Here is a 66330-nt window from a genome sequence, read left to right on the forward strand (position 1 = left end):
TTGAAAGCTAATGCGCTTGTAGGTTTCTTGCCTTTTCAGAATATGTATCGTCAAAAGAGTATGCACTTATTTTGAAACCATTTGGATTAAAGCCTCATTTAAAGGAAATGTAATGTGAAGCATTCAAATGTAATGTAACTCAAGGGGCACACAGACATCCAGCAAGGCCAAATGACCCTTCTTGCAAAGTGAAGATTGAAAAATAATTGTATAATTTTGTGAGTTGGATCTGCTCCACAATTTAATGGGATCCTACTTCAAGTGCCCATGCTACACTCTTTCACTTCTTCTGCTGACAAACAAACAAACCAGGAGTCATGAATATTAAAACATCCGATATCACCGAGTATACTCCAGATTTGATCATTTTTAGTAGAATTATTCAACTCGCGTCTTTCGAGGAAACCCTGATTTGAAACACCCCACTTTTCTTCCCATAACTGTGCCCTATGATTCATGTGTTTCTTCCTGGAAAAAAGTGAAGTTTCACAAATTCAAAACAAGGATGTTGAAGCTGCTGCTGTTGCTGCTACTGCTGCTTGGCACACACACACACACACACACACACACACACACACACACACACACACACACACACACACACACACACACACACACATCCATCCTCCAACCTGAGGTGCTTTGAGTTTCATCTGCTGCTATCAGGCTGATGAGAGCCTCTCGTCTTTCTGGGTCTGCTGCAGCTGCTGTGTGGTGAGTGGAAAGCCTCCATTATGGCTCTCCTTTAACTTCAATTCAAGTGATTTGCTGTCCCTTTCATTTTGAGATTTGTGCCAGATTTAAACCTTTAAAAGGTAAACTTCAGAAAAACTTCTTTCTGAGTTACAGGGTATAGTGTTGCCTCCTGATCCAACTTACGGACCGCTCAACTTAATTACATTGAAAACACTTGTTTATCACAGGATTTATGCCGCTGGGTTTTGAACGTGTGCCAGTTATTATCCTTTGTAAGTTCCTGCATCGTAACGCCAGTATATTTTTAAAAAATGTCCCTCGAATATTTAGGATTTACGGAGGAAATCTAACATAAAATCGTTATTTAAAAGTAAAGATAGTTGGAATTCAAAGCTTATAACATAAACAACTTTTTAGTTTTGCTGTTTTCAGCTTTATCTTTGTGAGAACAGCTATTGCCTTGGCTTTGTTGTTCTGTAATTTTTCCAAACTGTAACAGTGTGGTTATGAAATAATGCTGTCGAAAGATTTGGAATAAATTAATGATCTGGTCGTCCATTAAAAAAGAGGATGTGAAGCTGAAGCTTATTTCTAGCCTTTCTGACTTTTACAACTGGTGACAAATGCAGTGACTTTTGAGATAGAAGGAACATTTCTAGGATTTTTTTTCTAAATACCAAAGACATGTTCTTTCTTTAACGCTTTTTGTATCCCTTACTTATAGAATAATACATTTTACAAGAAATAATAACAAAAAGGGGAAATAGTGGCCTGTTTGGCAATGTGTCTCAAGGATATTGCCAAATCCTGAAAGTGGGCGTTTTGTAACCTCCAACAGCAACGGGAAAGGAAACATATGGTGGCCATCGCAAAATGTATCTCTACGCATTGTGACATGACTCACTGTTACACAAAATAAAAATCAGATTCATTTTTTTACCATGGATTAATTAGGAACAAAATTCACGAACTCACCTAAAATAAAGAGTTTCAGTGGATAGAGTCTTGTGACAAATTGTTACTTTTGACAAAACACAATCCAAACATAATAACATGTCTCTTCTTCCCTCTCTTTGTACCGATTGTGTTATGTCAGAGACGCAGGGTCACCTATTAGTGCTAAGTTTCTAAAAAGAAAAACATGCACAAATTGGAGCCTTTATTCACATGTCTGCAAAGAAACAGGGAATTTCCACTTCTTTCACATCCCTTTAACGCGGATTTCAACAAATATAGTGGTTTGAGAAAAGGGATCTTACTGTGAGTTTGACTGATGGTTACAAATGATTTAAGTCTTCCCTCCTTGTCTTATTTGACCGTCTGGAGATAATATTTCTGCATTAAGGTTAAGAGTTGTTCTAGAACAGAAATACTTGGAAGCTGTGTTAAAGGAAATCTCTTGTTCTTTTCGCTTTGAAAGAAAAATTGTAACTGAAGTCTCATATCATCAGTTAGTCAGTTAAGAACTAAAATTAGCATCAAATAATAAAACACAAGTTTGATCCACTTTAGTGAAAGAGGGAGTTAAAAGTATTAAAAACACTATTAATTACTGCTTTTTGTAGTCATTTAATGCCAGAATTATTACTTTTTAGGACAGTTGTTTTCCATTAAAACATCAGAAAATAATCAGAATAATTCCTCGGGACCAGGAGGACATCTTTAAATTGCTTGTTTTGTTTATTAAAGGTCCACAATCCAATTGGTTGGATAGAAATATAGTAGGCATATTATAAACCACATAAGTAGCAGCAATTAGCACAAATGAAGCATTGTCTTTTTCAGAGTAATCACTGCCAAAATGACTTGTCTGAACAAAACTAAATTCTGTTTTGATTGGTGAAACATATTGTGAAATGTGTTATGAAATATCTCACAACCACAATTTGGAGTCAGATGGCTCACGACTGTTTACGTGATAAACCATCTGTGCGTCTGTGAAAGTGTGTCAACTCTCTGTTTTGACATGAAATATCTTAACATGTGAAACACTCAACACTCACAAATCAACAGTCACTAACAGCTTTTTTCTTTCCTCTCGCAGACACAGAAATGCTGTGAAGGCATGTCTGAGCCTTGTTGGTGTTGCTTTGTAAGCCGGGAATCAGAGTTCATTTGAATGTCATACTTTCATGGTTGTTTATTGGTGAGTATTTAAAAAAAACCACGAAATTACTGTCATATTCACAACACTTAATCTTGAAGTTCCAACTGATTCTTCAACTTAGGAAGCACGTTTTGACTTATTATGTTAATTTGTAGGTTAATTGTTGTAATGTGTGCCTCTACTGTGAGATGTTTACTTGCTCTAATGTTCAAAAACGTCTTTATTTTTCTCATACTGCCTGTGCTGTGGGGGGGGGGGGGCGTCATAGAGAAACTCCCTTTGTAGGGAACTGCAGACCTTTCACATGCAAAAACAAAAAAACACACTAGAGGAAGGGGAAAACCTCAAATGTAGAATATTTTCCCTTTTAATATCAGCAGTTTAATGTAGAATCACTCCCATCTGCTTTGGTTAAAAGTCTTCTGCTCATTATACATGACCAATCAGCTATAGAGTGCATTTCCAAAAAGGCTGGTTCCCTTCATACAACTGGTAATTAAATGATTCCTGCTTGGAGAACTTTTATCTCTATAATATAAAAGTATAAGAGCATAAGAGGAGACATGCAGCATTTGATGTATTCAGTCACCAAATCATTTAAATTTAAATTTGCAACAGCTTGCATGTCACATCCTTTGTGTAATCATTTTACATAAATGTGGACCCAGAAGTGTGTCATGTCATTGTAAGAGTTTCTCCACCTTTTCACAGGCAGCACTTTAGGTGTCTCTTCATTCTTGTGTTGGGACGCAGGGGATGCATTCTCTTGCCGTCTATTTATATTGAAATATGTTTGCGTTAAGGAGATCATAACCTTCCTCACATCACCCCAGCCCCACCAAACATTTGAAGCACCATGTTGATGATGTGTTTTGAACCGGCAGACGTTATCACTCTCTCTTTCTTCCCCACACAATGCACCATGTCTCTCTGAAATGAACAGCAATTCAAATGCTGTTTTGAAAGGCCATGAAAGTTTGCAATTTAGAAGTAATGCATTTCCTTTTGGCTGCCTAACAGGTCTTATCATCAGGATATCCATGTTGCTGTTGGTGATTGTCATGCTGCTGGCATTTGTGAATGGAGTGAGAAATGGTGAGTGTGAAAAGCAAATCTAAATGGAAATACCTAACCAGCATTTACGGAGTGAATTGTTATTACACTTTTTCTGACTTTTGCCTTAGGAGGTTCTGTCCAATTTTTCTACAGCTAAACTTGGCATTTACAATTAAGATTCTTGTCAAATTGCCACAGCTTCATTAATTTTCTCATTGTTAGAGGATGACGTACAGCCGTGTGCAAAGGTCCAGACGGCCAGCACAGTGGTGCCTTTGGGGTCGCCTGTCAGCGCCACCTGTGTGATCAGGGACAACTGCCCTCTGGTCATTGGACAAGCTGTTCACATAGAGTGGCGACTCGGAGATCGCTTATTCCCCGGCAGCCTCGTGGCCAATGAGAGCGGCATGGGGTCGGAGGTTGTGATACCGAGCTTTAATCACACCAGGGGTTTCCTCACCTGCTGCGTCCAGGCCTCTACTCTTCAAGTGGTCGGAGGAGTGGAGATCAGAGCTGGATGTGAGAAAGATTTCAACTTCTTGTGCATGTTTTTTCATTGCTATCAACATGCCAAGCAAGAAAAAACCTGGGAATGTTTGGTAAATTGCTAATGAAGGAAAACGTTTCATATGTCTTTCTGATCTTAACTTAAAACAATAGAAAGTTTTAACATTGAACACTTTAATTAACTTACAAGCAATTTTTTGACTACCCATCTAAGAGATCTGACACATTTTAATAGATCTAAACATGTTTTCCGTGGTTAACAGCAAAGAGTGTATCAGAGGATCGATGTATAATATCAAAAAAGATGTTAGAAATGTTCATTTAGACTACTTTGGAACTTTCTTTGCCCAAAAAAACAATTTAATTTTGATCTAAAACATAAAAAAACAGGTGAAACAAAAATCTGCATATCTTTAGTTTTTCACAATGTTTTTGACGTACAAAAGACATTAATGTCATACATATTAAGCTACATGCTTATTTTTGTCTGCAGTAAAACCACTACTACTTATAATAAAATCAACAAACATTTCAAAATAAAACAAATATTCTTTTTTGCTTCCATAGATCCACTACTTGTCCCACATAATGTCTTGACATAACATCTCCCTAATATCCTCATTATCTGTTTTTGTTTCATCTATAGATCGACCAGAAGCACCGCAGAATATCAGCTGTCAGACCAACCTCACCACCCCCAACACCCTGACCTGTAGCTGGGATCCTGGGCAGCAGGAGACCCACCTGCTCACAAAGTACAGCCTCCACACAGAGATATGGTAATATTCTAACAGGAAAAAGACTGAAGCACTTACCAGAAAGCCAACATCATTGGTGTTAGGAATGTGGTGTCTGTTCATTTGCACAACTGCGTTTCTCATGTTATGATTTCCTCATTTCAGGGATACAAACGAGAACTTCACTTACGAGCTGCCTGCGGGAGTCCACCGTTATATTATCCCTCGCACCGGCTTTGGCCTTTTCTCAGATATGAAGATATACGTGAAGGCGGTGAATGAACTTGGGGAGGCCACCTCAGCACCCATTATATTAGAGCCAGTCAGTGCCGGTGAGAAATGTTGTTTTATATTGGGGGGGAAAAAATACCTCAATCAAATTACACCACATACATTACCAATTAGTTTTACATATCCAGGTCTGAATACAAGTGTACTGTCTTTGTTATGTTGGAGCTGTGCAAAGTCTGACAAATGTAATCAAGGGAAGTTACTTAACCTTTTTTAAATCGTCATCAGTCTCAATAGGAATGAAGTGGTAAATTGGTGCTTTGGTATTTTGATTCTCCTCTACCTTTTAACCAATATTGCAAAAGAACATTTAACTGCTGTTTTAACGGCATTTCCAAAAATGCCCATCCTGATAATCTGATGCACCGTATATATTGTTTTATGAAAATGAAAATGTGAAGCTGATACATGAGAGGCACACGCTTGGATTGAAACTTTTCTGCACAGATTAGAACATCTAAAAGTATTATTAGGGGAAAATAAATCAAATCTTTTGCTTTGTTGTCAATTTTTCTACAGCTAAGTTTGACCCACCAACGATTCTGAAGATTCAAGCAGAGTCAAAAAGGTACGGCTGCCTGAAGCTGAGCTGGAGCTTATCTCAGCAGCAGGCCTGGATGCGTGACTTACGCCTGAACCTGGAAGTCCGAATCAAAACTGCTGACAGCAGCTACTGGAGCGAACAGCCAGTGAGCACAATCTCTTCCATTTTCATTATCAACTAAAACTTCATTTTAAACATTTCTTCCACTTTAAATATATATACATATATCAGAATTATATTTAATTTGTCATAGTCTTATTGTAATTACTTTTTTTATGATACTTCTTTTTAAATAGTCCCATATATTTCTATGATTTAAATATATGTTTATATTTAGAATATTTCATTTTATTTCTACATTTTTGTAATATTTTATGATTTCCACAATTTAGTCAATCTTACTGACTTTTTTATATAGACACAAAAGCAAATTCCTTGTATGTTTAAAACAACCTGGCAATAAACCACATTATGTTTCTGGTTATGAAAAGCAACCCTACAGTATTATAACCTGCTTTAAGTTCATAATCTCATGTCACTATGTGCTCTGGGACACATGTTAGATCCTGGTAAACCGGGTTAGACCAGCTAGATCTGTGGACCAGTGTCGTCTCCGTCACGGGACGCAGTATCTCGCCCAGATCAGAGTCCGATACCAGCAGAGCCCCTGGAGTGAGTGGAGCAGCCGCCAGTCTGGAGTCACCTTGGAGACTGGTAGGTCTTAGATCAATTCAGAGTGACACAATCAGTCATTTCCAATCTGTCGCCTTTTCTTCCATTCCCTGCTCTTTTCAATATATGCTAATGCCTTGTCCAACATCTCCCATTGCTTTGCTCTATAGCACAGGCTGAATTGACGTATTGAATTCTGCCACACATTCTTGTCTGTGAATCCATAAAACCCGTCTTACATGGAAAGTTTTTTAAAGAGTGAGAAGAGAAGTGTAGGCTTTTTCTGACGAGCTGCTAAACTGACAGCGTTTCTTTCTTTTAGCTCCCGCTGGACGCCTAGACTCGTGGATGAAGGTATCGGGGGATCAACTGCACAAACAACTCAACATACAATTGTTTTGGAAGGTACACACATCACACTTTACATGTGGCTTGACACTTTTCACAGATTGATTTGTTTTCTGTTATAGCTATGGTTGAGTGTGTGCGGTTCGCCTCTAAAATGCCCTCTCAAATTTGTTTCCTCTCCTTTCAGCCATCAAAACAATTCCGCGCCAACGGCCAGAATCTGTCATACATTGTCTCAGGAAAGAAGCTGCCAGTTACGAATGGAAAAGTCTGCTCTACAAAGGGGAATTACTGTACCTTCCAGCTTCCCGAGAGAGCAAAGAAAATTTATCTGAGTGCTGTAAATGCAGCAGGAAAATCCTCCCCAACTGAAGTTCGGATTCACCTACCAAAAGGTTACATTTACTGCCTTAAATCTGCTTGAAGAGGCCCTATTATGCTTTTTGTGGTTCTCCTTTCCTGTAGTGCGTTAAGTCTGTTAATAGTCTGCAAAGGCTAAAATCCAGAAGTTCCTTCCAGAGGGAGTTTCTTTCCCACACACTCCCCCCTGCCTGAAACGCCTCAGTTGGACTTCCTTATTTACTTCTGTAACATAGTGACATCACTACGCAACACATGCACTTCTACTGGCTAGTGCTTCAACACATTGTACATGATAGGCTAAGGCTTCTCATAGCAACAGAGCCGGCCAGCTAACCAATCAGAACAGACTGGGCTATGGTTTCTGACAGAGGGTTAAAAGAGGTGCCGCAGCACAGGCAGTATGAGACAAATAAACACCTTTTTGAACATTAAAGCATGGAGACATGTCGCAGTAGAGGCACATATTACAAATATGAACCTGAAAATGAGCATGATAGGGCCCTTTCAAACTGGCTTAGAAATGGCTCAAATATGATACAGTTTAAAGAACCTTTTTGTGTTTTTTTTTCTGTAGATCGTGCCGTGGTTTCAGACGTCTCAGTCATTCCTCAGGACGACAGATCTCTACTGGTTCAGTGGAAAAACCTGGTTTCCTCAACTCTCATTGGCTTTGTGGTAGATTGGAGACCTTTGTTAAAAACAGACCTCTCTCTCACCCAATTTGAAATAACCGACAGAAACCAGACACGTCTTGTTATTACGGGTATGTTTTGTGGTATTTGTATGGCAGATTTTAAAATCCATGTCCTTCTTATTGCTCTCAGTTTTTATATGGTTTTCCTAATCTAGTCTTCATCCTTCAGGCCGAGAATCCGCTTTTATACTGTCTCCTTTTTCATGTGCCTGCACACTCTGTCAAAGCTTATGGGCACTGATACACTCTAACCTCTTGACTCTCATCAATAGGCAGCTTTGAGCCCTACAAGCCCTATGGGATCTCTGTGTATCCCAGGTTTAAGGATGGAATAGGCCTTCCTCAGACTGTTAATGCCTACTCGAGACAAAAAGGTAAGTCACTAAAGACCCAAAGAGGATCACACAAAGAGCAGGCAGAGCTGTGAGAGAGGCGAGCTGCCTCAACTTTGTGAGAAAAGAGTTGCTACATGAGTAAAAAAAAAAGGAAATTGTGCAATCCATCAGAATCAGCTGATACATGATGAAATAATGCCCTCTTGTGGATAGAGATGAATAATTTTGCTGCTGCTCTGAAGGTCAGACTCAGAATTAGAAGAACTTTATTGTCAGTATACTCTATTTCCTTGATGCAGTTAAAAATATAAACACCTTAATAAATGCAGTGGTGAAAGCAGAAATAAAAAGCAGTTGCAGCAAAGAGAAGAATACAAAAACAGAACGCACTAGTTACATTAAATTGACACACTTGCAAAGGTACAAAACAAACCGGTTTAAGTGTTAATAAGTAGTTTGCTACTTATAGTTGTAATAAAAAAATCCCCCTGATATTTGTTTTAAAGCTCCATCCATGGTTCCGAAAATACAAATTAAAAAGAGCTGGCAGTCACATGTTGAGCTCACCTGGGATGAAATACCGTTAGACCAGAGGAACGGGATCATCCAGAGCTACAAAGTCTTCTACTGTGATAAAAAGGGAACCATTAACGGTAAGTTAAAGACTATAATTTGGACAGATTTAAAACATTCTTTTATGTACTTGACGCTAAGTGATGTCTGACTCTTCTTTTAGTTGTGAGTGCTGAACCAGGAGAGAGGAGGGTGGTCCTGAAAGGCCTCAACACTGAGTCTCTGTATGAAGCTTTCATGATGGTTAGCACGTCTGGCGGGAGCATGAACGGATCAACGATTCAATTTAATATGGATCCTTTCGGTCAGTATTATTGTCTGAATTTGGCTTTCTAAAATCATTGAGTCTATATTGTCACAACACACATCCAGGATGTGTATTTCTCTCCTCTCAGATGCGGTTACTGTTGTGACGACTTTGATTGTGTCGGGTGTTGGACTGTCATTGGTGCTTATAATCATAGTCATGACTTGTTTCTCCAACCACAAAAGGTGAGATCCTTGCTACGCTGTCTTACCCGGTGAAGGTGTGATATAGTTTATCCTGTTAAACATTTCTCTTTCTTTTGCAGGCTGAAAGGGCGTTTTTGGCCAGCTGTTCCAGATCCGGCTAATAGCAGCATCAAGAGATGGACATCAGAATCGACCCAGGTGCTGAAATAAGCCTGTGCAGCAGAAAATGATTTTTGCAATGGCCCTATTTAGTTTAAAGCTGCAATATTCAATATTTTATACGAACAAGAGAATGTCTGAGAGAATGCAGGCAGCAAAAATGCTATAATACAACCTTTGTACTGTACATCTCCTGCCCAGCTAAAAATAAGCTAAAAATGTTCGAAAGATATTGCACTCAGGAGCTGGAGACCACAACAAAGCTCAAAAAAGAGAATATTTGACTTGGATATTAAACAAACACAACTTTAAATGAATAATAATGCTGCTCAGGGGAAAAAAGCCTTTTATTGCTGCTTTAATTAACATAATGAAAATGCCAAGCGATATACAGGCTGTATGTTCCTTTATTATTGAAAGACATTGAGTGACTTATTTAATATCCTTTTGTCAGGATTCCCATCTTGACTGGGACAATGAGGAGCCCAATCCGATGTACCTGTCCCACCTGAGCTTCCTGGAGCTCCCTGTGAAACTCAGTAAGGAGGACGATGACCCCTGGTTAAGCAACAAAGAAGACACCAGTGACCTTGGGGAATCCATTTGTGGTTCACCCTTCCTCTCTGGCTACTGCGGGTCAAACAGCGACTCTGTTCCTTACGCTACTGTGATCTTCTCTGGTCCCTGCGACAGTCTTACATCCAAAGACCCTCATGTGTACCTGCGTTCTGAGTCCACGCAGCCCCTCCTGGAGAATGAAGAATCCGTCACTCCAAAGTGCTACCAGAATATGGCAACGGATGGGATGCAGAGTGAGCAATGTTTCTTTGGACCGTGCCATAATTGCGTACCTGAGGAAGGGAACGACCCAAGGATTCTGTGGGATGACTTTCCTTTTCTACACTCCTTGACCTTAAATGATACTCAAATTGACTAAAGTACTTGATTATAAGAGTAGCTGCTTTGCAAAGATGAAGAAGTAGATGTGGGTTGGCGTAATGAGATGATTGTGATAAGTTGATTCTACAGAGTGCACAGCTGTAAATGCATGCGAGATTTAATGATAAAATCACTTTAAAATGTAATGATGTTGATTCTTTTTTCTGTACCGCACTTTTTAAGAAAACAATATTGTTGAGAATTGTTGTGTTTTGTAAATGGCCTGATAAACGGGATTTGGAATAAAATAATTCAACAGAAACAAAATAAAACAGCTGCTGATCTTTTTTCCTCATTTAAATATTTGCTCTTGCACAAATCTACGGAGAAAATCAAGTATTTATTAGTTATCCAAAACATTTTTATGAACTTGAACACCGGTGTGAAATGCTGTATTGGTCACTTGCTGATAAATTAGGACACCTTATTGTCTCTCTATTATTTAATCCAAAATGTCAGTGTTGCCCAACTACTTCACAAGTTAGAGGTCTTTGAAAGTGAAGGTTAATATATTAGAAGAGCCATAAAACATCTCCCCCACATACTATCCGTCTTGTAATTGTATTGTATTTGGATTCAACTTGGATCATCTATTTGTCATGTGTCTCTTATTAAAAATAAGGTATACCACTGCAACGTTAGAGTAGTGTAGCCAATGTCCATTTGTATAAATTTGATCAATCAGTGTACACATTTTCAAACCATTACTGATCTAGTATTATATTATAAATGCTATTATATTTTGGATTCAATGACTCACTGCTATGAGTTTTAATTTTGTATTAAAACCACATTCCACCCAACCTAAAAACCAGCAACAACTTAAGCCTCTCACAAAATCCTTCTCAAATACAGTTGTGGTATATTAAATCGGTTCATATATACAGTTAGTTACTCTCTGAGGTCATAGAGAGTGCAGAGAAGATGTTGTTCAGAGAGAATGGGGTGCCATAGGATGTTGCATAACATCTGGAATACGTCAGGGGCCTCCCATGAACATATACATGTCACTTTAGTGGGGCACACATTGTTATTGATCACCTCCTTTGGGGACACACATTGGACACGCACATACATTTCTCCTATAAATTGCATGCACAAAGATAGTTCGGGGGACTTCCACAATTGGCTCTGGGAACCTCGTATTGCCCGTGTTAGTGTATGAGCTACTGCTGTTTGTAATAAACCTTATTATATACAAGCTGGTGTCTCCGGAGACTTCTTCATCATCTTCACAAACATCGCTACAAGATATACCTCAAAGTAAATACAAATATTTTGTGATTTGCAAACTATATCTTATTATAAAATAAAACACTAAAGGAACAAAGACTCTTAAGCTCGGGTAGCTTTTATTTTTCACCGACATATTGCCTACTCCGCTATCGATGTACTCTGGGATTGTTAGCATAGCCTTGCAAAACGTGCCTTATTCTCACTCAGCTAGTTTGGTCTAGACAAAATGGCGATCCTCATATAGGGGTCGAGCGTGATCTCCTGACACATTTAAATCCTTTTTGGGGAGAGTGTTTCTTACTTTGTGACCTTTTTTTGACAACCATGTTAACCAACATTGCTCTGCGAACTGTTCTGAAGGCTTCAGTCAGTGTTTTCCGAGGGAGCTGCAGCGCTGGTCTGACAGCAGCACCGAGAGTCACAGGCGGTGAGTGTTTTATATTATCAGTTTATTCCTCTCAAATATTATAACACAAACCATGTACACTTTGCGCAGTTTGTGTAGCCCATGATAGAAAGGAGCAGGGAGAACAACATCTTATCTAAAGTGTACGCGACAGGAAGAGTGACGTAAAACAAGAAGCTGGCATGTGTTCATTATAAACCTGGCTGTTTTAGATGATATGTTCTTTAACTAAATATGGATTCACTCCTGCAGAACTGTGTGCAGGTGTGTTGCTTCATCTCTCAGTGTGTATTCATAGGCCTTTATACGCACAGATGTAACAACTCTTCATAAAGATATATGCTTACAATACTTTTTTTACTAGTTCAGTAACTGCTGCAGAGCTATTCTCTATTCAATTATTAGTAATATTAAACGTTTTGCAGGTCCAAATTGCACTACTTGGGTTACCAGAAAAACATCCAAACAGTGTGACCATTCTTTGAGATTGTACATGTTGTCTTGTGCAAATCTCAGTGGGTAGAATGTACACACGTCCTCAGTATAGATGAGGCCTATGCATACGTGCAATATACACCATACAATACATAAACATTTGGTTTACAGTTGCTTGTCTGAGGATAGAAAAACAATAAATACATATACAGCTGGAGACCCCTCCAATTAAAAAGGTCACAAGCCTGTGGGGGGCAGTGCTATGATCTGGGGTTGCTGCAGTTGGTGTGGTCTAGGTTCAGCATGTTATGTGCCCAAAGAATGAGGTCAGCTGACTCCCTGAATATACTATATGACCAGGTTATTCCATCAATGAAGTTCTTCTTCCCTGAAGGTACGGGCATGTTCCAAGATGACAGTGCCAGGATCCATCGGGCTCAAATTGTGAAAGAGTGGTTCAGGGAGCGTGAGACAATATTTTCACACATGGGTTTGCCACCACAGAGTCCAGACCTGAAACCGATAGAGAGTCTTTGGGATGTGGTAGAGAAGACTTTGTGCAGTGGTCCAAATCTCCCGTCATCAATACAAGATATGGCGAAAAATTAATGCAAGACAGAAACAAATGTTGTGACATTGCAGAAGCTTGTGGAAACGATGCCACAACGAATGCGTACCATAATCAAAGCTAAAGGCGGTCCAACGAATATTAGAGTGTGTGACCTTTTTTTTGGCCAGGCAGTGTAAGAATTTTTTAAAAAGTAGTAGAAGGCCTCACAAATTTGTTTTTGTCTTACTTTATATAATAATAACTGCCAGTAAATACTGTCAGGAGAGCAATAAGGTCCTGTTAGTTTGTGTTAGTTGTGCCTGCATCTCTGCAGTTATGAGGCATGTGTTTTGAGGAAATGACATCATTTGTGATGATATTGATATTGAAAACCACGTTCCTCTCAGCATCTGATATGAGTGATTTATCTGGGGTGAGCAACAGATAATCTTGGTTCTGCTTTTCGAATTGTCCGCTTTTAACTTGTTTATCAGTGGCCTCATCATCCTGTGGGCTCACTGGCTCTCACGCAACAGAATACACTTATTTCTCATGATCAGATGGAGAAAGACTCACATTTATGATTAATGGCGTACTGAAAATAAAAAATACTTATGTTGGTTTAATCCCTAACAGAAAGTTTTCTTCACATGCAGGATTGATGACAGCATCATCCAGATCCTACCACCTAAAAGAATGAATATACCTGCAATAATGTCAAATTTAGTTTCTTTAGGTATTTCCAAGGTGGAACGTCTTTCCTTTATGATGTGTCTTGTGTCGGCAAGAGATTTGTTTTTATATGTCTAGACATACAAACCAATTGTGAAGGTCAAGACATGAGTTGTTGTTGAAACTGACAGATGTGATGATTCAGTTTTGTAGTAACTTTATCATTATGTGAAGTTGTATCTTAGGTCATACAGATGAATGACAACCACTGATCCTTTGCTGAGCCACTTTGTTGCGTGTTTCACAAGGTTTTAATTTTTTCTGAGGCCGTTTTGTTTTTGATTCACTTCTTCAGGCACCAGCTGTTGAGTCTCTTATCTTTCCTATCATCCCTTTATCTAAGTTGTTTTACTTTTCATCTTTCCCCTTCACTCACTACACATTTATAACTATTGTTCTCTCTTCATCCGCAGGTTGCTTCGCTATTCCTCCACCAGTGAGACATTATGCTCGTGTTGTAAAGAAAAAGAAGACAGGTATGAGGCTGCGTTTCACTACTCCATGATTTGTCATTTTAAAATGGTCTCTCTCTTTCGTTCCTGACATTATATTTTGTTTAGGCCCTGAGAGCCAACTCAGTGATCTCCCTCCAACATTACTGAAGAGTGGCTTTGCAGCCGTGCCCCTCGCGCAAACGTAAACACACATTTCTGCAATAAAAATCTGTAAAAAAGTTAAATATATATACTGAAAATTCACTATAAATCTAAGTTATTGTATTAATTCTAACAAAAGTGGATTTTTCTATTCACAGGACTGATGATGTTATCAAAAGACTTCTTTCATTGGAGCTGGCGAGTCATGTAAGTTATAATGCCACAAAAAATTGCCTTGTCATGTTTGTTCGGTTTTCTGATACTTAAACATGTAGCTTAATTAATTTTACATTCTGTGTTCATGTCTTCAGAGTGAAAAGCTCCAGCTGAAAAAGGAACAGCTGATCGCAAAAGTCCAGAGGGATGAGAATGACCGCAGCTCAGTGGAAGTCAAGGGTTAGTTACTTCAATATTGTACATGGCTGAAATACAGAGAAAGGGATGTAGTGTGTTGTAATTGTTTATTGATTCATTCTCGCTTTCAATGTGTGTTCTCAGTGGCTATTTTGACAACGAAAATCCGAAACTTCCAGGAGCACCTGCGACAACACAACAAGGTGAGTAGCATCAGGATCACTTAACATAATGTTTTCCTCCCACGCAAGCTAGACAGGAGGGCTTGTTCTTTAGATGACGTATCATATCTTGGGTTAGTTCACCACAATAGCGTCTGTTAATGTCTCCACATTTCCTCTCTGTCTTCCTCTGGTAAGAGGTGTGCGTGTGCTACAGGATATCCTGTGTACTCCCCCACATAAATGAGAACATGCTTAGTACAGCCATGTTTGGAAATTTCCATGATACATCATACATAAAACATTGGTGAAATGTACAAAAAGATCTGGCATTATGTATTACCTGAAATTTGAGCTTCTTTGAATCACCAAACACAATCTATGTGCTGTTTTATTCAAGGACAAATCTAATAAAAGGCGGATGCTCATGGCCATTGATCGAAGGAAAAAGCTATTGAAAAACCTGAGGTTGGTTAACTACGATGCCTTTGAGAAGGTGTGCGAGCAGCTGGGCATCACTTACAGTTTCCCCCCGGAGTACTACAGGCGGGTCACTCATCGCTGGGTGGCTAAGAAGGCCCTCTGCATTAAGGTATCCAACAAAAAATCCACTATTCATTTTTTTTAAATATATTTTCTGGTCATGATAAACATTATTTTGTATTTTTAGTGTATAATCAAAGTCTCTATCAGAGTAAATATCTAAAGACCCTAAACAAGACTTATATTCCACACTGTTGATGTAGATGTGTATATTGCAGAGCATCACCCAAGCTTTCCGATGGTTGGCTTGTCAACTCGTCAAACTGACTCACATGTTGAAAGTGTTTGTGTTTCCACTGACACTGTGTCATCTGTGTCTCCTCTCAGGTCTTCCAGGAAGTGCAGAAGCAGAAAGCAGAGCAGAGGCTGAAGATGAGCCAGAGTTTAGCCCCCACAGACCCCAAGGCAGCCAAGACAGCAGCTGTTTAGACCCCATTAAAAACAGTAACCTGTATAAAACAACAACTGATACTAAATGCTTGTCTTAACCAAGTTACATTAAGTCCTTTTTCCATGTATTACCATCATACAATATGTTTCCTTTTATTGCTTTCATGTTGATGTCTGAATAAAATGGAAATAAAATGTCTTAAAAAGTTGTATTTAAGTGTACTTGTCCTAACTATCAATTAGATTAAATATATTTAGCTTCACAAAAATAATGAACTGGCAGTTGTGAAATGAATAAAGGGAAGCAAAATAACCACCAAATTTCCAAATTGTAAAGTTATTTTTTCTAATATTGTCAGCAAACAAACACCAAATCTCTGAAAGCTACTGCTGTCTGTGGGCTGAACATTTCCACTATTTTGCTTGTCTGGTCTTGACGTCAGAACTTATTTTCTTCTATCAGCTGTTTAAGACAAACCTACCTTGTTTCATCATTTATCAAACAAATATGGCCCTTAAGTTTGTCTCCAAGAAGTCATTGCATCCTTTCAAATAGTTTTTAAATATGTTTTAGTAACTTGCCCTTCTGAGTGTTAGTGTTAGCAGATGAAATATCTAGAAATAATACAACTCTACAAAATGTTTTTTCCACTCCATAAATGGCACAATACATAAGTCATTTGAGAAGTTTGTCATTTTTGTTGAGTACAAAAGATATTGATGTGTTGATGCATTATCTTTCTCTTATGTCATCTAAATATCAAGAGTATCCTGTTGTGTGATCCAGTACAACATGACTTCAAACTATGGCCTGAGTAATTAATCACGTAGACATTAAATTTAACTTCCAATGGTTGTGGATAACAGAAAGCATCACTACCTTTTAAGTGCTCCGTATATATGTTCCATGTTCCCTTTATATCCAGTTATTTTACATCTAAGTCTTGGAATACTTACAAAAGCAGCCCTGTGTGCATATAACAGGGACCTCCATATGAACATTTGGATTGATTCAAAGGGGCTTAATTCAATCAAGTCTAATATTTGTTTAGCTTTGCATAGTTTTGTACTGTTTTAAATCCTGAGAAACTCATGCCTTTCTTTTACAACCTGCAGTAGTGACAAAGTACATTGATGACTTCTCAAGCTGGAGGTGATGCATTTGTGGGTGTTATATGAAAGCATGCAATTCTGATAACGGCATCAATTCTCTAAACCTTGTTGATCTAATGTGAGATTGGAAAATTATTGAAATAGAAACCTTCACTTCCTTACAGATACCGGTTCCAGTGATCTGTATATTTATGATTTTACAGACCATCAGCCTAAAAGCAAAGCAGCGGTTCTCTTTAATAGTTCTTAGTTTGTCTCTGCAGATCTTTGTCATCCTAAGAAACAGCAGTTTGCTTAGCAAACCAACATTTCACAGCTCGAGCACATCACAACTTCCTGTGTGGTGTGCAACTTGTCAAACTAATCAAACTGAGTGCACACTGAGAGACTCCTCTGGTAAGTGACACCTTTTCTCCTCTCGCAGTAGTTTAACTTTAGAATTCACTTTTTATTTACCTAAGATTCATTTGTCATTCAAATATTGGAGTGTCTTTTATATTTTGTATTTTCAAAGTCGTGCAATCATGATACACTCATGCTGACGGCACTGATACAAGATAAATCAACAAATGTTCTTAAAGTAACACGTTCATTTTTTTGTATATTATAGTTAGAGTTGTTACACTGACTGTTATAATAATAAGGGTATTTCTGACTTAAAATTGTCAGCTTTCAATTCATTAGTGTGAAAATGGCAAAAAGGCCACAAACCAAAGTCTCATTCTCTGTTAGGAAATAACTCTGTTAAAGGTTTGTAGGAATAACATACTCTATTCAGTTATTCTCCTAGAAAAAAAAAAGCATAAGAACATATGTACTCCTACCTCTGAATCATTCCTTAAAACGCCCGGTAATGACAATTCCTTTTCTGAAATACAATAGCATTGTGTGTTTGTTTAAGTAAAAAAGTGTGAAAACAACTGTGAATAAAATTGAAAGTGTAATGCTCCCAAAGCCTTTCAGCCTTCAACAAATTGCATTATGCTGTCTTCCAGTGCTAACTGTTAAATTTAACATTTAGGAAGCTATATTGGAAACAGCAAGCAGACCCAGTAATCCAACATGTCAAACCCAGTGGTCACCCACCAACCAGCTGCAGGCAGCTACGGGACAAACGTCCAAACAGGGGAGTGGAGCACCGGCCTGTGCTCCTGCTTCAGTGACTTGTTAGTCTGTGAGTAACACTCAAGAGACTATTAGGATATTATCACGTTTTCTCAACACACCAAAGGCACCCTTTCGTGTGTTGTTCTTTTAAAAAATCACAATGAAATACTCGTCTTTGTGCAGGTGCTGTTGGTTGCTTCTGTCCACTTGCATTGAGCTGCTACACAGCTCATAAGTATGGAGAAAACTGCTGCTTGGGTTGTCTGCCAGGAGGCTCAACAGCCATGAGGACTCACATGAGACTGACTTATGGCATACAGGTAAGTCACTCATATTATTATATTAAAAACTCAAACATCCTTGTATTTTGGGTGGTGCTGTAAGAAGACTGGATTTCAAATGCTTGGCTCTGATGAAAGACAGAGATTTCATTAACTTAGGAAATGTTGTGTGTTCCCAACAATTGAGAAAATGTAACTGCCGTACATTTCCTCACAGTGGCTTTTGGTTCGGTGTTGTGATTTTGTTGCAATCTTCTCACCACAGGGAACAATAATCAACGACGCCTTGATGACCTTCTGCTGCGGAACCTGTGAGGTGTGCAGGATGGCGCGTGAAATCCGCATCAGGAATGGAGAAATGTGATCTCGACGAGACATGAAAACGATTGTGGTCCACTAAACAGTATTTTCTGCTGATTAATGCTGTTCAGCTTTTGTGAAAGTAGCTGTAGCAAGCCCGGCTTTTTCATTCAGACAACAAAGATTGAGCTATTGAATTATGCAAATCTATGTATTAAATGTCATTATTTTAGCATTATGTGCCTGTCTAACTGTGTAACAAAGTGCTTACTGACCTTCATTACTGTAAATAAAGTTAATCGTTCAATAACTCACAACATGATGCATTACATTTAAGCATGGAGCATTTTGTACCACATTTTTTATTTAAAAAAAATTGATTTTTCTTGTTTTAGATTAATACAAACCCTTCCTTAGCCATTGTTTTCCAACGTTTGGATTTTGACCGCACAGTCTAGGATTTTGACACTAGGAAACATGGTTTGTACTTGACAAACCTATCACAGGTTTTAATTGTGATTATTGCGCGGGGTTATTTCCTTCCTCCTTTCCTCATCAGAAGATTCTCACTTGCTTCATTCAGTGGAAGTTGTCAGTATTTCACAAGCTCAAAATCTGAAAAATATTCAATATTGCTTGAACAGAACTTTGTGCATGCTGTGTTTCATCATGTGCATGTTGAATTTGTTTCTTCCCTTTCATGAAATGTAAGTTTTCACTTCAGAACACAAGGCTTAACCACACATTGTTTACAAATTGCAAAGTGATGTCAGCTTTTCTGTCTGAGACTCAAACACGCTTCAGATCTATCTACACATCAATCACTCCTGCTATTATACAACAAGTACGTAGATATTAGATATTAGCCCTTAAGCATGGAACAACAGTTTTTCTGAGGTGCAGACAGATAAATGTCCTAAACACTGCATGTTTCTGATTGTGGCTCCCTCTGCTGTTCATTATACAGCAATATCAGTACCATGTGTTTCCCTCTTTCAAATATCTCTCCCTCTATGACTATGACAGGAAACCCTTTGAGTTCCTGGTTGGAGGTTAGGTCTAAAAGAGGTTAAACGCAAGAGACGTTAAACACACAAAAAAAGGAGATGAAAGAACCATAAAAATGCTATAGTGACCGTTTGTGAGGGGTATAGAATGTAATCTATACTCTCATAAATTACCCCTGCCCTGATTTTGGTATGGGTGTATAATGGATGCAATGTTCAGAGCTAGAGAGGGGGACACCACAGCTGGAATCCAGAACAGCTTCAACATTTTCTGGAAAACTGATACAAGAGGACACATGTTGTTTCATACTTTATGTTTAACACATACATATACGCAGGGGATAATATATAAAACTAAATCGAATACAGACCATAGACTGTATTTACAAAAAGACCCAGGGTTATATCACATTAAGGACATTGTGTTGCAAAACATACTAATTAAGTGTCTTAATAGCCTTTTTGTTCGTCAAATTAAAAGCTGTTTCACATGTTGCTTAACATCCTTTGGTAAAACAACAACCTAGGTTGTTCCGAGATTAAATTAATGAATACAAGGGCCCATTTAATTCCCACTGAAAGTGTCACCATAGACTGATCCCGCCCTTTTCTTGTACGTCACAACACACAACGCGCTGATTGGAGGTTTGCTTCGTGGCCTGGCAACCAGAAGAGGCTTTACTAAACAGACCCTACCAGCAAGAATCAGGGCTAGCTACAACTGCTAGCTTTTTACGTTGTCTGGAGAGATTAAAGCGTCCAAATATCATCATGTCTTCAAGAACTCTGCCTCTGCTATTCATCAACCTCGGTGGGGAAATGCTGTACATCCTGGACCAGCGGCTTCGCGCCCAGAATATCCCTGCTGACAAAGCTAAGAAAGGTACCTAGCTTAGCAAGCTAACAACACTAATGTCACCCTGCCGTAAAACCTTAGTGTTACCATGGCGATAACGGCACATTCATGCCAGTCTGTTTAATGAGTTAAGATTACGTTTGGGCAATTATTATAAAGCCACGATAAAGCCAATGTAAGAGTTAACATCAGGGAGTCAACTGTTTCAAGAATCAAAGACTTTATGTCCCAGGCTCCTCCAACAATGCAATACAAAAATATATAACACACATTTTTTTTTAGCAATATAAATAGTGCAAGAAGAAACGGAGCAGAAATAAAATACAGCAAAATGATGTTGCAAGACCAATGTGCATTTGTCAAATAAAATGCAATAAACTGAATATTGTAAGTGACCAAGTACATGCAGGAGACTACACAATAGACTGGTTGCCTTTTGAAAATGTGAATATTTTGATAAAAATTTGGAAACTGTAATTATGAATTCAGAGCAAATAGTTGTAATACTTCATTGTCCACTAATGTGAAACTTCTCTATCTGCTCTGCTATATGAAATTGAAGGATACATTCAAAAGTAGTAAACAACAGCCTTTAGTCTCTTGTCATTCAACAATCTGGTTTTCCAAACATTCTTTCATTTATCTCTATCTTTTTGTAAATCATAAACTTCCTACAGTAGCTGGCTGGACAGAGGATAACAGAAGGAGAGGTATAATACAGAGCTTTTGCATAATCATGTATTGATGCATTAGTGGCTCTTTACTTTGCTTTGGCCTAGACTGAAGCGGCATGCTGAATAAACAATCGGACTTGGAAAAAACCGACAACAGATGAAACCTCATGTGTGAACAGATCAGCTCACGAATATTGCAATGCAAGTTCTTGGGTCACTCAAATGCTCACTTCCTGGTCACAAACTTAATTGAGTACTTCACATTAAAAGGAAGAGAGTTATTTGAAGAACAAGATTTATATCTACAAATTTAAGCAATTGAGTTAAGGAAAATTTACGATTATCACTAAAGAAAAAATGTTTTAAAAAAACAAACAAGTGCATTGTTTATTCTCCATACATCAAGAAGCCCATATTGGGTCACCACAATGACTGTCTCGTCTTTTTGAGAGCAATATTACAATTTTACAGCTCATTTTCTTTGTAGTTGAACCTTAGCTTCCTTTCTCCATGGATAAAAAGCACTACAGAAACAAAACTTGAATTACGTTTATTTACCTCACCTTTGAGCCAACAAAAAAATAGGTTTGTGATCAGTCCTGCCATATAGATTGATGGACATCATCACATCAAATGAAATCTTTCTGAAGTGCGAAAACAAACTAAATCTACCTTGCTAATGCCCCTTTTCCAAGTAGGCCATATGCTGATGGCTTTTTTCACGTTGCTGCTTTATTAGGGCTGTTGGTTTAGGCTTTGGATCCAAGGTTTTATGCTAAGTTATGCTATGTAGTACAAAATGTTGCCAACATACATTTGTCTAACCTCAGTTAACAATGTGTGGACTTGTCTGTTCTGTCCTGACTAGTTATGAATGACATCATCAGCACCATGTTCAACAAAAAGTTCCTAGAAGAGCTTTTCAAGCCACAGGAGCTTTACTCCAAAAAGGCCCTGCGGACTGTGTTCGACCGGCTCGCCCATGCCTCAATAATGAGACTCAATCAAGCTAGCATGGACAAGGTAAGTCATCCTGTACATGTGCATACTGTGTTGTATCATGCAGATGTGCAATTGTTGTTCCCACTTGTACTAATTTGAATGCTTTCTTGCGTACACAAGGCTTACACACACATTAATCATAATCTGCACAGTGATGTCAGTCTGTTCTGCAGCCTTCTTAGTGTACACACTAGATTAGTAATTAAAAGTAAGATGATTCACATAAATGTACCAATCAATCAATGCTTTATGATTATATAAGTGAGTAAATATTGGATCATTGTGTTGCTCAGCATAGATTCAACAACATTAATTCTGAAGTGCAGACAGATTGATATTGTAAACACTGTTTGGCTCTGTACGTGGCTCCCTCTGCTGTTCATCCTACAGCAACACCAATAGCATGTGAGTGTCCCTCTTCGCAGCTCTATGACTTGATGACCATGGCTTTCAAGTACCAGGTGCTCCTCTGTCCCCGACCTAAGGACATCCTCCTCGTATCCTTCAACCACATGGATGCCATCAAAGACTTTGTGAAAGACATTCCCTGCATTCTCACCCAGGTTGATGAGACGTACCAACAGCTTATACAGGTATGTCAGTGGTTGAATGTTGACTAGGTTGCATTTTAAAAGAGGTTGATCCCAAAAAGGCCTTCAAACCTGTCTTTAAAACCATTTCAGATGTAAAATAATATGATGTGATGTTTTTTGTTGTGTTTAGTTTAGACATACAGTCTACGGAAACGCACATCCCTGATAGAAGTCCCAGTCTTATGTCCAAAAAAAGTCTGAGTGTCCATATATCATACAATCCTAAAAAGCTAGAGGAAAAACAATATCGTAGTACATAAAAATGTAATAGAGCAATTTAATTGGAACACATGGAGCTACAATACACATGTCAAGTGTCAGCAGTAACAGTAGTTTTATATTGCTTGTTATTGTCAACATTAATAAAGGAGTTAATGATTTAATTTCTGATTTTGATTTTGTATTTTCTAGATCTACACAACCTTGTCTAGTGGGGAATTCCAGCTGATCAGACAAACTCTCCTTATCTTCTTCCAAGACATGCATATAAGAGTAAGTCTGTTATGTGTGTGTTAGGCACATTTTACATCATCATATGAGATCAAATGTCTTTGGTTTTTATCTTCCTCACAAGCCTGTTTCCTTATTTTCTCCAATGTCAGGTTTCTATTTTCCTGAAGGATAAAGTGCAGAACTCCAACGGTCGCTTTGTGCTTCCCACCAGTGGTCCTGTGCCCTATGGAACACAAGTCCCTGGCTTGATAAGGTACCACTGTGCACATCTGTTTTCCCGCAGACCCAAACAATCCTAACTCTATAGATCGGTAGAGATTCAACCATGATTAAACAGGTGGCTTGCTTGGGTAGTAACATGTAACTTTGCTCCTTGGAATGATCTTAAATACCTTGTAGTCTCTCATGCTTGCTGATCTTACCCCCACACTGTAATCTTAACCTATCTGCAGCTAATAGCATTACAGAGGTTTGGTTTAACAGGCATTTACTTTCTAATTTTAGAATTTGTTAGCTGTATGTTTTACCTTTTGATCAAATCACTTCAACTATTTAATGTAGTCTTATTTTCATCTTTTTATGTTAAGATACAACTATCCATAACGTTACGATGAATTATACATTCTAGATGGGATGGTTTACTAAACGCTCCTTAGGGTTTCTCACCTCTCCTGCACAATCTATGCATGCTTATAAATGAAACTAAACGGCGAGGAAACAAGCTCACATGTAGCCCTTCCTCAGTGTTCACTTAAGGAAACTACGTTCATCACAGACAAATCTAAAGAAATGTCTGTGCATCGAGATTGAATTAAATGCATGCTTGTCCGTGACATGTTGTGTTTTGCATCTGCTTATTCCAGGATGTTTAGCTGTAACGGTAAAGAAGCGTCCAGGCTGCAGTTCAGTAACGGAGGAAACTATACTGCTGCTATTCGGGAGGGATCATTCGATATATTTGGAGACAGGGTCACCAAACTAGGAACAAACATGTAAGTGATTTATTCAATGGCAACAGATTGATGATTATTTCTCTGGCCCAGGTATTGAGATGTTTAGAAGTCAAAGTCACCTACATGTCTAACTAATCGTTTGCTATCACATCATTTCATTACATTACGGTGTGATCAACCTAAATAAATGTTAAGGACCTCCCACCTGTCTGTTAAGACTATAAAGCCATGTTGCACTAAATGTTAATTCTCCCTTTTTTATTATTCAGGTACAGTGTAAGTCGCCCAGTGGAAACCCTCATATCAGGAACGTCTAAAAACTCTGCTCAGCACGCTAAGGTGAACAGCTTCACTGTAAACATTCCTGATTTTATTAGTGCTCGCAATGTTCACTGATTCCATGCACGAGATTTACATTTAAAAGGTGTTGTCTCCTTACATGTCCTCATTACATAAATGTGCCTCATGGTGCATAATCATCAGTAGCAGGATCTTGCCCACACCAGTTTCACCACAAATATTCTGAAGTGAACAAGCCATTGTGTGTGTATAGGTCAACACAGCTCCCAACCCTCTGGCCAAAGAGGAGCTGAATCTGTTGGCCAGGTTAATGGGAGGGTTAGAAGTTCAGAAACCAGGAAATGCAGACAACGGCTTCAGAGTCAACCTCTTCGCCACAGACGAGGAAGAAGAGTGAGTCCACTTTGTGTGTGTGTGGGTACCGTCAATGTGTTGTATGTCAGAAATTGTTCTAATGACTCAAAACTAACATTGTGACTCTTATTTAATCACAGAGAGGCCTTAATATCAAGACCAGATGAGCTTTCATATGGAGTCATAAAGATCCAAGCAACACAGGTGAAGAATCTTTCCTCACAAAGTGTTTCTTTCAGTATGAAATAATTGGACGTCCAGTATTTGTTTAGTGAAAATGCACATTTAGTGACAGCAACTACACAAGTGATCTCAGACTAAGTGCATTGATTACAAGATTATTCTAGTTGGAGAGGTCTGTGATCGTTGTAGACAGACGGAGAAGTCGTGAATGTCGTCATGTTTGTTTACGTCTGGCTAGGAAAGGAGCTTGATTGGGCAGAGATCATTTAGCCTCTCCTTTTATCTCTTGTTTCCATTCAATCAGTTCAGTTTTGTTCTGGTTTGATGTCTGCTTCCCTGGTTGGATGCTGCTCTACTGCCATCTCAGACTGTTCTCCACAGTGCCCACATTTAAAGTGCAGTCTTGTTTTTGGCATCATTTAAATAAAATATGTTTAGAGACATTGTAGTAGCATGTGGGACCTATCTAAGAAAATCTTGACTCAGATCCAATATGTTTGTCTGCCACTAGCAAATTGTGGCAAAAATATTTTGGTGTGCACTGACTTGACGTGTCAGCCTCACCAATAGAAGGCTGGTTTGCACCCTTAATAAGAAGGTCACATGATTAGAGTCTGGTCCAAAGGTTATACAGTGAATGATCACAGATGTGAGGCTTGGCCAGTCTAACAGGATTTACTTTAATGAGGTATAAGTCCTTGTGATGACCACTCTAGCCCTCTGATTGGTTGATAATATTGTCTTTCAGGACCAGCAAGCCAGTGCAGAGCTGGCCAAGATCATGGGGGAGTTCACAGAGTCTGGAGATCAATCTCCTAGTGTCAGCAGCAAAGGAGACGATCTTCTGGCCATGATGGACGGGCTGTGATGCGGTCATCCTGTCAGCAATGCTCAGGGGCTGAGGCGCAATGAGTCGTCAACAGTCTTTACTGTGGACAAGACTTCTGTCTGTACCTGCATGCTGTTTACACTGCAGCAACATCACATGCAGCGAGAAAAAACATCATTTTTGGGGTGATTTTAAAGTGCAGATGTCAGCAGGTGTTTCCATTGGTCATCAAATGACCAACTGCAAATTTGCCTAGTAAACGGCAATGAATGTGGGCCAGGCTTTAAGCTCTAAAACACTGTATTACTTATTACTGTATTAGTATGTTTGTTGTACACTGAGTAAGTTTCTGTGCATCACAATTTACAGTGGGCTAATATCAGCGTGTTGAACGTGTGTATGAGGTAATAGCAAAACCAATTTTTGTCTAATGTCATGATGCGTTTTAGAAATCAGAGTCAGACTGCGCTACACAAAACACATTTCTTTTAATTCAAGCAATGTAATTTATCTTAAATGTTATTGCCTCTCAGATTTAGTTGATTTGGGAGTGTTTATGCTATTGAAACAACAAGTAAATAAGGTATTATGTGATGGTTGTAGGGTTGTCAGAGGAAACCTAAGTGCTCTTTATACTGTGACTCAGTTCCCTCAACTCTTTGTTTTGGTAAAAATGATTTATCATGAATGGCACTGTACTACCAGTGTGAGAGGAGCAACTTGATAAACACTCTACCTTGTAATATCCCTCGAGTGGAGTCTGGAAATGTGCTCATTAGTATAATATAGAGTAGTACAATATATGTAATGATTTAATATGTAAATATGTTTGTTCCATACTTTATTTATTTGAATGTATAATTTTATAAAAAGTAAGAGAATGCATATTACCACTATATTGTTGTATGTGCGATATATGTTTTTTAATAAATAGGTGGCAAAAATGAACAAGTGTTTATCATAATTTTCTGAAGTATATCAACGGATTTGGCACTGATGCAATAGAGTGTTAAAAATGGCATGAAACCTGAAATAGCTTGATGTAATACAAATAAGTAACAGTAGGAGGAGCTGTCTGATCTATCTAAACACTGCACTGTGAGCCAGACAGTTGACAGAGCATTTTGTATGCAGTCGAGCTGTTATTTAGGAATACATGTACCAAACGTTTTTGGGTTTTTTTGCAAATGAACTTACCCTAGGAGTTTACGATTCACTGAAATGTAAAACTACAAATATGTAAATAAAGGTCAATATAAGCAATCCCATGTGTAACCAAACAGGAAAATTAAAAGCAATATGCTTGATCGTAATAAATGAATTAAACTATTTTGCTCCAGTACTGACATAAATGAGAATTGATACAGCAACAGCTATCTGTAAGCTATTTGTATGCAGTCTGCCTGCAGATTGGTGAGTCTGTGATAGTCTGCTGCACTCCCTCAGCCACACACAAACATGGTGCATACCATGCAGGCAAAACGTGCTGAGACATTTCTCTCAATTGATCTGGGGGAGGAGGATTCTGGTGAGGTCTTCTTAAGAGTCTTGGCAAGGGAGAGACGAGAAACACTACGTGCCCTGAGGACACAGCCTACCTGCAAAACAAACAGAAACCAGAGCTCATGCCAGTCATCCTGCAACACTGTCAACCTCTCTACAAACAATGTTTTATCTTAAAGATTTGCAAGATTGCTTTTATTAGCCTACGATCATTCTAATTTCGGGGCATATTCAAACACAGGGATTATATTTAACTGTTGATTTTTGCAGAGAGATTTTTAATTACAAATAATAAAAAGTGCTACAACAAAAGAGATACTCCCATTAGGCATAAGTAAAGGATTTGTTTTTAACTCAAACATATTTCATCTTAGTTTCCCTGTGCCAAAAGAGCCACTAAAACATGTTTTTCTCAGACTTTGCATTTTGAGTCATGATTCAGTTTCCTCTTTAAAGACTGTGGGCAGGACACTGTAAAGCCACAAGCTGACAAGTGTTTCATGTGGCCGGGGGAATATGCGTTGCTGAGTCAATGCATGAAGATGAATGCAACACAGAAAGGCTTCTGCCATTTAGGTTGCGTTCTCTGTCTGTCTCACCTGCCCACTGGTTTGAAACTGGTAGCTGTGGGTGGAATTTAGGTTCAATCGGAGAATCTAATTCAGGACCATGTGGGCTTTAACAAATGTCACTGTCATATGCTTGCTGAGTAATCGAGCAAGAAATTTACTTTTTAGTCAGCTGAGTTGACAGGTGTGTGTTAGCAATGTGACCCTGCGAAATTGCAAGTATTTAAAAAAGGTCTCAAAATATTTAAAACCTAATGCTTTTATCATATGAAGTACAGATAAGACTCCCAGTTTCACTGAGTCATATGGTTAACATGAATGAAGTTCAATATGTCTGTCATTAATAAGCAGCTGCAATGTAGATCATTTTATGAATCAAGCTTGTAAGGGTCAAGATATTACATTCATCTGGTTCTAGACAAATATAGTCATCTGACGGCTTCCCCTTTAATATGATTTTATTTTGTGTGTATTTAGGTGGAACTGCAGATGGTATGCACTTTCATGTAGTATTGCTCATTTATGTTATTTATGTGTTGGGAAAATGTGTGTTTTGAGAGCTCTTTGTGTTTGTCTTTGAATGTTAATGAAATACGCTTTGTTCTGTCTTTCAAATGTTTTACCACTACAATGGTGTTTAATGGTTAAACATTATTTTTCATGACACAATAAAAACCTTTCGTATTATCAACACTGACATTTACCAATGGTCTTGTTTAAATAGCACAACAAACTTTTCTTGGTTTATTTAACTTTTCCCGTAAAAACAACGATGATGTCATGTGTTTCATTTAACAACTTTACTTACGCAAAGAATTTCATCATCATTTACTATGAAAAACAGGCAGGTGTTCGCATTGGTCGATAGCAGCTGTCAATCAAATAAGTGTGTGCGTCATTTCCGTTGTCAGGTGGCGCTGTCGCTGTGGAAAGATGCGATCAGCGAAGAGCGGAGGCTTTTCCTTAATTGCTCATTTCGGTAACACAGGCTAAAACAACCCCGAAACCAACCCTCCGTGGTCGCTGCTGTTTAAGCTAGAAGCTCCGCGCATCCACCACAGCGTGTACCCAAGAAATATCGATGTTGTAAGCAGACAACGCAGAGTTTACCCGGCGGTTTCGAGGTAAGCGAGGGGGGAGACTACATTGCTATTTAGCTTTCTGGCAAAGCTAGCCAGCTGTAATGTTACCTACTTTGTTTAAATGGCCTCCCGGCTGCTCTGTAGCCTCCGGCTTGCTTTTAAGCTAACGTCACTCCTCAGTAATCATGCTAAAACATATATAGTACGTAAGAAACCATGCTAAAGTAGCCGTAATCTAGCTAACGGCTGCTCTGTGTAGTTTGCACCGAAAACCCAACTCCTTGTTTTGCTCCTTTGTGTGGCCGGTGTGCCTGGAGCTCTGGTCTTTATCCGAGCATTTCAGTCGGCTTTGTTGACTTACTAAGTTTTAGTGTGCACTCACTCTTGTTTTTAATGTCCCCTTACGCAAATATGCAGCATACACACATTTATAGGTTTGTTTTTATTGAAATTACCACCATACTCGGACGTTTTTCTTACTTAGGTTAACGCTCGCGCGGTGTAAAGCGGTTTAGCGTTGGTGTCCTTTTAAACGTCTCTGGGTGGTCAAATTGTAATTGTTGTGGGCAAAACACATTAGCACCTGGCTATCCCAAGTTATCAACTGTATGTCTAGTGGTTCTGCACAAGTTGTGAGGCATAACGTCAGCGTTTTACTCTACGTCTCGTCTCGTTTTCACTACTAGCTGCCAGAACTGAATGGTGACCAGACCTTGTGGTCGCAAAAATAGCACCAATTGATGTGTAACAGTCTCTGTGCATTTGTAATTATAATCGTCTAGTAATGTTAAATTATACCTTGTATACAGACACTTGTTAGGCGATCACGTTATTGAAAAAAATGTAGTCAACACAACTGCCCTTAGAGGTAGGCTTGATAGCGGTAGATGTGTGTAAACTGACATGAGAGATTGACATTTAATTCAGGCAGCAGGTTTAAAGCCTGCATGACCTTCCAGTTGCTCTATCTCTTTGTCCTGGTTTTTGATCTATCTGTGGATACGTTGATTTGGCTCACACTTTTTCTCTGGCTTTATGATCGATGCACTTTTATGTTTACTCCATGCTCATGTGGCCCTATGCTTTCTTTGTCCATCCTGACACTACTTTTAATTTATGTTGCAATCAAGCTGTTTTTGCAGAGCCAGACAAGTAGCATGGAGTCTGGGTGGGTGGATCTTGAGACACCTACGTGGTTGTTTTGTTCAGATACTATTTAAGGAGCCCACATTTCTCGTGGGCACCGGCAGCGTGTCTCTCCTCCTTTTGTGTGATATGATTCAGAGGCTGTATCTGTTCTTGTCCTCCCTCTGGTACAGTCAGAGGCAGAGGCAGTCTTGCTTGCCAGATCACTGGCTGTGCAGAGAGGCACAGCAGTGTCAGAAAAGGATAGCTGTGTGCTGTCATTGCGCTGATGTCATTTAGGTCATTGTGCATTAGTTGGTTGCATTGACCTTTTGCTTTTTAGATGTGTCAGGGGTTGGCTCCACATTGCAGCTAGCAGTTAGAAGGCAAATAAATGGCAATGGATCAGTTTGCTGTGTATTATGTAGCTGTATAAAAAAGAAATGGTACAATCACCGATCATTTCGTTAGAAATGCCTGTTAGTTTTGCTCTTCCTAACAATCTAAAATACTGTATATTAATCTTGCATCACTAGAAGCGATCTGACGTTGTCCATTCTGCCAAGCACTTTGGTCATCAGATGAAAAAAGTGAATCATTTTCTTCCCAGGCGTCCTAAATTGCAGTAGCTGATTATTCCCTGATTTGCCTTTCATGCTCTAGAGAGTAAGATGCTTTTACTATTGGCAGCGTGACTTGGTGTCACTCTGGCTTGTGCCATAAAGGCTGTCAGAAAACCTCAGCTCATCAGACTCAGTGGGTGATGACTAGTGGAGATGGAGACAGATGGGCGAGAGACATGATGATGACACTGTCTGCTGTCTGGGATCACAAAAAGCCTCATGGAAGTGAGAATTCATACCAGCCCATACTGACTGCCAACTGTCCAGCCTCCTCTCTGCCCAAAAACGCCAACTGGCGAGTGGTGCACGATTTTTCGGCTTGAGACAGGAACATGGCTAATTCATTAAAAATATTCAAATTCTGCAGTTTCCTCCTCCTGCACAACTGGTTGCACATTCTGACGTTTTTTAAACCTTATAAGCTCTCCACTTAAAGTGTTGTTAGCGTTTTATGAGGTAGTTTATAAAGTTATTAGTCTGAATAAGCTCTCCTGGGAAGTTGGCTTAAATATGCACACGGCTGCTATCAGTGACAGTTTTACACACGTGTCACTTTGTGTTGCCTTTCATGTTGATATAACCTTTATGAAGTCATTTTATCAGTTTGGGGCATATTTCTCTCACTCTCCGTGTCATTACCTGGGCGTTCAAGAAATTCCGTCCAATGGAAATTCAGGACGACAGCATGGTGACTCATTCTTCTCGATTCAAGGCACTACTTCCCTCTTACGGGAAACAGATGGAGTTTCATCACATAGGAACTCGTTATTAGTAAACAAAGCATACCTCTTGCTCTCTAAATTCAGAGCGGTTGATCTGCTGTGGTGGCGGTTAAAGTAGTTATTTAATGATGATGTGTCACTGGCTCTCCTGTCACGTGAATCTAGTTCCTTATCATAGTCTAAGGGCTTGGCATTTTTTTTGTTTAGGCCTTGTTCGAACACGCATGTCCTGTCAGAGGACGGTCTACGCAGATAAGCCGGCTCTACAGATGTACAGATATACAGATCAAATAGGCAGATTAAGAGCGGAAAGATTTTTTAAAACCCATGTCCACTGCAGTTGTAGAAGCTGGAGATGTCTTTGTCGTTCAGTGCTGAGACTCTGATAAAAAGTGCTTTTGTTTAAAGAATTTTGTGCTGCTGCAATGCGTTTACATGACAGCATTTGCCATTTGAATGCAGATGGTGGCTCATTCGCATTGCCTGTTGGGGAGATTGAATCTGAGGTGTCACCCTTGACGCCAGCAGCCATCATTCTGAATGGAGCCGTAATGGCCCCGCATTCACACTGAGGTGTTGGTAAATGTGTGGGAGGGTTATTTAAAATAGGCTGGGAGGAGCTGCCCTGAGGTTTACCTCCTTTCTCTTCTCCTCACGATCAGTGCAGTCCCGCCTGGAGAATTACTGCTGCAGCTCTGGGTACAGGCTTTATTTTGAAACAGAAAACACTGCTGCTGTGTTTTGTTATACGTTCATAGTTTTGGTCCTTGCAGTCATGTGTTCAGTTACTCTTTAACTTGACTATCTTTTACCCTCTGAACTAATCAGATTTTTCTTCCTCCTGTAGAGCTCCAGTATGTCCAAGCGGCGCTCTTCGGAGAGGGGGGCTGGAGAGTCATCAGGCAGGGCCAGCAAGCTGCAATGTCCTGGGATATCCGGAAATAACGCTAAGAGAGCCGGGCCCTTCATCCTTGGTGAGGAAGCTGCTAGTGTTTGCACAAGCCCCAAAAGCATGGAGTCTAAAATATATTTTTGTGCACTTTTGTCGCCATGTGCAACCTGTGTGTGCATGACATCTGGAAAGGTATTTTAGTCTGTGTGTGAGGGTGGTAGGGTGTCTGTGTGTATGCACGCCTGAGACAAGAATGTAAAGAATTTTGCCGATCCCCCTGAATTCAGCCAGAAAGTTCTAAGTCTGTGTTGGAGCAAGGTCATTTCCTGCTGTTGGATTAAATGTCTCTCCCATACTCTCAAACTTGTATGTCTTCTACTACACAACTCCCTCACTATTTGCAGTGCAGAGTGCCAAAGACAACATAACACTTTGGGTGTTAATGGGTACGAGCACATGTAGCCTTTAATGAGTTGCAGGGGAGAGCACACACTCCAGCATGCAGCCTGCCTTTTGGTCATGCAGCTGTTCCTTTTCTTATCCTTTTGCAGGGCCTCGCCTGGGCAACTCACCAGTGCCCAGCATAGTGCAGTGTCTGGCCCGAAAGGACGGCACAGACGACTTCTATCAGCTCAAAGTAAGTCTGTCAGGCTTGACCGTGTTCTTCATTCCTTTCTTTCTTACTTATGCAATGGGTTTAGACTGTTCATTAAAACCTTTAAACATATAATTCCCAGCTGAAATCTGACCCTTTGGCCTTCCTTGCTCATTTTATGGCCTCCTGTTTGAGTCTGGTGCAAATACAAAACCTTAGGCAGGCAATCTGTTTATTGGGGCTATCTAATGTCTGTTACACTCGAGAAGGAGCTGTAAGGAATGGAGGAAGGTAGTGCCCCACCTGGAATGTCTACTTTTAACCCCCACGACCATGCAGTGAGTCAGAGTGTGACCCTCCCCTATTACCCATGACTACAGCGCCTCAGTGTCTGCTGCACAGCTTGTTAGCTTCACATTAGTATATGAGCTTTTTAAAAATTATTTTTAAAGCTGCTTAACTCCTATAAAACCTCCAATGCACACTTTGTATTTTCTAGTGGAACTTGCTGTCATCACTCATTTTGAATGTGTCCAGTCAGGACCGTAGATTAGTTAAAGCTCCTGTTCCGCTGTCTGATCCTGTATGAGCTCCTGTCTTGTGACCTCTAATGTTTACTCTCTTCTCGTGTGTGTGGTTTCGGCAGATCCTTACGCTGGAGGAGCGAGCAGACTCTGCAGGGGAGACTCAGGAGGAGAGGCAGGGGAAAATGCTGCTGCACACAGAGTACTCCCTCCTTTCCCTGCTGCACAACCAGGATGGGGTCGTCCACCACCACGGCCTCTTCCAGGTAAACTAACACCTGCATACATTTAGCAATACAACTACATTTACATGGTATATCATCAGTCATTATAATTAGTGTATGGTGCATTTTCTAGCACTGTGTTGGCGAGTATCCTGTTAGATTGAACATGATAAACACACCAACATTACCATGGAGAACTTTCAATTAGTCACTAGGTGGTGTCGCTGTCGATCACGTAAAGGCATGCTCTTATCTGCCCAATAATAGTCATTAGTCCATCCAGCTGCTTGCTTTTTCCTTATCAGGGTTGTTTCAAGGGAGAGGTATGCACCATTTAAAAGCCATATTTATCTGCAGTCATCTCTATTTACAGCCCCATCCATTCACAATGAACCCACCCCCTTCACCTGTCTTCCCGTCTGACTCCTCCTCTAACTTTGTTATTATTCCATCTGCCCTCTCTAGATCTCTCTCTGTTTTTATTCTCTCTATCACATCCTGTCTGTCCCACTGTGTTCTCAGAATAGCAGCACTGAGCCGTGCCCTCTGATTCATTTAGACCAGCAGTATTGATTGGATTATTATAGAGCATCTCCACCATTAGAGGACCAGTTATTAGTGTACGCTTTCAGAGGAGCTGACTGCATCTAAAAAAAAGAATACTGACAACCTGATACAGAAGTCGATAAGAAGCGGTGACTCCGCTAAGACGACTGGAGTCGGGAGAAGAGGAATGACCTTTTGTTATTCGTCCTCCGCCACCCGGTGTGGAGGGGTGGATTTGTCTTATTCATCAGCTACGTGCAGGCTGGAGATTGATGGCCTCTACTCCTCATGAATCTGTGCCTTTTTCTAAGCTGAATGAAGGTGCAGGCATCCATTCAGTCTGATGCCTCCTTGTATGTCTCAACCTTTATTGATTGGACACTGTTGGGAAGTGCTTCTGAAACGCATCGACAACAACTCTGTCTGACCTACAAAGTGAGCCTTTTTCTGGAGTTTGTGGCTCACACTTTCCCTTTGTTGTTGTTCCCCAGGATCGTGCCTATGAAATAGTGGAGGACATGGAGGCCAACAAAGTGCGAAAGATGAAGAAGCGGATCTGCCTGGTGCTCGACTGCCTGTGTGCTCACGACTTCAGTGACAAGACGGCAGACCTAATAAACCTCCAGCATTACGTAATAAAGGAGAAGCGGCTGAGCGAGCGTGAGGCCATCGTCATCTTCTACGATGTGGTGCGTGTGGTGGAAGCCCTTCATAAGGTGAGTCTAGGATGGAATTTGATAGGGCTGCACGATTATGGCCAAAATGATAATCACGATTATTTGAATCAATATTGAGATCACGATTAATTATCACGATTATTTGTTACATTTTAACCAAAACCTTTTGTATTGACACATAGGCTCATTATTACTGCTTTCACATCCAGGTGCTACATTCCTGCTAATGTACACATTTGTGCATCAAAATAAAATAGGTCTATATCTCGTCCACACTACTGCGTTTTCGTTTTAATCCGGAGTTTTAAAACGAAAACGTGACCATTCACGCATACTGGGCATGCGCGTGCCGGTTGCAGTTGCAGCATTATAAAATGCAGAATTTACCTGCACAACAACTGCTACCACAGACAACAAGGTAAACAGCGCTTTTACTTCGTTATCCATGTTTACCACTGGTAGTCAAGGCTGATCCGACCCCATACCCAGCTGATCTGACCCGATACCCAGCGGATTTGAATTTTTCCGGGTAAGGAAGGTTCACATGGTAGGAGCGTGACAAATCAGAGAAGGATACTCGTGATCGATAAGACCCAATCAGAAAGCGCTCATGGGTGCCTACGTTAGCGTTTCCAAAAGTCTGCGTTTCTGCCTGTCCACACTAATCAGCAGCCCCGGGGCCAGCAGCGTTTCCAAAAGCCTCTGTTTTAAAACGAAAACCCAGTATTGTGTATTGTATTGTATACGAGGCTTGTTTTCTCCATCACTCGCTAGAAGCGCTAGATTGGCTTTGGAAAAAAACGTTGATACTGAGCGTTCTATGAACCGAATGACACATTTAAAATATCGCTCGATCACGCGATTTTGATCGTGGGAAGCCGTGATCGTGATTAAAATTCGATTAATTGTGCAGCCCTAGAATTTGATTCACTTCTCCAAGAACTGTACTTAAAACCTAAAATAAATTCCATTTGCATCAATGAAGAGTTCTTGGATCTTTTTGTAAACTACAAAAGAAATCACTTTGTTATTGTTAGCTAGTTGCACATCATTCCTGATTACTCATCTCCCATGCCTGTGTGTCACTGTAGAACAAACCAATTGTTTTGATACCAATGATTCACTGAGCATGACCTGACCAAACCTTTTCTGTCTTTCCTGCATGCAGAAAAACATTGTGCATAGAGACCTCAAGCTGGGCAACATGGTGCTGAACAAACGGTAAGCTTTAAACTCATCCTCTCATTCGCTGAGGCCAAAGACCCCTCCCACTATACCGGGTCATTCATTTTATTCTGCTATTAAATCATTTTATCTCAGCTCACATGTATGAGGGGCCACAGCCGGCCCCAGCAGCTTGTATCCAGTGTGCATTTGACTTTAAACCCAAGCAGGGGTCACATTCTCAGACTGCGAGTGAGATCAGTTATAGTAACCCGAAACCCTGTTCTCATGTGAGTCTGGGCCGGTGTCTCTGTGTTGAGTAAAAAGCTGATGATTCATTACCCAGAGTTGGATTTTTGGAAGCAGCCGGTGAACTGGACCTTGGTGCAAAATGGAGCGTAGAAACCGCTACTGCTTTTGTTTTCGGTGGCAGAGCGAACACGCAGGACCCCCGTTAGTGCACCTCAGGTCAGAGTGCTGCACTTCAGATAGACCCTGCTGAATGTATAACCACTCATCTGGAAAACCCTCTCAAAACACCAAACTTACAGAGAGAGGTGTGTGTTCAAGGGGTGGAACACACTCTCACGGTGTGACTGCTGCTATTTTAGCCTTTTCTTGCCTCTTTATTATATAATTTGTTTTTCCCAATTCTACATGATTTTGATTTAGCTATGAAGCGATGGAGGTCTACATGCACATTATTGGAGACTCTGATGTTATTATGAAGGGACATGACTAACACTGAAACACACTCTTTTCCTAAGCTTGCTGCGCACACACCTTCGCAATCAAATATTGATAATGCTTGCATCACACACACGTGAGCGTAATGATCTCGTACATTATCTGCAAGTGTGAGCACATGCATTGAGATGTCACATTCTCAGCTCATCTCTTTACCACACACACACATCTCAGACATCAGAGCCCATTGCCCCCCCTCCCCCCACCAGCAGCAGGAGTAGTAGTGATGGTGGTGATGAAACAGGAGAGTGTTTTGGCCAGAGGAGGGTGGCGGGGAGAGGGAGCAGGCGAGCGGAACGCTCCTTCCCAGCTGGAGACAAAGGAGAGGCCTGCCAAAGGCCCCATAGCTCCAAGCTGACTCACACTGCAATGCACATCACTCTCTCTCACACACACACACACACACACACACACACACACACACACACACACACACACACACACACACACACACACACACACACACACACACACACCCACCCACCCTTTGCACTGCTTTTTTATATTTTTCTTTTACTCCCCAATCCCTTTCCTGCTTTGACTTTTATTTCTGTTTTATGCTCTTGGTCACAATTTTGTTTCTCTTCATCCCCCCCCTTCTCTTCTCCTTATAAATTATACTCTCCTTGCGTGCACGTTTCCTCTGTCACTCCACCCAGGATGTGTTTGCAGTACGGGAAGGATAAGGTCAATTTCAGATGCTGACCGATCCCAAAATCCCCTCTCCAGCGCCGGCATCAACAGCCTCAGCAGTTTACACCAGAGCGATGTGATTTCCTCTCGCAGGGCTGGCTGTTATGAAAGCAGGATGTCATAAATCAATCTGCTAGCTTGTTGTATGTCAGAGCTGTGTTGATTTTTAAATGTAACGAGACACATTACAGCAAGGTGTGTCTCACCGGTTTGATTTGTTTTATTTGTATATGTTCCAGAAAGCTGCTGTTAGCTGCATTACAATATCGGCTGTATTGTCTCGGGGATGGATCTCCCTGAATCACAAGTGATGTGGTTTGTTGTTGTTCTTTCTGGCTCAAAGAATTCTCTTGAAAATGTTAATCCTACATTGCTGAAATAGGAAATTATATTTGAGAAGCAGTAGCCACACTTGAATAAAGCCAGCCTTAGAAACTAGAATAAAGTGTAACCCTGGAACTGATGGTTCTGAGGAACTGTGGAAGTTGCCCTGTGTTTAACCTTCCTTCTCGTCAGCTGGTGAATTTTCAGCACAAAAATGTTGTGGGAAGGGAGGCAACATCATGGGGGCTGTTTAGGTTTCTGGTTTCCTGACTTTACCGGGGTCACATGACCAGGAAGCGGAGCTGGTGTGGTCTCTCTTCAGTCCTCGGGGACCCTTGCCTCACGAGGCAAACATGCAATTTAATTTACCCAATCTCCGGTGCAAGAATAGAAGCCTGGGTCGTGATGCACACAGACAAAAGAACAGGCTCCTCGATAAAGGAAGCTTTTATGTCGAGGGTCCTTGAAGCACTGCACACTGTTCTGGCCAATCTTTGTGCAGATCACAAGGCCACGATACGCTTATATAGACTTGGATCACGAAAAGGAGTTGAAGGACTGGATCACATAAGTAGCTGGAAATTCTGTGAACCGAATGTTCTCAGGGAGATTCAAGCCTTTGGTTTAAAATTGAGTGTCTGACAGAAATTGGCTCCAGACGCTGTAATGGGAGCAGTGAGTGTATGTGATGGAGCAGGGTGTGAAAGTGAGAGAGAATAGGGGAAGCTGTTGACCTCACTCTTTTTAGAAAGCGGATGTGGGTGAGCAGTGTGTTATTGAGAGGACCCGGACTCTAGACCTTGGCCACTTTTCTGAGTGATAATGTGCTTTTTGAGTGCCTGTTCACCATGGGACTGATTGTGTGGGTGCACTTGAAGTTTGTGTACATATTTTAAATCTCCGTGAGCTTTATATACTCGTTTGGCAACCCATCACCATGCAGGCTTAGTCATCCAGACAATTATCTCAAGCCACAAAGTTGACTCATATGTTTGTCAAAGTGCAGCTTTTGATTTTTCTCTTCCTCTGCTGAAAGGGCACACTGATACAGAAGAGTCCATAGTCCCTCTGCTTTAAAACTGACATGTTTTGCTTAAGAAGCAAACTAAATGTACCCCAATGACTGATTAATTAAATGTATTTTGCCATGTAGCTAACTATCAATCAAATATCATTGGTAACCTCAATGTGTCTTCACATACACTCCACTACAGTGAACAACATGCATGGATCTGCTAAATCAGAGCCATTTTTGGAGGAAATTAAGAGAAAACTGCATAGAAAAAACAACTTAACTGCAACTATAACACAAAGATGGGAGGCTTTCTTCCCTGGGTGTGCGTATTCTGTTTTGCATCTGGGAGCCATGAGATACTGACGTATTTTTAAGGCCCAGTGAACCGTGAGATTATTAAAACAACAAGGCATGCTAGCAAGTTCTCCCCGTCTCCGTCAGCCTGTGTGCACATAATGCTTTGAGCTATGAGTGTGCAGCGTTTCACATTCCAATCTTCCATTGGTCATGATGAGTAAGACTGTTTTTGCTTTGGTTTGATCAAATTAAAGAAGAGAATACTCGTGAGTTTCAGAGCTGGGATATTTTGAAACTGAAGCATAACATAACATGCTTGTTTGTGTTCTTGCAGGACTCACAGAATCACCATTACCAACTTCTGCCTAGGAAAGCACCTGGTGAGCGAGGACGACCTGCTGAAAGACCAGAGAGGAAGTCCGGCCTACATCAGCCCCGATGTATTAAGTGGTAAGATTTTAAAAAAGAGTTTCTACGTGCATTTTGGTTTCATAGGACAATATATTTATAGTAGACGCTTCGTAGGCAGTCAGAAGTTTAGAAAAGCTCATTTTGATCATGGGTGGTCCGAATCAGCTAGTTTTCCTCACCAAAAGCCCACAGTCTCACTTGTTTTTGCAGCAACTTGTATGTGCACAGGTGTGAAAACCTTCCTCAATATCTTCCATTTGCCACCTTCCACTTTAGGATTTGAAATAGAGCTGTGAAGTGTATTGAAGTGAAGAAAATGGTCATATGTATTTAGTCATACATAATGCAAGACCTGGTTCTGCTTCGATGAGTGGTCCTTGTTGGTTGTTATGTAAGCAGTCAGTCTTGTGTTGGATTTTCCGGTTCTTGGGTAACAAGAAAGGGGGTATGTTGCAATCTTTGACAGCCAAAAGTGAGGAATCGTTTCTTTTTTTCTTTATATGTTTATCTGGTCATGGTGATTTTGCGTTTCTCATCATCTCCAGAGGAAGCTACTCTTTGTGTGAAACCTTTGTCTGAAAAAAAAAAAAAAAAGCAGAAATCAATTTTTATTGTTCTGCTTCACAATGCTCATTTGTCTGAGCGCAACACACACGCCAATCATGCTGATGCTTGTGCACGCACTTCAAATGCCACCCGTTTAATCATTGATTTCCAGAACATCGTCCTGGACAGTGTACAAGATCGAGGAGAATGATTTCCAACAGAAATCGTTTAGCTCCAACCACGGAAAAAGTTTCGATGGAACCCGGGCGTGTATATCAGCATAACGTGACAGGCACACGATTAAACAGAGCTTCAGTGACTCATGCACTGATGACTCACTGGAGGGAAACTACTCCCATCTACCCCCTGCCCCTCCCCTCTGTGTGTGTGTGTGTGTGTGTGTGTGTGTGTGTGTGTGTAACATAATTGCCAGTTGCTGTTGCTACCGCCTGGCTGTAACAACACTGCCTATGGTCCTGCAGTTTATCCATAGCTGATTTATTGGCTCTGGTAGATTTTTTTTAAAGCAAACACTTCTCAGCTCTTACTTTAAAAGTCTAGGAAATATGATTTAGAGTCATAGCCTGTTTGCTCATCGAGTTAATCATTAGACCTGCTGACTTACAGGACTTGAACTTGTCTAAGGGTCAATCACCCCCCCCCCCTGTCCCATGGGGCAAAAACTGTCAACACACAAACGTTGATTTCAACAACTATGGCTTAATTGATTTCTCTTAAGGCAGCAGTGATCTTTGCCGTCTGCTTATTCAAAGAACACATTTGTTGATCTCCTCTGCTTCCCGTCTGCAGGTCGGCCATACCGAGGCAAACCCAGTGACATGTGGGCCCTCGGCGTGGTTCTGTTCACCATGCTGTATGGCCAGTTCCCCTTTTATGACAGCATACCTCAAGAGCTCTTCCGCAAGATCAAGGCTGCTGAATACTCCATCCCAGAGTGAGTAGGAGAGAGGAGATGCAACGCAATGGGAAAACCCACAGCATTTTAAAAACTGGATCATTTTATATTTGTTTTAATAAAATAGTTATTTAAGCACATCATATTTCTGCAGTATTTTCCACATTTTCATATTCAGCATGGATTTAAGTGACTGTCTTCCAATAGTTTCTTACATTTTATCATATTAAAATCTCTCCCCTCATGTTTTCCTCCTCTTCCTCTCAGGGACGGTCGCGTGTCGGAGAACACCGTGTGCCTGATCCGAAAGCTGCTGGTGTTGGACCCTCAGCAGAGGCTGACTGCAGGAGAGGTGCTGGAGTCTCTCAGTGGCATCATCGCCTCGTGGTAATTGCTCCACCTGCTGGACGTTTGAAACATTACATCATTAGTGTTGCTCTTCATGTCATGACTTATTGTTTAACAGCTGAGAAATATGTGTATATAATTGTGTCTTAAATGTCTACTCTTGGCTCACAGGCAGTCTGTTTCATCGATGAGTGGCCCTCTGCAGGTGGTGCCTGATATTGACGATCAGGGCAATCACCCAGAACATCTGCAAGAGGTAAATGATCGGATCTAAATATATTACCCTGTTGGAGATACCCAGAGTATCTAAACTCTACCGAAGTCAGAGCAATGGTTACGTTTTTATTTCCCTCCATGTTTACATCACTCCTTTGATACAGAACATGTTATTCTCAGCTCAGTGTTGCAGCACATTGAACAACATTTTCTTCCCTCAGGCCAAGGCGATAGAAGAGTCTTCACAGTACGAGTTTGAGAACTACATGCGCCAGCAGCTGCTGTTGGCTGAGGAGAAGAACACTATCCACGAGGCCAAGAGCATTCTCACCAAGCGCCAGTTTGGCAGCATCCCTCCTGTGAGACGCCTGGGCCATGACGCCCAGCCCGTCAGCCCGCTAGATGCCGCCATACTGGCTCAACGTTTCCTCCGGAAGTAGTTCCCCTACCACCCAAGTCCGCCTCTCTGTGCTCCCTGGGGAGATCAGAGAGGCTGAGGAGGATGAGCCCCTAAAACTGAACTAGCATACAGGAGGCCCATCCTGAAACAGGGTACAGATGGCCCCATTTGGGCTTACAGTAAGCTAGGTGGAGCAGGTTTGAGGAGGGCTACAGAACAAACTAGCGTATTTAAAACTCCACTCCTCGTGTCTGGATCTTCCAGGGAAACATGGAAAGCTCCGGAGGAAGAACTGAGCCAAAGGATCCTTGCCGTCAGGTCCCCCACAGTCAGATCTCACTGTGTAAACAGCCCTGATGGTACAGTCCCACATGGGGCTGAAAAGGCTCTGAGCTGAAGAGACTATTAACCCCATATTCCTCCTCCCTTTGAGATCTCCCCACTTCCCCCAACAACTCTGGGTCCCCAAAGCAATACAGGACCTGATGTAGCAACCCCCCTCTCTTCCTTGTGGTTAATGGTATTGCCTCAAGTCAGATCTCCTGATCACAGATGTCACTTCTCTATACCTCCATTCCACACTGGTCCTCTCACGCCTCCCTCTTCCTGTCCTCTTTCCTGTACCGAAAATGATCCGGACTGGGTCCCGTCTGTAACTCTGACTTCAAATCAATCTACCTCTCTGTCTCTCTTCTCTGTTGGTAAACCATGCTCACTGTTCTGAGACAAGGGATTGTAACAATGGAGTCTTGATGCCACCAGTGACACGAAGCATTAATGTTTTCTGTCTGAGTGATAATGCTTAGAAACTTTAAGTGGTTTCAAAAGAATCTGAATAAGCTTTTTATCATATTTACCTTAATAAGTAGCATTTCTCCCCTTCCTTTGGATTGAAGATACTGAATATCAAAGTATGTGTACATGCACGCTTTGATATTTGCAGAATGCATTGTCTCCGGCTTTTGCTCACCCCTGTGGAAAACTATTTTTAGCATCTAGGCAGCTAGTGTGAGGTACCTGGAAGTCACAATGCCAAGAACTGAATGGGAAACTGTTGGATCCTCCCTGCCAAGGCATATTGATGGTAACGCTTCCTCAGTGCCATTATGGTGGAGATCAGGCACTGTCACGTTTCTATTGCCAAAAATCATGTCTTAAAAACTACTCTTAGCCAAGGATACCGGTACCCACAGCCTCATTCAGAATCAAATGGCTTCCAGGTATTCCAACTTCCCTGTTTCTCTTTACCAAGACAGATCACGGGACAAGTGTTGTTCAGAATGAATGTGAACCGCCATCCTCTGCTTTAGTGTGTGTGTGTGTGTGTGTGTGTGTGTGTGTGTGTGTGTGTGTGTGTGTGTGTGTGTGTGTGTGTGTGTGTGTGTGTGTGTGTGTGTGTGTGTGTGTGTGTGTGTGTGTGTGTGTGTGTGTGTGTGTGTGTGTGTGTGTGTGTGTGTGTGTGTGTGTGTGTGTGTGTGTGTGTGTGTGTGTGTGTGTGTGTGTGTGTGTGTGTGTGTGAACCAGGCGACATCAGAGTCTGCGTGGCTCTCGAGCTGTTCACCTCTGACAGCCACAGACCCTTTTTTAAGCTATCCTCCAATCGTTGTGTTCTGTTATCTGGCCTGCCTCGCTGGCAGACACTGTGAAAACCAGAGCAGGCTTCGCTGGGACGGGGCTTGACTGAATGTTTTAAGCGATAGCCTTGAATGCTTTCTTAAGATTGGGATATTCTTGGGGCACTCTCTCCAGCTCAACACGCCTGTATTATCTCACCATGTAGGCTCTCTGACCAGATGGACTAGCTGGTGGCCGGTCACCGATACTGTAATACTTCATAGATAAATTAAAAGATTTTAGGTTTGGTTCCTTGGCTACTTGCATTCTTAGTTTTTTCAATCAGAGTTTCTTAAAACCATGGCAAAGCGACTAACCAGTGACTGTTAGGCATCCGTACACTGCAACTTGCCTTCGCGTAATGGTACCTGCTTCAGACTTCTTCCTATTTAAAACGGATTGCATGAACATAGGCTCTGGATTACTTTTCAAATGTCTTCACTTACTCTTTTTTTTCTTTGTAATTTCATGTTGATTTATTTATTCACTTGTGTTGACCCCTTCCCCCAAACCACTGGGGCTTGTATCACAGACTAGGCACAACTAATGCCAGTGAAACAGGCCCTAAAACCCTCTCAGCTTTAAAAAAAAAAAATAAGTGCGTTAACTCCAACAGTGGTTCTCATTTTCGATCCTCCACGGCCACTTACATGGAAGAGTAGCATCTGTTTTATGTTTTTTCTTTTTGGATTCCGAAATAACTTCTTGCCATTTAAACCACAACGTCTGTGGTCAACTTAAGCTACACTAATGACGAGACTGACTCTGCATAGTTATATTTTTTACGGAAAAACTAAATGATACTCGCACATTATCCTGATTTACGGGAGGGTTTTTTGTAGTGTTGGTTTTTCTTTCTTTCTTTCTACCATTTACACAGAACTCCCCACACAAAGCTGCACTCTTTGGTCAGTATGTAAATATGTACCATCATGACTGCGCCAGTCGTATTGTATGTAGTTTCACCCAGTGAGATAACCAACTCGGTTTCAACACATGCCGATTGGCGTGCATTATAGGCCACGTTGGCCTTCGACCACCACATCCAGAGGCTCAAATTCTATGTAAAGAGAGCTGTCGGCTTTCTCCCACCTCAATGTGAATTCCATGGGTATACAGCAGTATTGTAGTAGTCTAGGTTGTTCATCAGGAAAGGGTATTTCATGAACACCGTAGCCATTGCTGAATGCTGACATTAAGTGAACTGTGTCATCTTCCATGACGGCCAACTACAGATTAGTAACTACAAGTTAAACAGACCCTTGATGTAAATGTAATTTTGTCCCCCTTATTAATAAAAGGAAAAAAAAAAGTGTCACCTTCTAGCTAGCGGGTTGTACCACATTCAATGTTTGTTTTACAGAGTTGTATTGCTAGACGGCGATGTGGACTGAAAAGCATGGACCTAGTGTGAGGTTCAACTCTGTGTAAAACATGTGACTGTTGCATGATTATAAACTCGCAAGGTGTTCGAGAATTTGAAGATAATTTACCTCTTTTGTGTCCTACGGGAAACTACAAAGCAAAATAGTAGTACATTTTTGTTTTAACGATGATTTTCCCCCTGCTTCTAAAGTCCTAAGTCTTCAGTATACAACCAGTATGTTGCTGACTGTTTCAACTGGAGTAGGATTGAAATGTGGTGTAGTTTAAACCCAATGGGATAATGTGTTGTAAGCTGCTTGGTCGGACATGGGCATCTAGATACAGGAAAATCTGCGTAATTGTACAGATGATAAACAGCGTTTGTATAAAAAACATATTTTTGTACTTCATCAGATCTCTACATGCATGTCAGCAATAAACTTTGATATGGAAACATTAACCTTTGTCATGTTTTTGTATCCTGACACTTTCTTTTACTGCCAGCAGGTGGAGCACTTCTGTTGAAAATGAAACCAAAGCCATCAGTAGAACTAGTGTAATAAATGCGTGGATGGTGCGATCCACAACTTCATGTTCAGTTGCACAATTCCAGCCATCTGTATGTGGTTTAAATTTTACGTCTTCTGAGGTTGAGTCTTGTGTGAGATTTAGACATAAAAAAAGATTCATCGAGTGTCTGGCGTCCATACCACCCAAGTCTTTCTGTGAGCCAGGTTTTGGACTGACACCGAGGTAGAGGTGCCCAAACAGGAAACTTCCTGCTGACTGACAGCACTGCGGGTCTGTGGGCTGCTCTGAGAATTCCCCCGACTCACCTCAGGTCTGTGAATGCACACACTCCATTTTGAGCGGGGCATTAGAAATAATTTCATGCCTGCCAAAAACTACACACAGATGCACATGGAGAGCTCATCACATGCAGAGCTGATGGACATATTGGATTAAATCTGTTATCCAAATGTTAAAAAATGGTCACTATGCAACTTTTTTTGGGTTGCTTTTTAAACCCCACTGATGCACATCTACATGTACACCGTGACTCCACAAGAGACGGAGAAGTGGTTCCTACCAGGGGTATTCCATCTTTAAACAAACAAATGAGGAGATTAGACCTTCGACCCTCTTGTTATAGATCAGTTACAATCTATACGTAGTTACCAAAGGCCAAAATGCTGTGCTGACTCTGAAAAAAAGAATAACTGAGTTCTGAGTTAGGCCTATAGTTCCCACCCTTTTGACATCCTCCTCACAGTGGAGCTTGTCTCGAGTGGATCTCTCTGGATCATTACACCCCTCTCCCAACATGTCAAGCTGGGCGGAAAAGTCTCAATGGTCAAAGATGCTTTGTCCCCGTAAATCAGAACCAGCTGGCCTTGAGGAGGTCCATCCTTGATTCATGTGTTTCAAACAAACGATTGTTCATTAAAGGCTACGTCAGACATCTGCGATGCTTTTGCCTAATTGCCTCAGAGAGCATTACGTATTGAGTTTCCTAGAAAAAGAGTATACCATACCCAGTTGGATAGGGATGACAAAGGCTAAACAGGGATCCACTTTCCAGATGTGTTGGCGTTTAATTATTGTCATAGCTTTGTGTGCATACTTTACTGGTAGCAGTGTATTTAACTATTAAAAATGTATTAGATATAATTGATACTAGTGCACAGCTGCATCTGCTGTAGTTATCGCTCTGTGTGTTTATGTCTGTCGGAGCGTGTGAATGTGACTCCAGCTGTGTCCAGCAGGCCAAAGCTTTATTGCCCCAAGCCCAGACCATACATTCCAGCAAACACACAAAACCAAATGTGTGCAGCATTTGAACAAGAGTCAAAACATGTGACACACAACATAGAGTAGATTTAATGTTCTCATGGCTGCATAAGAAGAGGACACATGAGATCAGATGATAGGTTAAACATCTAATGTGTGTTGCTTGCTGCTTGCTTGTGGAAGGTCAACCTATGGTCATGCTTCTACTGGAATCATACAGTCTAGTCCAGTCTTGTGTGTGCTCTTCTTACAGTCTCAATGAGGAAAATAAGCAGGGAAAGAGGAAAGCTTACACTCAATGACAGAAAAGAAAATGTAAAGGTCCTCTGGGTGGCATTAACATTAAATCCTACAAAATGAAAGTGCTGGATGTGAGAAACAAATTGGGGAAGTGCAGCAAATAATTGGTTATTAACATTTTGACCCCCAAAAAAATGATTCCCATACAATGCATGTTTTTGCGAAATTCAGACAGTTTCCTTGAATTAAAAAATACTGTATTTGCAAAGTTGACCTGAGAGTCGTGCTGCAAAAAAATGTGTTTTCCAAAGGTTCAACATCAGAGGAGCATGAATGCAGAAAATATCTAACTATTTATACTTTAGATTTGTATTCTGTTGAAGTGGAAATGTTAGTTTAACCAAAAGCTGTATTACCTATCTAATGGGGTCAATGAATGTGAATAATTCATTGTCTGTCTCACTGGCTAGTCATTTTTAAAGTCGGTCACATGCTACTGTAACAAAACATTTATCAAACTATTATCCAGTATGGTATCAAGTATTTGAAGAGGCAAAACACTGAATAAGCATTTCCATTTGTTACAACCTTTAATAACTCGTAAAGAAGAAGAGCAAATGAGATTAGCAGCATTATGATTTGTTCTTACAGAGGAGCTGAACACAGTTCATTTTTGTTGGCGAGCCACCTTGGCCTTAAATCAAGTATCGAAACAGAATGTGCATACGGTCCCCATATGAGCAGCGAGGAGGGAAAACATCTGCTAAAGTCTTTCTTTATTTATTTTAGTCTTTAGTCCTGCTCCTCATACTTGAGTGTTGTTAGAACAGACGATAAAACTGAAGATCTGAAAATGAAGAATGCAATTACAGTATCATCAACCATTGAGCGGGAACCACGAAACACATAAATCCTGTGAAGGGTTCAGACCTTTGTGTTTTATCCCTTTTCCTTTACTTTGCACTTGATTAAAGTACCATGCTGCCATGTTCTCTGAAACTAACAATACTTTGAAATCAGTCCTCATGTTCTGAAACGGCAGTAAAGGTCTCTTAACATGAAACAATAAATTAAACAAGGTAACAAAACTGAGTCCTTATATTCCTCCCACATTAAAGAGCGCAGTCTAATTCAGTAACAGACAGTGACTTCAGATGTGGTTATAAACTGGTGCCAGCAGAAGAAGGACTTTGTTGTGGCACTTTGCACATGCTGTGCCCTACAGCAGTGAGAACTGTCCAAATGTACCACAGATAATAATCCATTTCCTGTGAGGAACTGGCTATTTCTCTCAGCCTGAAGCTCTTTTTTTATGTAACACAAGTGCAACATGTTTGAGTGTTTAGCATTTCGTAGACCTCATAAGAATTTGCAATAACAAAGTTGCCACATTTGCACTTCATTTACTTTATTAGATCAACATTTTTTAAAATATATTCATTTACTTTTTCTCTGATGACAAGATCTGCAGATTAATACCAATTTGTGAGAGTTGTATCAATCGTAGTGATGAAAAAAAAAAGCACATCCCAGTGCCCAAGAAACATAGATCAAATGTAACGGCACAAGAACCGATAGATCTGCACACCAAATAGTTAGTATCAGTCATTTCATCTAACTTTTGACATTTAAAAAAAGGTGTATATCCCAAAATCTCAAACTAATACCACTTTAAGTCAGCTGCTTTGATCTCATTACATCTAATATTGGATTTTATTGTTGAAGTATCTGTCAGTGATGGCAGTAAAACGTGTTTATTTGCAGCCATTTTACCACCAGTTTGTTAATACCTGGATTAGGTGGGTGACATGAGCAGTTTTCCCATTGTTGGTTGCTCAAAAGGATCTTCTAAGCATTATGACGAGAAAGTGCACTAAGGAAGCAAATTTCCCAGATTGTATCTTATTTTTTACTATAGTGCTTTTGTATTATTTACTCTTTTCCTGAATCAACGTTCTGATGATTATATTGTGTATGACACTTCGCAGAAGGTATCAAAGCTAAAGCCTCATGCAACCTCAGTGCATAACCCCTCTTACTCACAATCATCTGAAACACATCAGTGTGAAGCTGCAGATTGTTTACAGCTGCTCTGCGTCTCATGGTGACCTTGTCCTGTTTCTGTGAGAGAATGAACCGCCGCTGTTTCTTGTCTCTTTAAGGATGACATCCCGGGACATCCACACATTGTGAAATCACTCTCGAGGGGGTTTGCATTTAATGTGATGCAGAGGCCCATCCTGTCCCTGCATGTTTTCTTACTTTATTCAGTGTTGAGGAATAGCATTAATCTCCGAGGCTAAGAAGAGGCGGTTGGGTATTAGGGAGTGAGAAATCAACATTTGGTCACATTTCTTTTGTTGTTTAAATCTTTGAATGTCCTCATGATTTCTGAACAGTTTTCTTCTTCCTCTACATTTTTAGCAAACTTACATCCGACTTAACTCCTCCTTCTCCTTCTATCTTTCTTTGACTCGTCAACTCGGTCAATAGTAAAGTGGGAAATCCAAAATGGCGTGAGAACGAGTGTGTCATTTTCAAACTGCCCGCTAACTCTGAACATCTGGTCCTGCAGGGAGGAGGGCGACCCTGTCAATGGGAGCCCTTGTCTCCCCTGTCAACACCACGAGAAAAGCCCGCCACAAAGCGAACAAGGAGGCATGTGTGTGTTTAAAATGTGTGTGTGTTTATGGACCGACGCTGTCCATACTGGAAAGATGCTGAACAGACTCACACATTTGGGGAAGGAGCTACTGTAATTTACATTTCAGTCGTCCCCCTTTTGAAATGAGTGGTTAGATATATCATCAGTGTACTTTAAGCTTGAAAAAAATCCTCCCTGCTCTTCAAGTGCACTGCAGTGTCAGACCACACGCAGGTAGCAGCAATAAAAAAAATGCATCTAATTAACTAATTCATTAACAAGACACATCTGGTGCCATAAACCAGAAGTACTCAGTTGATCATCCTGATAATGTGGATTCTAAATCTTGTTGAAAATCTGGAAAAACATGACCATCTGTTTAAGCCATTTGTTGTATTAGTATTTAGGGATTAAACAGAAACTATTTGGGAGGAAAGCGCAGCTGAACCATATATTACATTCTGGTGAAATGCAAGGCCTCCCCAGGTACTCGCATTTTCTTTGAAACCTCCCTTTGGTATAAAAATCATCCTCTGCACAACATTATAAAAACAGCAGAACTCTTTTATTCGTGTACCTCAATTTAAGTTCCGATATGTTATTTGAAAGTTGTCATTCTGATATTACATAAGTAGTGTTTAAGACACTTAAAATGCAGAATAACAACTGGTTGTGTATTGTAATTATTACAAATAGCACATTTAAACTCAAAGTTGTGTCTTTAATGCCCTTCTCAGCTGAACATAAAAACAATTTCATGAATGTATATCTAATTTCTAATCCGGCATGCTCCCTTTTCAAAATACAGCCCTGCTCTTGTTGTTGTTGTTGTTGTTGTTGTTGTTGTTGTTGTTGTTGTTGTTTGCACCAGATGCATCTTGTTGTTTTAATGGACTCACTGCCCATGTATTGCTGCCACCTGTGTGTGAGCTGCTGTCTGTAAAACAACTAGTCAGCACTTGTTGGGTGATTTAAATGACCGTGATGAGATTTTAAACACCCCGATGAACGCTCTCAGACATGTTGATGAGTAGATAAGATTCTTCCAGTGAAAGAGGTATTGTTCCGCTGTTAGTTGAGGATCTAGTGGAAGTACTGCCAGCACAATCATCCTGTACAGTACATTTGATCTATGGTGGTTTCATGGTTAAGTAGACCTTGGATTGAAATCTTCGTCTGCTTTTATTGACATTTCTAGTGATGCTTTGCAGACCTTTCAGATGCTGATAGGATTGATTCTATCACATATTTATTGTACTTTGGATTTCTTCATTGTGACTGTAAGACATGGAGATTATAAAGTAAATATTTGTCTTTAGAAGTTGGTTAATGATTTTAAATCTTCACTTCCTGCGCAGTCATAGTTTCTAGAGAGCAACATTTGACTGTATAACTTCGGGTCACCATTACATGAAATGGGACACTTCTTCTCTTACCAGGCTGATGAGATAATGTGTTCTTTATCATTAAAAAAACAAGATTCAATATATGTTGAATCAAGTAAGAATAATAGTTCTAGTGTTACATGGACTGAATTAAGAAGATGTTCGTTTTTCCAATTTCCAAATGTTGAATTATGACAGAATTGGGTCGGGGCACTTTCATTAAGTATAATTTGCTCTGCGTTACAATCTGATATCTGTGTTTACTTTACTTTCCTTCAAATGAAGGAGACTGAAAGTGAATGTAGACCATCTGACACTGACCAGTTGAGGTGTGGGAGTGTTAGCTTGGCAGAATAGCTGCTGTCCATTGTGGGCGATTACGACTCTCACAGCTGTACCCTCTCAGCACGGTCAGCAGAGAGAAAACCGGAGGAGCTCTGTTAATGTGCTGTGGAAAAACTCTGAAAAACTAAGCTGACTGTCGGCACCTCTCTGTCTCTAATGCTGTTTGGGTTCACACCACATTCTCTCTCAGACATAGAGACATAAACAGTGGGGACACATTATTAAATCAGATACTGTACTTGTGTGAGGGTGGATAAAATGCAGAGAAATGTGAGAGTAATTATATTTGTGGAAGAAATGGTTCCACTTGATTGGATTTTAAAAAAGTTTAGATGTAAAATCCATCAGGATTTGTTGAAAAAGTATTTTCTGTAATAACTATTTGTGGCAGATATGGACTGAGATATTTATTCTTTAAAGAGGCCTTATTATGAATTATGTTTTTCCTTTTTACTGTAGTGTGTTATATAGGTCTTTGTGCCTGTAAATGGTCTGTAAAGGCTAAAATCCAAAAGTTCCCCCCTGTCTGAAACGCCTCCATTGGACCCCTTTGTCGCTACCTAGTGACATCGCTATGTATCATTTGAGCTTCTCTTGGCTGGCACATTTGAACAAATTGTACTTGATAGGCTTAAGGGCAGGAGAACTCTAAAGAGTTGACCAATCACAACAGAGCTGGCCAGCTTATCAATCAGAACAGACTGGGCTCTGGTTTCAGACAGAGGGTGAAAAGAGGTGCTGCAGCACAGGCAGTATGAGAAGAATAAAGAGCTTTTTGAACATTAAAGCATAACAATATGTCACAGTAGGCACAAAAAATGAGCATAATATGCCCCTTTAAAAAATAGTTTGCTTCACAAGGTTAAACTGATCATATTTGGGAGTCAATGAGTTTGTTCTTCAGTCGTGTGGGCGTTCAACAGCTGAATCATTTACAGAAATCCAGTGAGTTTACTTCACATATGAGACTTCATGGAAAAATAAAGCCCACCAGCAGTGTGATGAGAAACCACAAGGTTTCATGCCCATCACTGTGCCAGTAAATACCAGATTTACCAAGTGTTGAACAAATTCTGACTCTCACATCCTCCTCCTCTTCCTCTCCTCCCACTCCTTCATCCTGTATCTGTTGGTGGCAAACAGCCCTTGCATTTCCTCTCTGGCTGCCCCCTTCAAAAGTTAGCTTTGGTGTGGGCGGATGAGACACGTCTCTTTCTCTTTGTGTGAGTTGTAAATATTTTCCCCAATCAAAGAGTTGAACTTCAGAGCTCAGTCTAATCTCTGAGACACACTTCAAAGTACACGATGAAGTACATGAGTGAGAGAGAGCGTGAGTGCACGTCTCTTCCACTCAGGGTAGTTTTTATTGTGAGGAGCTCATGATTACATTTTTCGAAATGTACTCTTTATAGCCAGAGTGTGACATCTGAAAAATGAAATAATATTTGTTGATTGTTTCATATATTAGCCCATTTATGTTTTGGATCCACCCAAGCCATAGGACCAGATAGACGACTTGAGTCCAGTCAGGGTTCAGATCCATGGTAAAACGCTTAAATCAGTTCCAGGTCAGGTGCTGGATCTGTTCAACACTCTGAGTAATACCTGAAGACCTGGCTGAGATCAGACAGTGCTGATGTGTGTATGGCGTTACCTTATGACCTGGGCAAGCAAGTCTGGTCCTGAATGGTAACCCTTGTTTAGCAAAACGACACAAAAACTCACTTGAGACTCGCGGCCCAATCACCTAACCATAACCATTCTAGGTCAATGCCTAATAGCTTCCATCTCAGGAGAGTTTAGCAAATCAAGGGTTAACGTATTGACACAAACAGCGAGCGCCTCTGCTCAGGAGGTGAAGGGTCAAAGAGCAGAGGTCAGACGCTGAGGTCACAGTTGATAGCATTGCTTACGTTAGCAGCCGTGGCAGTAAGCAACAATTTGATACAGTTCCAAAGGGAAAACAGACCAACTGAACTTCATTGTGCTGGATGCAAGTTAAAAAGTCACAACATCATGCTGCTTTATTTTACATTCACAAACAACAATGATTACTATATTCTGCAATTGTTTTTATAGTTAGCAAGTCTCAGGAAAAAGTGAAAAAAAACCTGGTTTATTCAGAGTCCTTTATTTCAAGCCTTGTATGTGTTTCTATTTACGATTTAGGCCATCATTTTACCGTCTGTCTGGTATGCATGCATTTATTTTCAGATGTTGGATTACAAACTGTACACCCAACCATGCCACACATTCTTTTGACTTTGTTTCATGAGAAAAAAAACAAGTGAAACTCAAGAACAGAAAACTAAAAAACCCACCTACAATACCAAGTGTTTCTGTTTCTCTCAGAGCCATCACTCTTCCCACAGAAAGCCAAATAGAGCTGGAGGTAGTCATTATTGGCTTCCCGGGGTAATGCTCGAATGACTGCTCAGGTCTATTCTTGCTCAGTCATGGTGAAGCAGGTACACAGTGGTTGTTAGAGTAGACACTGGGTGACAAACACACATATAGAGTGTCATTCTTGCGGTTGTGTCTTCAACCCATATGAGGCATGGGAGGAGTGCCACTTTAAAAAACAAACTAGGTTTTCCCAAGCGCTGCCAGGCACCCATGGAGAAGAAACCAGTCTGGGCCATGATCAGGCTACCCGCTGGCCCAAATATGAATTCCTTGGGGGTTTTGTTTGGACTCGATCCCAACCCCAAGGTTTGCTTTGCAGTCCCGTAGTTTTATGCGTGGCTGTAACACTGGTAGGATGGATGTAGGAACTCCAGATGTCTGTCTTGAGCGTAGATTATGTCCATGTTAGGAGGTGCACAGTTCTGCTTCCTGTTTTTTTACTCAGTAGATTGTTTGGGTTTTTGCTCATATAGTTGCTTTCAATCATTGTGTAGGTTTGGCTGGTTTGGGATCAGTCTGGTCTTTCTCATGACAGATCCTCCAGTCTCCAAGAGGCTGACGTTTTGTTTATGTTCTGTTTGTGTTCTGCAGACGCTCTATCTGATGTATTAAAATATAATAATTCCTGTCAAACTTTGCTAAAATTATGTTAACAATTCACTTACATGCATCAAGCTGTGTTACATGTATTATTCATAACGAGCACACACTGTTTAAAAGTCCTTTAACATTTTGACAGAAAGAGATGACAGCATGAATTACAGCGCACTCGGGGTGTGTTCTTTGGCTCTGTTTAGATTTAGAAAAATGAAGATCACTCCTTTTATGCCTCTTGAAGAAATTGGCTCTGCTCTTTGCACAGCCAGTTTATGGGCAACAGAGGCTGCAGTTCCTGACAGGCTATCATTTCCCCACAGAAAATGAATGTATTAAAAAAAATGTGGCAGCTAAACTATATTATTTCTGGAAGTGACGCACGGTCTTCTGTGTGAAGCTCACTGAAATAACATGGATAGAGGCGAAGTTTCAGAAGCCTGAATATTACACAGATAGCATCTCTTCCTGTGCTAATTAAATTCAGAACTATTTAAACTCTTGGAACAATTTAAACTCTGCACTGCCCCTTTTTATGTGTTTGATTTGGAAGCTTGTGTTCTTTCAAGTGACTATAGTATGATACAATTACTGAGTAAGTGCAAAAAAACAATGATTGGATGTCCAAAACTTCCTCCAGTTCAAATATAAAACAGTTGTTTGGGGAGCTAAAGAATTAATGATCAGGGCTTCCCCTTAATATTGGTGCAGTCATGACGTAAGTCCTAAATCTCCACATTGAGATAGTAGAGTAATAATATATCAAGATTAAAGGGGTTAAATACTGTATGTGTTTACAGGTCTCTTCACACAGCTGGAGTCTTCACTATGAACCAGAACGTGGATCACATCAGTATATACATCTCATATTTTTACTCAGGCTTACTCTGTTCTATTAAAATATTGTTCTCATAAAGCACTGAATAGATTTGGACCATAACGCATGTCTGATCTGTTCCTGCAACATAAAGTGTACATAACATCAGGTCATCTGGGACAGATTTGCACTTCTGTCCCTGGAGTCTGCTCAAACTGTCTGTTCTTTTTAAATCCAGGCTGTAAACGTTTCATTTTTATATATTCTTATACAAACACTATTAAAGAGGCCCTTCTAATGCATTGTGTGCACTAGACCTATCTACGTCTAAAAGAAAAGGAGGCATGACAAAACTTCTAAATAGTAACAAAAACCCTGAGAAAGAAAGACTTGTTTTTTATCCTAATTCTATTTTCCCTTTTTCTTCTTCTGTAAAGCCCTTTGATTTACGTGCATGTGAAGATTCAAACAAATGAAAGGATTCCCTGCTATGATTGGTAAAGAATGAAAAGGCAGCAGTGAAACAGAAACTGAAACGTCTGAAATCTCTCCACTGATTCATAATGAAACATAGACTCCCATTTTGACCACAAAAGATACGCTTTGCATCAAAGCAAAGTACATTTTCGCTGCAGTTTTATTCTTGTAAATGATCCCCAGTACTGTAAAATAAGGTTTTAGAGGGCCTGACTGTTATTTATTATTGGCTCGCACCAATCCTACTCTTCCATCCTCTAGACACTCGCCGCCTCAGCAGCAGGTCAGGTCAAATCATTATTCCAAACACCTGTAACATCAAGAGCAGCGGCAGGGATTCAGTGAGCGGGACGCGAAGATATTAATGTCCAGGGAGAGTGCTGAAGGTCCAGTTACAGCGAGAGGAGGGGGAAAGAAAAAATCTCAAACCTCTCTCTGAAAATCTCTGATCAGTTTCTGTAGTGGTGCACACATTTTAGGTAAATATTTGCAAGATAAACATGTATTTTATCTGCCTGAGTGATGCCTCCCTTTATCAACATGTTGTTTTCCAAAAGGCGAATGGTGTACTGGCATATTACTTCCGTTTTTTCTATTTGTCAGCTGTGTTTATGCTCACATATGTATTATCACTGGCATAACAGCCTGTGGTTTAGAGTTCAAGGCCTCAAGCTGTGTTTATTGTTCCCACTGCACACTTGCATGCATCATCTCTCTCACCCTCACTCACTTACACACATACAAACTGCCCCAGTGCTTCCAGTGAATACTTTGTGCGCCTGTAATGGTTTATTTTCTTCACTAATATGTCCTGAGGGGAACTCAGCAGTGGAGCTCTGCAGATTGCACGTCTGGCCTGGCTGAGACTCCGGACAAACACTACCCCCATATACAGTACTGTTGAACCAAACAGTCGTTTATTCTATTTCTGGATGCTAAAAATGACACAATGATGAGTCAACCTGAGCTAAGAATGCTGAAGATACACATTGCTGTTGACCGAGAGCACTTCTTTGTTATGAAGGGAGCTTAAGAAGTAGTTTTGAGCCTATAAGGAAAACATTTGGAAGCTGAAAAGGCAACCACACACTGCATTAAATGAGTCTTCTTTTTAGTATAATGAACATTCAATGAAACCTAATCAGAGGAAGCAGTTTGGTTTGGAATCTATATAGAGGAATGATAAATGCATAGTTAATTTTGTTGGACGTGGTAGGAAGGTTTCAGTCCATCCATTTAATTTCCCGTTGATATAGTGGCTTCTTCCTCATGTTACACCTCAGATTCTATCCAGGAGACGTGCGGTCAAAAAGCAAGTGGAGTAGACGTGCTGTGAGAGAGGTGAACCGTCTGGTTGAACATGAGGGAGGGAGTGGGGGGGGACACAGTCTTGCTTGCTTTGTAGTCGAACGCCACAGCTGCAGTGCTGGAATTTCATTCTCTCAGAGGTGATTATGCGTTTCAACCAATGAAGTAAAAAGTGAGTGAGTGAAGATGCTGTGGATTCATTTTGTTGAGTTACAAACCTATTCAAATCAGTCAACAATCAAACACACATTCTTACAAGTGGGTAACATCTCAAGGATTGACATCTTATTTCAGTCTACAAAGAACAAGCCTGCGGCTAACAATACAGATAACACATTTAGAATATACAACAGTTAAAGGAACCAGTATAATTGAGCAGCTTTTGCATGTGGGCTAATCATTTTGGCTGTTTCCCAGTTTACAGGTCACTCATTACATCAGTGATAAGCATCGCACTAAGCTGAGGCCGCATTAGCTCTGGGGGTTTGAACAGGAAACTGATTTATGAAGTCTTGCCCGTTTTGTTTTCTCCCAAACATGCAGCCTGAATGTAAACACCCTGACACTGCACAAGCTTATTATGAGTGAGGCAGATGGTTTCCACTCTGAGGGAGTCATGTTTTTGCATTCCCCTGTCATGGGAGAAGTGAAAAATGCAATGCAGCACACACACACTGCATTCATACGGATGTAAGAACACATACATGTGCGTTCACACACTTTTACACAGTCAAAGTTCACATACTGTAGATGTTGATATAGGCAGGTGCTTGAAGGGGCCTTATATCAAAAAATATTGCCTGTGAAAGACAGAGTTTGGCAGTGTGTTTTTTTCTGGGCTGTCCATGCAGAGCTGCGTGTGCAGAAAATGTAATCCCAAGAGCTTCTTTCTTGGCAAATTGTAGAATTTATAAATCACTGAGGTTCAGATTTGAGCCTCCATAAATATATCATGTTAATCTGACCTGTCTTTGCGACTGTCATGCTATCATGTTAAGAACAATGGTTCATGAACTCTGTAGCTTTGCATTTTGAATGACGGTAACATATTCTCGGCAGTGCCTGAAGGAAGTAATAGATTACGTTGAGAGGATGCTTTGATATGGTTGACTGTGAACAGAAAGAGGAGATTTGTCCTGTACAAGTCAGTTCTTGCTCCTCACAGGTAGGAGTAAGTCATAAGGTACTTTAGATGCTAACTCCAAAGGTGTGCAAGCATCTTCTGAAGCTCAAGATTAGAGGCTGACAGATTGAAATCTTTGAGAATTCACTGACTCTGAGATGCACCCATTGACCTTCAAATCAACACATTTCCTGCTATTCTGTTATTTATATTCAAATAAATGAAGGTCACACTTATCTGCAGGACAAAGGATTTATCTGAGAACAGAGCACATAAGGACATCTGCTTCCCAAAAGCCCCGGCTCTTGAAAACAGAACTTGTGACAAACTTGTTCTGGCACATTTACAAGCTGCTCATTTGTTTTTTTTCACACCATATTGCTCCTCTGACTGTGCAATGGTGTCAAAGTGCTTGTTTTCCAATAAAAAGCAGCTCAGCTTGTTATCACAAGTGTCCGTGTGTGTTGACTGTAGCTGCAGGGGTTTGTTCCGGTAAAGAGTTGAATGACCAGCAGGCCACAGCAGCGACCACAGTCCAGATGGATCCCTCTATCCCGAAACTGTTGATTTTGTCCACCATGAGTCAACAGTTCCCAGTGGAGGGGGACGACAGGATGGAGGGACAGAGGAGAGGAAGTGCCATGGTGTTGAACGATTACATGGGGCTTAAGCTCCTGGGGTGGGGGCAAACAGGAAGCGGATTCCTGAGTGATACAGAAGCAAAATAGTCGGTATTATGTCGGCGTGGACAGCTGTAATTATTTTGGTGATGGGGCTGTGTTTGTGTGTGTGCATGATTATAATGGCAGTGAAATATGCAGTCTGCAGGACTGAAACATAGATTGCTCTTGAGATGAGTTTATGAACAAACTGACCCAAATATTCAGTTCACTTAAGATGTTACGGTAGTCTGACCACTCATACTTTTATGTTTGATTGTAAATTTCCCCTTTGTGGGACGAATAAAGGTATTCTGTAAACTCTAATCAGCTCCAGATTTTTCACAATATAGTCATCTTCGAAGGATTTTTTAAAGACCTCCTGCAGCACTAATTCCTTGGCCGTTGACCAAAAATAGGTCCATGTTCCAAATATGCCTTTGCTTAGTTAGCCTGACAGGAAAGAAGAGTATGTTTCTATAAAATAAAAAGTAGATGAATGGTGAAGATGAGGACTATTATGCAGGAATGGTTTGGGAAGGTTTACCACTTGTACCATGTGCTTGTGCTTCTGGGTCATTATGTGGGATTGATTGGAGCAGTAGTGAATCCAAGCCGACTACAGCTTCCATTCTGAGTGAACAAGGTAGTGTGTTTTTGTGTATTTTGTGGAGTATTCCTTTATACGTGCACCAACTTCATCTACCTTCCACATCTGCTCTTTCTCTCTAGTTTCCAAGCCTGTTGGGTCATGTCCTATGAATGTGCTGTCAGGTAAACTTGCACTCTGACTTTCAGCAGCGTTCACTTCTCAGCTCTGCCGTCCCCATCAGCAGCTGTCTGTGCAACCGTGTTATTATCTCGATTACACTCTTCCAGCACACTCCTCTGGGCTCCACTTTAATGAAAGGGAGGGAGAAAAAAAAAAGGTTAGCATGTAATGGCTCAGATCTGTAACATTAGACACACATACTTTTCATACACAGATTTAGTCAAACGCTTGCTTAGTTGTAAATGATATACACTTATTCATGTGCATACACTGAGATGTATATGGTCACGCCTAGCTGAAAACCCCCCACACACAAACACACACTTCTATTTTTCCTTAAGGCATTTCCTCTACCCATCCTTATTTAGCAAGGCATGTGTGCACTGTGCAGCTCAGTGTGTGCGGTGTCTCCAAAAACCCCCAGTTAATGCTAGATCCTTCCCTTTGGAAAAGCATGAATGGAAACATATTGTTTGTTGACATATTATCAATGCCAGTCTCTATGTCATTATGTGCAGGCTTTTTAAAAGTGCTCTGCTCCCAAGGCGGTACAATTGCTTGTGGTTTACAGTAACAAAAAAAGCCAGCCTACCCCACATTAATGCTCGATGTTTCACTTCAACTAGTTCTCAGCGCTCATAAATACCAGTGAGGGTTTGTATTTTTAGTTTGTGCCTGTGGGATAGTTCAAGCTCAATTCCAAAAGGTCTATCTATCACTGCGTATGTGTATACAGTGCATGCAAGGATAGGAGTGGCTGTTTTTTCTTTTAAATGGGCATGACTGTGAAGCTAGGTGTCTTTGGGATGCTTGTGGTTCCAGGGTATATATCATGGAGGCACAGGCTCACAAGGGAAGGGTCTGTGTGGATTTATTTGGCACTTGATTGGCAGGTTCAATCCCATGTGGGTGACTTTTAAGAGACAGATACTTGGAATGTGGGTGGAAATATTGTCTGTTTTCCTAATCAGGCGTTTTAAAATCTCACTGCGATAATTTTTTCCTTCTGTGATAGCTTGCTTGAACACGAACCGATTGACCTCCTTCTGCACATAGATATGAATAAGACATCAAATCAATGCCCCTCTCTTTCCACAAGAAAAACAGTCATAAATCAGTTTGGGCCATTAGCTCGTTATCGTCATAAGACCTTCACAGTGGAAATAACTTCTGCCTGAATGAATTGATGACACACTTATGTGCTTTAAGACCAGAGCCTTGAGGATGGTCGTTGCACTTAAACAAGGGACTCTTTAATTGTGAAGACAAACTAGTACTTTTTCACAGAACTTGATGACTGGGAGGCACTTGACTCACCCGATTAAGATCAAGATTATCCTTTGATGATAACGTTAGATAATGTAGAACAATCCTTCCATTGTGAAAGTTGATGACAGAAGGAGGCCAGACAATATTTGGACATGGTCAATTATAGCATAGACAAATGGGACACAGTGGTAAACACATGTTCAGTGTTCTGATTTGTTTTACTACAAGTGCTTTGACATTATTGAGTTAAAGAAAAATTGTAAAATGATTGATTCCTGTTTAGCCCTTTAGATTTTAAAGTGAGTGATGGTAACCTATTACAAGAAGATGAACCTTCAATAATCCCCCTAGGGGGAAATTCACTCTGTTTTTACATGCATACATTAACCACACACACTACACAGGTAGGTGCACACATGCATTTTTTAAGTACACACACAATGTATACACACTATACAGTTTTTTACATGTAGGTTGCACACATGCACATGCATCTGCCTGAGCAAAGGCTGCCAGTCTCGCCGGCACCAGGGACCAGTTGGGGGTTTGGTGCCTTGCTCAAGGGCACCTCGGCAGGGGAGGGCACCCAGGAGGTGAACAGGCAGCCCCTCCAGCTACCAATCCACCATTATTTTGGGTCCGATCGGGACGTGAACCGGCGACCCTTCAGTCCACAGTCCAAGTCCCTACAGACTGAACCACTGCTTTGTACTATAATGTAACGTCATGCTATGTGGAAACATGATACTGTAGTGTAGCTTCATGTTGTAAACATGTACTACTGTGTTGGGTTTAATGAATGGGAATTGAACAGGAGGTGTTTGTTTTATCAACTGTCATGAATCACTGATCAATGAAGCACACAGTCTAAAAGTAATAGTTTAACATCCAAAAGTATACTTAACCCATTTCAGCATTATTTGCTAACATCAACAAATCATTTCCTTTTCCATGCAGAAACAAGAGGCTTCTAAACAGTTTTGTCTTCTTTTTACTGTGAAATTGTTCCCCTGTGCTTGGCTGTTATGGACCAGAAACAGTTAAGTATTTGGAACAGGCTGCAATTGCAGTCTTGTAAGTTGGCCCAAATTGTTTATGTGTAAACTTAATTGGTACCTCTGAAAAGCCCTGTGGCACCTACTCAGTTTAGAGCTTCCACTCACAACATGTGTGGTGCTCCACGATGTTCTAGTGCCTGGACACCACCAGGGATATGAGGGTGAGGGAAAGTGGTAGAAAGCCAAGATGTTATCTTTTGTTTTAAGCTGTATATAAAATCTACAGTAGATTAATGTCTCTAATGTTTTTATTTCACGTGAGAGAGTTTGGATTATATTCACCTCTTGACCTTAAAACTCAACAGTGCTGACATGTTGTTAATGTTATACTAAGAAGAGTGTCTGTGTGATCTGATGTTACATAAAGTTAATTAAATTCAGATAAAAGATGTCAAAGACCAGAAGACAAATCTTATCCCTTGTCCTTGTCCACCCAGTTATTTTTCCTTCCTTTGCCGGTTGCTTCACTGAGAGTTTTGTCAGTGTGTTTCTATTTTTCTTTAAGGATCCATCCATCAAAGTGTTTGGAAAGTGTATGTTTTGTAACGCTAGAGCTGACAGGGAGGCAATGCAGGACTGGAGGCCAGGTCAAGGGTGGAGGCCGGGTTAGCAATGATAGAAAGGGGCCAAAAAGCAGAAAAGTCTGAAGTGGCAGCCAGAGAACGGCACTGTAATTTTGACAGTCAACAGATGCTCCCTCTTTTCCTGTGTCTATCTGTGTGTGTGTGTGTGTGTGTGTGTGTGTGTGTGTGTGTGTGTGTGTGTGTGTGTGTGTGCGTGTGTGTGTGTGTGTGTGTGTGTGTGTGTGTGTGTGTGTGTGTGTGTGTGTGTGTGTGTGTGTGTGTGCGTGCGTGCGTGCGTGCGTGCGTGCGTGTGCGTGCGTGTGTGTGTGTGTGTGTGCGTGTGCGTGTGCGCGTGTGTGTGTGGGCTAAAGAACCATAATGACTAGTCTTGCTGTTTTTAGTGTCAACCTCAAATCTGATACTGTGGAAGTGTTGGTGGCCGTGGTTGCGCCCCATAATATTCTCTGCTGAAGCAGCAGCTGAAATCTTTGCAACATGCTGGTTTCAGTGTTCCTGCCATGGCATCTTAACCTTATATTTCAGCGACACCCAGTACAGCTACTTAAAAAGTGTCGTGTTTCATATGAAATTTCACAAGAAAGTTTTGCAAATGAAGAATAAAAACGTTTGTAATTTAAACAGCTCCACAAATCTCCAAACTATTTTTTTCGGTGACCGAGCCTCACTGAGTTCAAACTAATTTCACGAAGGAAGACATAAGCACAGTGCAACATTGTTCATGCTTTTTCGGGGCATATAATTAGCATAATTTACAGTTCCCTGAAAAAGAAAGCCCATCATTATGCCTTATGTGTAATCAGACGGGGATTTTTGGTGTTTCTAGGTGTGGTGTTGCTGGCAGAAGTGGCCAGAGGTGGAAAAAAATATTCATCTTCTCTGAGAGAGGCTGACCGCTGGATCCGACTCTCTCTGTGCTGTATTAATGTGCCTGGCTGTTAAAAAACCTGCTGTTCGAGACCTAATCTGAGTTTAAAGTGGAATCCACTGCAGGAGTATACCACCATATCCTCTATATCCAGCAATTCAAGGCTGCCAGAGGAAGTCGCATAGTTTCCACCTAGTACTTGCAGGCTCACAAAGAGCTATTCTTGAATATGCAAAGGAAGACGGGTTTGTAAAAGAACCGTTTCATATGTGACTCCCTGCAGTCTTTGGGATGTAGCTCAGATGTGCACAGTTTCAGCAATAGAAACTTTGTTGAGGTGGAATGCATGTTCTCTTTTAAGTCAACATATGCAAAATACTTGAAGTCCTGAAAAGTCAGTAGAAGTCGGCCTCTTGGGACCGGGTATGTCTATACAAAACTTCCCTGCATACACACAGAGTTGTTGTTTTTCTTGGTTTGGACTGAAGCGGTTGCCTGAACCGAAGGACATTGCTATCCCTACAGCCACGTGCTAGCATAGCAAAAGAATCTGCTGACACATGAAATTCTACAAAAGGCTTTCCTATGTTATCAGCTCCACCTCTGAATAAACGTAAAGCACATAAGCACTATACTGCAGACTTTCAGGAATTATTCAACTCCATATACACCGCAACATTCCCTCATGACAATCAAAGCCTGATACAGGTTCCTATTTTGCAAGGAATGCTCATCATTATAAAAAAAATCCCCGTCAACCTCACTGTTTTAATTCAATTTAATAGCCCTTAACTTGACACGAGAATCATCATTGTGATAAGGTGAACAGGAGGAATGTGAGAGGCTCAGCTAAAGTGCTTGACTCCTCAGGAGTTTTGGCAACTCACCTTACTCAACAAGGCGAAAGATTGTAGGAGTTGGATAGGGAAAAGGGAGGAAAGGAAGGTGTTTAGCTGGGGAGGCAGGGAGAGTCATGACGAGATGCCAAGTTGTTGAGATGTTTATGTAATATCACCCCTTAACTTCTCCTCTGCTTTTACAACCCCTCCGTTTCTCCTCCACTCGCTTAATCTCTGTCAACCCCTTTGTGTCGACTGACATACAGTGGGGTGGGGGTAAGGGTGAACACTAGGGTCTTATCTTGGCCACTGCCTGTTTTGTGGAAGGGCCACTTTTCTGTGAAACACTCGAACCATTTCCTTATACCAAACAGACCACAGCTTCAATCTTTGTTCTATTCACTGTATGGGTGTGCCGGAGTGAGGTCATGCAACCTTTATCCAAAAGCGATGAACATTATGATATACTGTGTCACACTTTAGTATAAACTCTAGTTTTTCTTGCAAGCTTACATAATGAACAGATAACCTCCCAACAACTTAACTAACTGTAAAAGTAAAAAACGATACCAAAGCATCAACTTCAAATATTTACTGTAAACTCTAACACCGGTCCAGAAGTAAAATCCAAGTCCCATTTGTAGTATCGGCTTTGAACTACAACAACATTACAGTTTAAAACACTTACAAGTTTTCATGCATTTTTTAAATATTATTTGTTCATTATGGAAGCGTTGAGAAAAAGTGAAGTCTTCCTTTAAGCTTGTTATCAACGAGGATGTAGGTGTATCAAACTCCAAAGTACTGAGTCACAGCCAGGAATTCTGCGCCTCCATACATGCATGCTAGTGTGTTTCTGTGCCTACATTATGTACATGTGAATTATTATGTATGCATACAAAGGGAGTGGAAACTCACAGAAGGAAGGAGATCAGACTCCAGATCACAAAACAAGCTTCATGCACAGGAGCTCCCTGCTCTGGGATCCCATCTGTCCCATAAAGAAGCTGCTGCTGGCAGATGCCTCCAGTGAGCTTTTTTATGTGGGGGCACCAGGGGCCAGAGAGACATGTGTTTTCATGCAGTGGAAAGAAGGTGTGAAGAAGAGTACCTGGTGGTTAAGACCTAGACAGGATCCATCTACAGGTTTGCCAAGGAATGTTTAATCAGGAGTTTGTAAAAGCCATAGCGTGTGTACGTTGACAAGCTCGATGATACCTTACATCAAAAAAGACAAAGAACGTTCTCTCTCTTCTGTCCTTGGTGTTCTATGTTATTCCTTCCACAACATTGTCACTTGCCATAAGCTAAAACTTCTTAGCACACACTTTGGCGGTAACATATCTCAGTGTGTTTTTGATTAAAGAAAGACCAATTCTTATTCATTCAGTGTGCCCTCCTAGGATATTAAATTCAGTTTTCAGTGAACAAATGAGTCATCCATGGGTGGTGTTTTTCCCTGCTCTCAGAACTTGAGCAAGGAAGTCAAAGCTTTAATTATTATTCTTCCACGCTAATTATAAAATTCCAAAAGCTTTCCTCTTTGTGGATTGTGTTGTGTTTGCACTACAGTTTCTCAGCTTTAATGTAAGTGTTTCTTTTCTTGATTTTCTAAAGGTTTGTGATCCATCTTTTCCAGCCAAAGTCAGCACCACATCAAAGGTCTCCATACACCATTCATCCACACGCCATCTCTACAGCGCTGATCACCAACAAAGGCTCTGTGTGGCAACCTTTGGAAAATGAGTGGGTGAGGCGGCTCTCTTATGAAACACACTGTAAATATTAATCTTGGTTAAAGATGGTATTTAGCTTTTGTTCCTATAAAAGCTATTTACAGCGCTTGCCTGCACTTCACCCCAGCAGCGAGCTTTGTTGAACGAGTGCTATCTTGTTTAAATTTCCCCACCATCCCCCTCCATCTACAAACACACACACCTTCACCTTCATCCTTTCCCACCTGCAGACAGACTCTCCCCGGTCAACAGCCACATATCCCTCCCTGCTTCCGCCTCCGCAGCAGCTTATAATGATATACTGTGTATTTACATTGAACTCCACACTGGCATGCACAGGTTTGTCTGACATGATCCAGGAAAAGTCTGCCTTGAAAGCCGTAGGTGCCCTGTAATTA

General features: G+C 40.7%; 5 protein-coding genes across 6 annotated transcripts; all 5 read left to right on the forward strand.

Moving 5' to 3' along the window:
• Positions 1-581: 581 nt before the first annotated feature.
• Positions 582-10746, forward strand: csf3r (colony stimulating factor 3 receptor). 2 transcript variants are annotated; one of them, XM_063878957.1, is made up of 17 exons: positions 582-714; positions 2741-2842; positions 3824-3898; positions 4082-4378; positions 5013-5145; positions 5269-5435; positions 5914-6083; positions 6502-6652; positions 6933-7015; positions 7146-7353; positions 7896-8084; positions 8288-8389; positions 8857-9003; positions 9087-9227; positions 9319-9415; positions 9496-9574; positions 9990-10746. In XM_063878957.1, exons 3-17 carry the CDS (start codon positions 3844-3846, stop codon positions 10470-10472), a joined length of 2502 nt encoding a protein of 833 aa, XP_063735027.1. In that variant the 5' UTR covers positions 582-714; positions 2741-2842; positions 3824-3843; the 3' UTR covers positions 10473-10746. The 2 variants fall into 2 exon arrangements, with proteins under 2 accessions (XP_063735027.1, XP_063735028.1); XM_063878958.1 differs by lacking the exons at positions 582-714; positions 2741-2842; positions 3824-3898 and having other exon boundaries at positions 4334-4458.
• A 1018-nt stretch (positions 10747-11764) lies between these two features.
• On the forward strand, positions 11765-16089 carry mrps15 (mitochondrial ribosomal protein S15). Its single transcript, XM_063878960.1, has 8 exons — positions 11765-12137; positions 14247-14309; positions 14394-14469; positions 14588-14636; positions 14741-14825; positions 14928-14986; positions 15345-15536; positions 15815-16089. The coding sequence occupies exons 1-8, from the start codon at positions 12035-12037 to the stop codon at positions 15914-15916; spliced, it is 729 nt and encodes a 242-aa protein (XP_063735030.1). The 5' UTR covers positions 11765-12034; the 3' UTR covers positions 15917-16089.
• Positions 16090-17142: 1053 nt separating this feature from the next.
• LOC134861627 (cornifelin-like) lies at positions 17143-18995 on the forward strand. Its single transcript, XM_063878961.1, has 4 exons — positions 17143-17386; positions 18012-18164; positions 18281-18417; positions 18644-18995. Exons 2-4 carry the CDS (start codon positions 18053-18055, stop codon positions 18740-18742), a joined length of 348 nt encoding a protein of 115 aa, XP_063735031.1. The 5' UTR covers positions 17143-17386; positions 18012-18052; the 3' UTR covers positions 18743-18995.
• Positions 18996-20332: 1337 nt separating this feature from the next.
• Positions 20333-26833, forward strand: oscp1b (organic solute carrier partner 1b). Its single transcript, XM_063880431.1, has 10 exons — positions 20333-20568; positions 22084-22238; positions 22643-22810; positions 23222-23302; positions 23413-23516; positions 24127-24255; positions 24486-24555; positions 24770-24909; positions 25011-25074; positions 25802-26833. The coding sequence occupies exons 1-10, from the start codon at positions 20457-20459 to the stop codon at positions 25919-25921; spliced, it is 1143 nt and encodes a 380-aa protein (XP_063736501.1). The 5' UTR covers positions 20333-20456; the 3' UTR covers positions 25922-26833.
• Positions 26834-28865: 2032 nt separating this feature from the next.
• Positions 28866-45480, forward strand: stk40 (serine/threonine kinase 40). The gene is made up of 11 exons (XM_063879433.1): positions 28866-29078; positions 32354-32480; positions 32950-33035; positions 33640-33783; positions 34779-35003; positions 36133-36185; positions 39539-39654; positions 40972-41116; positions 41345-41464; positions 41597-41681; positions 41863-45480. Exons 2-11 carry the CDS (start codon positions 32363-32365, stop codon positions 42079-42081), a joined length of 1311 nt encoding a protein of 436 aa, XP_063735503.1. The 5' UTR covers positions 28866-29078; positions 32354-32362; the 3' UTR covers positions 42082-45480.
• Positions 45481-66330: the final 20850 nt, after the last annotated feature.

The sequence above is a fragment of the Eleginops maclovinus genome, chromosome 3 (assembly GCF_036324505.1).
Source record: "Eleginops maclovinus isolate JMC-PN-2008 ecotype Puerto Natales chromosome 3, JC_Emac_rtc_rv5, whole genome shotgun sequence".
NCBI classification, from domain to species: Eukaryota; Metazoa; Chordata; class Actinopteri; order Perciformes; family Eleginopidae; genus Eleginops; species Eleginops maclovinus.

Coding starts and splice junctions, on each gene's coding strand:
- csf3r (XM_063878957.1), top strand. CDS start 3,844: ATGTTGCTGTTGGTGATTGTCATGCTGCTGGCATTTGTGAATGGAGTG. Junction 3,899..4,081: donor TGTGAATGGAGTGAGAAATG/GTGAGTGTGAAA, acceptor TCTCATTGTTAG/AGGATGACGTACAGCCGTGT. Junction 4,379..5,012: donor AGTGGAGATCAGAGCTGGAT/GTGAGAAAGATT, acceptor TTTCATCTATAG/ATCGACCAGAAGCACCGCAG.
- mrps15 (XM_063878960.1), top strand. CDS start 12,035: ATGTTAACCAACATTGCTCTGCGAACTGTTCTGAAGGCTTCAGTCAGT. Junction 14,310..14,393: donor TGTAAAGAAAAAGAAGACAG/GTATGAGGCTGC, acceptor TATTTTGTTTAG/GCCCTGAGAGCCAACTCAGT. Junction 14,987..15,344: donor ACCTGCGACAACACAACAAG/GTGAGTAGCATC, acceptor GTTTTATTCAAG/GACAAATCTAATAAAAGGCG.
- LOC134861627 (XM_063878961.1), top strand. CDS start 18,053: ATGTCAAACCCAGTGGTCACCCACCAACCAGCTGCAGGCAGCTACGGG. Junction 18,165..18,280: donor CTTCAGTGACTTGTTAGTCT/GTGAGTAACACT, acceptor GTCTTTGTGCAG/GTGCTGTTGGTTGCTTCTGT. Junction 18,418..18,643: donor GACTGACTTATGGCATACAG/GTAAGTCACTCA, acceptor TTCTCACCACAG/GGAACAATAATCAACGACGC.
- oscp1b (XM_063880431.1), top strand. CDS start 20,457: ATGTCTTCAAGAACTCTGCCTCTGCTATTCATCAACCTCGGTGGGGAA. Junction 23,517..24,126: donor CAAGTCCCTGGCTTGATAAG/GTACCACTGTGC, acceptor TGCTTATTCCAG/GATGTTTAGCTGTAACGGTA. Junction 24,256..24,485: donor ACCAAACTAGGAACAAACAT/GTAAGTGATTTA, acceptor TTTATTATTCAG/GTACAGTGTAAGTCGCCCAG.
- stk40 (XM_063879433.1), top strand. CDS start 32,363: ATGTCCAAGCGGCGCTCTTCGGAGAGGGGGGCTGGAGAGTCATCAGGC. Junction 33,036..33,639: donor ACGACTTCTATCAGCTCAAA/GTAAGTCTGTCA, acceptor TGGTTTCGGCAG/ATCCTTACGCTGGAGGAGCG. Junction 33,784..34,778: donor ACCACCACGGCCTCTTCCAG/GTAAACTAACAC, acceptor GTTGTTCCCCAG/GATCGTGCCTATGAAATAGT.